Source organism: Lactuca sativa, chromosome 5, assembly GCF_002870075.4.
Source record: "Lactuca sativa cultivar Salinas chromosome 5, Lsat_Salinas_v11, whole genome shotgun sequence".
NCBI classification, from domain to species: domain Eukaryota; kingdom Viridiplantae; phylum Streptophyta; class Magnoliopsida; order Asterales; family Asteraceae; genus Lactuca; species Lactuca sativa.
Genome location: NC_056627.2, coordinates 169267457 through 169339545, shown reverse-complemented (window position 1 = coordinate 169339545; position 72089 = coordinate 169267457). Strand labels below are relative to the sequence as shown.

Genomic DNA, 72089 nt, shown 5'->3' with positions numbered 1-72089 from the left:
ATCTGAAGTAGCAACTTCAGATCTAGGCTTCTAACTCGAAATAGTTCTTAAGCATGGCATAAAATCCCCAAATCACATAGCCAAGGTTGATCTATTAAACAAAAGAGGGAAGGTAACGATTTATTACCTTTAAATGCTCAGAAATGTTCCACCAATTCTGGATCCAAGGCCCCCTTCTTGCTCCACAAAGGCTAACTTCTCTCTCAAGCTCCAAAAGCTTCACTAAGGGTAGATCTTGCTCCAAAACGATTATGGCGGCTAGGGTTTAGTGATATGTGCTAGAGAGGCAGTAAAGCAACCCTAGGGGAGAGAATGAGACGTTTAAATAAGCTCTAAATCCCGGATTTAGGGTTTTCCTTGCTCAGACCAGACTCGCCGAGTCACCTTGGCCGACTCGCCGAGTCGGTCGCTTATACCTAAACCCGGATCCCGCTCGGACTCGCCGATTCCTTCCATGGACTCGCCGAGTCTCCCCTAAAAATTGGGGTTTTCTTTCTTTTCTTGGCTTTCCAAACTTTGGGTGTTACAACTAACATGCTGGAATTTTACAATGAAAAGGGAATCCTGTTAGAGACCACATGTCCCCATACTCCCGAACAAAGTGGGTTGTTGAAAGGAAGCATAGACACCTACTCGAGACTGCACGCGCCTTAAGGATCGGTGCTAACCTTCCTAAGAGGTTTTGGGGAGAATGCATTTTAACCGCAGCGCATGTGATCAACCGTCTTCCATCCAAAGTGATTAAAGATAAAACTCCTTTCGAGTTGATCTGGAACAAAGAACCGGATTACAATTCTTTAAAGGTCTTTGGCTGTCTCGCTTACTTTAAAAACACCAATACAAAAGGTGACAAGTTTGAAGAAAGGAGGAAGCTAGGGGTATTTCTTGGATACCCTCCTGGAACTAAAGGATACAAAATTTTAGATCTTGAAACTAGAAAAATAATACTTAGCAGAGATGTCAATTTCCACGAAGAAAATTTTCCTTTCATAAATATTCAAGAAAACAATGAATATGAAACCGAAGAACCAATGGTGTGTCACGATTGTCATTGTCATGATGATCCAATTTTAGCACAAAATAAAGTTCAAAGCCCCATAAAGCAAGATGCTCAAGTGGATCATGACCAGGATGGTGAGCCAAATGACTCACATGAAACTCACAGTGAGCATGAAATGAGCAACCTGAGCAATGAAGGGCAGCCCATCAACGATGATCTTGAAACCGATGAGTCTAACGAAGAAATAGAAGTCCCTTTTGAAACAAGACCCACCCGAACGAGGGTCCAACCTTCGAGATTCAAAGACTTCGTGGTACAGGTTCCCCCTTCGGTCAAACACCTGACATCAACATCCAATCAGGTTGCATCTACGGTATGTCACCCAATTTCTAATTTCGTGTCTTATAATGTGTTTTCCGCTAATCACAAAGCTTTTCTCTCGGCCATCTCTAATAATGATGAGCCCAAGTTTTTCAAACAAGCAGCTCAAGATGTTCGTTGGCGTGAGGCTATGCACAAGGAAATTAAAGCTCTGGAGAAAAATGGAACATGGACCTTGGAAGAACTACCTAAAGGCAAACGAGCCATAGACTCCAAATGGGTCTATAAGATAAAGTTCAAACCGAATGGCGAAGTTGAAAGATACAAAACACGTTTAGTAGCAAAGGGTTTTACTCAAATGGAAGGGGTGGATTATCATGATACATTTGCACCGGTCGCCAAACTCGTTACAGTTAGAACTCTTCTAGTTGTGGCTGTAAAAAGGGATTGGATTATCCACCAACTTGACGTAAACAACGCCTTTTTGCATGGGGATCTCGATGAGGAAGTCTATATGAAGATCCCACAAGGTTTTTCTAAAGAAGGAGAAACTCAAGTGTGTCGTCTAAGAAAATCCGTATACGTGTTGAAACAAGCTTCACGCAACTGGTATCACAAGTTCACAACTTATCTTTTGAGCTTGAAATTCAAACAGTCCAAGGCCGATCACTCGCTATTCATTTATGAGAATGCAAAAATAACGATAGTTGCTTTCATTTATGTGGACGACGTGATCATTGCAGGAAATTGCCTCGATACAATTCAAGAAATAAAGGCGCAACTTGACAAAGAATTTAGTGTTAAAGACCTTGGCCCTCTCAAATACTTTCTTGGCATAGAAGTAACCAAAACTAGCGATGGACTAGTTCTAAGCCAACGAAAATATACATTGGACATCTTAAAGGATAGTGGGAAATTGGGCTGCAAACCGATTTCCTTTCCTATTGAACAAGGTTTGAAGCTTGACAAAGGTGACAATGAAGCGCGTGTCGATGCAGGTCAATACCGCCGTCTGATCGGCCGGTTGTTGTACCTTCAAGCCACACGTCCAGACATTACCTACTCAGTCAACGTCCTAAGCCAATTTGTAGCTGATCCGAGAACCAGTCATATGGAAGCGGCAAACCGTGTCCTTCGATACTTAAAGGCTACACCGGGTCAAGGCATCTTCCTTTCCCGAGCAGGAGATCCCGTCTTAAATGCTTATTGTGACGCCGACTGGTTAGGATGCTCTTATACAAGACGCTCACGTACAGGTTACTTTCTCTTCCTAGGTGGGGCTCCCATCTCGTGGAGAAGTAAGAAACAATTTGTTGTGTCGCGATCTTCCGCAGAAGCAGAATATCGAGCAATGGCGTCCACCGTTAGTGAAATTCTTTGGGTTCGTTGGCTACTTAGTGAATTACGAATTGACACTTCATCACCCATACCCTTATTTTGTGACAATCAAGCTGCTCGTCACATAGCTAATAATCCAGTTTTCCACGAAAGAACTAAGCACGTTGAGATGGACTGTTACTTTGTTCGTGAACGCGTTGAGTCCAAGGAGATTGTTCCCATGCATATAAGCAGCAAGATGCAGTTAGCTGACTTGTTGACAAAAGGGCTGACAGCACAGCAACTTCAATTTCTTCTTGGCAAGATTAGCATTACCAATTTGCATGCTACATCTTGAGGGGGAATATAGAATTTTATCTTATTTTCGCTGCTATCTCTTCCATACTTAGAGGAGTTATTTATGGGATGTTGTTTATGGCATTCCTATTTATTTTGTCCTTGTATTCTGTTGCTGTAATTCAATTGTGGAACAATTCTTCTGCCTATTCTTTTCTCTCTCGTTAATTCCAATACAAGGGGATCATGATAGTTCCATGACTACAACTACTCATGAGCATTAACAAAAAGACTATACAACATTGTCATCAGCATGACCATATCTATCACAAAAAGAAAAAAAGTTCCCGGTTTACCTTGTGTACGTAAATCATTAAATATACATGAACATATAAATTCAGAGTTCAAGATCAAAAAGATTACAGTACACATGAAGATGCATTGTTTTCATGATTGTTCAAAAAGGTCGAGAGTAGACTCCTGCTGAATACTATAATCACCCAGAGTCTGCCCATTATCTAGTTCCTTCCCTTCAAACATAAGTCTTGTTTGATCAGCGGGAATGCCCTCTTTCTCCTCAATCTTTTCCTTCATATCATCAAATGGTATCCGAGATTTCCACCTCCAGCATGATGATCTTCCACTTCCTTTTCAAATTTATCACAACATAAATCAGCATATCACCTCGTCCAAGCCTCAGAACCAGATCCAATGTAGATTCTTGTTGGATATTATAATCCGCCAAAGTTCTAACATCCTCAAGGATCTTTGCAGAAGTGACCAAACGTTGATGATGTGGTCGAATCCCTTCAATGTCATGAATCTTTGCCTTCAAATCATCAATGGTCCCTTTAGCTCCCAGAGAAGCCTTGATGGTCTTGCCCGTCAAAGTCTTCACAAAAATATGATTACATCCTCCATACATCTTCTGCATCACGTGCACTGTAGATTCATTCTGGATGTTATAATCACCCAAAGTTTTACCATCCGCTAGATGCCTTCCATCATAAAGTAACAATTGGTGTTGAAATGGAATCCGCTCAATGACCCAAATCTTCGCCTTCAAGTTATTAACTGTCTCCAAGCTCTCCACCATCAGCCCAATGATCTTCCCATTCAAAGTCTCAACAAAAATCTGAAAAACATCTCCTCCCCATCCACGACCAAGAATAAGGTCCACTGTAGATTCTTTTTCGATGTTATGATCCCTCAAAGTTTTGTCATTCTCAAGCTTCTTTCCAGCAATGAACAAACGTTGTTGATGCCATGGAAACCCCTCAACGGCCTGAATTTTTTCCTTCACGTTACAAATGGTTTCGGAGCTCCCCACCACCAGCGTGATGGCCTTCCCTGTCAAAGTTTTTACAAAAATCCGCATATCATCTTCAAACTTCAGACTCAGGTGCAATGTAAAAACTAATGGCATGTCGTATTCTTCCAAAGTTCTAGGACCCTCGAGGTTCTTCCCAGCAATGATCAAAAGCTGATGATGCGGTGGAATCCCCTCTATATCCTGAATCTTGGCCTTCACTTTACCTATGGTATCAAAGCTTTCAACTTCCATAGTTATCGTCTTCCCCATTGGCATTCTGGCAAAGATCCGCATCCTGCGACGAAGATGGAGGACGAGATGAAGGGTTGATTCCTTCTGGATATTGTAGTCTGAGATGGCTCTGTTATCTTCCAACTTCTTGCCGACAGATCAGGAGTTATATCTTATACAGAAAAAATCTTGGCTTTGATGTTGTCGATGGTATATCCAAAGTTTCGACCTCCGAGTTAAGGGGTTTTGCCGGTGAAGGTCTTGATGAAGATCTGCAGTGAAGAGTGGACTCCTATTGGATATTATAGTCGGCTATGGAATCAATAATTTTGACTTTTAGATTTTTACCTTCTCAATATCCTTTGTCATTTTCAAGTGACAACCTAAAAAACAGAGAAACGATAATATTTAAATATCAGAATTAATAATTTTGATCTTCTAATGGTATTTAATTAATATAAACTAGTTTATAACACCTAAGAATCACTTTGATAAAATTAATTAAATTTTCATATTAAAAAATCAAAATTACTAATCAATTATGTTAAATAAATTATTACTTCCGAGATAATTTGTTATAATTGTTTATTTAAATAAATACGTAAAGTTATATTACTTTATAATCTGTATTAATTTTATTTTATTTTTTATTCTAATGTTATTAATTTAATATAATTAGAATGAGAAAAATTCAAAATTTAAAATTTAAAATCGAGAATTAATTATTAATTTAATGTAATTAGAGTGAGAACTTTAAAATTTAAAATTTGAAATGGATAATTAATAGATTAACAAGTGGCATGATAAGTGACATATAATATTAATAAAAAGTTTAATAATATGACACTCGCAAAATTATGTATTTTGTACCTAATTCTTTTTGTTGCGACTTTTTTCTATGACAGAAGTGAGTAAAACAAAGTTATCATTTTTGATTTTTGATTATCTTTTATAATTAAGTTTACTATTTTTTTAAATATTAATGGGTGGGGCCTACCCCACACCCTTTATCATCTTCTCTCAACTAGTGTTATACCCGCCTGTTGGTCGAGTTGACGGATTTAAAAAAGAAAAATGGATTGATTTTATTTTTTTACCAAGTGAATGTAGTTTCTAACATATTTACTAAATATATTTAGATAACTAACAAAAGGTCTTTCTTTCTTAAAAATACTTACATTTGGTGATGTGTTGTTTATTATAATGTCCTATTTTCAAGTATATTGTTATATTTTATAGAGTTTTTTAATTGGAATATAACATTTGCAATATATATTTACCAAATTTAATAAACATAAAATGTAAATTATACAAAATTGAACTGATTGACAATTGTATTTCCCACTATTTGCATGTAGATAAAAGAAAAACAAAAAAGGTACATTGCGAAAATTCATACTTTACTATTTCAAATAATCAAACAAAAGTACATTGCTAGAAATGGTTTCTTTTTTAACATAATTCAATTTATATATTTGACAATAATCAGTAAAATTATTGGATTAAAAAAATGTAAATTGCTATTTATGTTTAAAAAGATAAGTTTGATGTTATTATTAGTTTTAAGAAAAAAGTATGTTGCCATTATTGTTAAAAATATAAGTAATATTTTCTTACATGGACCAATTTTGCAATCCTTTTTCTGAAAATGGACAAATTATGTAAGTTTTTTTGCATAGAAACGAATTCGGATAATAGTAAGTATAATGCTATTATAGGTAACAAAAGTAACTTGCTGCTACACATTACAAATTTCTAAGTATGTTGCTATTACAGCTAAATGAATGTACGTACATTATTATTACGTCAATTTTGTCGACATTAAATGAAAAATAATCGACTATATAGTGTAGACCAGATTAAGTATAGGAAAGTCATTTAGTCAAAAAAAAAAAAAAAAAAAAAAAAAAAAAAAAAAAAAAATCCTCAAGTTGTCCACATGGAACTAAAATAAAAAAAACAACACCTTTGTAATCTAACCAAAATATGCTATGTACTTTAAATTTTAAGCATAATAACAATATAGGTACAAAAAAATCAAAAATAAGTAAATCTCCACTGTTGTATACAATGACATAATATTTTTTTTTGTCATAGAGACCAATTATGTAATCATTTTTCTGCCATATTGATCAATTATGTAATCTTTTTCTACCACTAGGACCAAATATGTAATCTTTTTATGCACAAGGACCAAATCTGTAATATTTCCTGCACATGGACCATTTATGTAATGTTATCGTGATGATGTCAAATTGAAAAAAAAAAGAAGGTAAAAACAGCAAAATAGAAAGTTTAATATTCGAATAAGAATAATCATCATCAATGAATGAATAAGGCGTGCGAAATATGTGCTTGTTTTTCAGTCTCTTTCTTGTTTGATTTTGACAAAGGATTGAGTTTTATATCTCAACTTTAAATCTTTTATCAAAAAAAAAAGTTTTATTAATTGTATAATGACATTATTATCTTCAAAAAAGAGTAAAATACATGAATGGTCCCTATGGTTTAAGGTAATTTGCGCATTTGGTCTCTAACTTATTTTTTAACTCGAAAGGTCCCTATTGTTTGTTTTTGTTACACGGTTGGTCCCGTTCTTACCTAAAAAGACTATTTTGCCTTTGATTTTTTAATGTAATTAAATAAACACACCCCCAACACCACCCCTTTCACCTTACCTTACCTATCTTACCATCTTTTCCTATTTAAATAATAGTCTTTTTAGGTAAGACAGGGACCAAACACAAAACAAAAACAAATAGTAAGGACCAAATGCACAACAAAAACAAACATTAAAGACCTTACGAGTTAAAAATAATAATTAGGGACCAAGCACACAAATTACCCCAAACCATAGGGACCATTCGTGTAATTTACTCTTTAAAAAACTATTATCTCATAATATCTTATCATCTTAATCAAAGTTATTTGTTTTTAAAAATGATATACATAAATATTACAAAAAATAAACACATATGATATTCCTTAAAAGTAATATTATTAAGATCTATGTAATGTTGTTACCTATAACATTTACAACTCATAAAAGTGGGCCTTGGTGCCAATACCATCTTGTCATTTAGTAACATTCTACAACTATAATAACATAATAACAATCACACAAACAATCATACATAGTAACATCCACACATTACAAAAAACTTTTCTATAACATGACATAATAAGTTGGTCCCTAAAGCATATTAACAATCACACATCACAAACATAGTCACACTCACATAGTAGGATGATGTTTTTACAAACACATACATTAACATCCATACATCATAAACAACACATACAGTAACATCAATACATCACAAACATAGTCACACTCACATAGTAGGATGCGGTTTTCACAAACACATACAGTAACATCCATACACAATCACAAACAGTCATATTAATGTTTGTCAAAAAAAGAAGAAAATCAAGTATGATGCCATATTTAGCAAATTATAAAATGAAAGTATGATTCTATATTTGACCAAAAAAATGAAAGTACAATGTTGTGGAAAAACATAAAATAAACATATGATGCTATATTTAACAAAAAATAGTGTAGATTGCTGTGAAAATACGATGATATAAAGTATATAGTGCATTAGAGTAACATGCTATAAAATGCTTGAAGTCGTTTTAGTCAAATGTGTTTTATAGGATCCTGCTTTCATAGCATGTATTCCTTCATAAACCCATAAACCCTTCAATCGATCAATTACTTCACAATATTGTTGTTGTCAATCGTTATTCCCTCTTCTCCACTAATCATCGGCCCTGGAAGTCATCGACGATAGGTTTACTTCTTTGCGTCTTCTTTTTTTTTCTCGTCTGCTATCGTTCTCTGCGACAACCTGTTTGCGTTTCTTTTTTTTTTGTTCGGCGATGCATACACAGACGATGAACCATGGATTATTCTTTTTTTCTCCATTCTTGATTGTTCTTGTTATTTGCTGCATACCTATGATATTGTTTATTCTTTTTTTTTTGCTCTTACCTGTTAAGAAGCTTAACTGCCACTGCCCTGTGATGCTTGATTATATCGTGCCCTTGTGATTATTCCTGATTTTCTTCATCAATTATTGTTGTTGTTATTTGCTATTATTGATGGTTGTGATTCTTATTTGTATTCATTAATTCCTCTACCTATTTTGATTCAACATTAGGTTGAAATTTAAGAAGTTTCTTCATTCCTTATCATGATTTAATATAGGTAATGGACACTCATGATATGGATATTGATACACCCAAAGTGAAAGTTACAAATAGGTTTCATTGAGATCCTCATACATTCAAGATATTTCTTGAGGAATGTGTGACCGAGCTAAAAAACGGGAATAGATTGGGTACTTATTTCAAACAGCTCGCGTGCCAAAATATATGTAAGAGGCTTTTGTAACGAACGGGTAAAGAATTGGATAGAAATCAAATGAAAAACAAATGGGACATTATGCGGAATGAGTTCAAATATTATGACTATTTAACAAGACTAGAAACAGGAATTTCAACTGATCCCGTGAAAAATACAATCTCAGCATCAAAGGAATGGTGGGATGAGAAAATAAAGGTAATAATTAAAAATTTTATCTAACAATATATTACTTGTATTCTGTTTTTCGTGACATTCTCATTTTGTAGATATAGGAATATAAAGAGTATGCTAAGTTTAAGGATAAGAATTTGGATGTATATCAGACATATTACGAGGCTTTATTTCGGGATACTGTAGCTGTTGGAGACAAGGCTAAGGTACTTTGCGAATTTGGCGACGGTAGCACTCCGGATGATGTACAATTTGTGGATATTACGGATGGAAAAGAGGATACTGACGAAGTCCTCTTATTTGATGATGTTGATCCTTTTCTCACATTTGATAGTTCTAGTATGAAAAGGAGGGGAAAGAAGCTAACTCCCAGGCGTGACAAGAAAATAAAATTTGAAGGAAAAAATGAAAGAAAAAGTGAAGGAAACTCGTCATATGAAGAGAAACTGGATACTGTTTTTGATGTTTTGTTAACAAGGAGCACTCAACCCTCAAGACAAACCACACAGTCACCCACAATAGAAGAATGCATGGCAATTGTCTCTACTTTCCCAGGTTTTGAAGAAGGCTCAATAGGATATTTAAAAGCATTAGAGGTCTTTTTAAAGAAGCCAGCTCGTCAGAATTTTATGGTTCTAAAGACTAATGAAACAAATATGGAGTTTCTCAAAAGGCTTATAGAGAAAGAGAAGTAGTTGAATACATACTCTACTTTTATGTCATATGTTAGACCTATCCTTTTATGTCATGTGTTAGACATACTCTACTTTTGTGGTCAATTTTGCCCTTTCCCCATGATTATGTTTTGTTTCCTTTTCTATGATTTTATCTATTAGGTAGACTTTAAATGGTTGTCATGTGTTAGACCTATCCTTTCAACTATTATGTTAAATTTAAACGGTTGTTTTGTGTTTGTTTTATGCAATGTCGTTTCATGTTTGTTTTGTGGTCAATTTTGCCCTTGTCCCATGATTTTGCTCTTGTTTTCTTTTCAATGATGTTGCCATGATTTTATCTAGTATGTTGTAAATTTCAATCTTAGCCTTGTTTCCTTTTTGTTAGTAACAGGTTATATTCATGGCCAGTGTTTGTGAAAGTGACAACTTATATGACAGTGATGACTTATGTCATGAAATTGAAGAAAATGAAGAGATTCAAACACTTCTTTTATGTGGGCTTGCTGTCAAAGTGTTACTATTGACTCAGAAATTGAAATACGTGCGTAGACATCGCCGTTCATCTTCGCGCACAGGAAGCATGCTTATCAATGAAATATTTAATGATCATGAGAGCCAATGTTATGAAATTTTTAGATTAGAAGTCCCGGTTTTCAACATGTTATGTAGGGATATTGTTGCACATTATGGGTTAAAGAAATCATGTCGTGTATCTATTGAAGAGTCCCTTGGTATTTTCTTGTTGTACTTAGCGCATGGATGTGGAAATCGGTTACTTCAAGAGTTCTTTAATCATTCTGCGGAAATAATCCATAGGCATTTTCATAAATTCTTGGATGTTGTGGTTAACCTAAGTAAGTACAACATCAAACCAAATGCTAACTACAACGAAACTATACCAGAACATATTTTAAATAACCCTCGGTATTATCCATACTTCAAGGTAGTTATTTTGTTGTAAAGTTATGTTATTTTGTGAATTTGTGTAATTGTAAAAATAATTGGTTACTTATTATATTTTTTGAAATTGTAGGATTGTATTGGTGCCTTCGATGGAACACACGTGAAGGCCTCTGTTCTGCAACATGACCAAATCAAATTCATTGGGCAAAAGAATTGTGTAACTCAAAATATTAGGCCAACATGTGATTTCAACACGTGCTTTACCTTTACGTGGGTTGGATGGGAAGGAACTACACATGATACGAGAATTTTCAATGAAGCGCGAAGGAGACGTGAAGTTAAGTTTCCACTTCCAGCCGATGGTTAGTATCATTACTTATTAATAGAAGTTTTATATTTTCAAAAGGTATAAATGAATAACAATCATATGCTTTATTTGTACCTCTATAGGTATGTATTACCATGTAGACGCCAGATATCTTAATACAAAAGGTTATCTTGATCCCTATAAATGTTCAAACATCCGTTATCATATTCCTGCTTTTCGACGTGGACAAACTTCTGCCTCGCGGAAACCAAAAGGCTTCAAAGAAAAATTTAACTATTATCATTCATCACTTCGCAATATAATTGAACGAACTTTTGGAGTCTGGAAGGCTCGATGGGTGTTACTAAGAGATATGCATGTAAATTTCGACTTCGAGACCCAAGTTAAAATTGTGCTAGCTTCAATGGCGATTCACAATTACATTAGAATGAGCGGTAGTTGTGATGCAACATTTCAAATAGCGCAAGAAGAATCTTATATTCCGCGCAATGATGAAGGACCCAATGATGGTATTGAGCCACATGACAAAGTACCAAGTAGACAACGTAGAAATGTGGATATGTATATGAGTGCAGTACGCGATATGATTGCAGGACATATTTTCTCAAGGTCAAACACTTGTGCACGTAATGACGTATGATTTTTTTTAAAGTCTTTAGTATTTTCATTTTATGGTTTAATGTAGTAGCATGAAACTATTGTGGGTAATATTTTGGATAATATGGATTTGAAATGAAATTTGTGGTCTCATATATATATATATATATATATATATATATATATATATATATATATATATATATATATATATATATATCTTACTATCTTATAAAAGAAATCTAACTATTTCTAAAAATAGATTTAATATAATAATATTATTTTTTAAGAGGTCCAAACCATTAAGCTAATAGTACAACAAAACATTAATAAAATAATATTAAAATTTTAAATCACCTATCTTTAAGATCTTATCTTTTCTATGGTTTTGACTTTTGACCCCGTCAAAATAGAGTTACATTGACTCTTTGGTTGCTTTTGACCCAACCCGTCTCATAAACCTAATTTAAGGCTCCTGAGATCATGACAAATATCTCTCAATTCTGGTCGAGCCCTCTCCTATATACAACGTCGTCGTAGCAATTCAACAGTCACCACCATACCGTCGCCATTAAGCATCCATCATCATCTATCATACGACATCATACCCTTGTCCCTAATATTACCAACGTCTTCCTTCCACCTACAACCATCCACAATCACCTACATTGTACCATCCCACCTTAAAGCTAGACCCAGTCTTGCTTGCTTCGTTCACCGCCCCTTATCTTCAAAAAAGTCGCTCTGCCTCCTTATGTCCACCAACGCTACTAATCGTCTCTGGTCCAACTGATATGACTTTGATCCTGCAAAAACATTTCCCCTACATTATAATGTTATAACAGGTAAATTGACAATAGTTTGTAGTTAGGGATCATGGTAAATATATTTTGCACTCTATCTATTCGATCAAGTGCTTCAAAGGGTGTTTAACATATATTTTTTTTAATCAGGTCTAGAACGAGTTTTGGATCCAAGAGAAGATAATTAGTCTAAAGGGGGGAGGTGTGCGGAGGTCGCCACTAAAGAAAAACTACAAAATAATAATAATAATAATAATAATAATAATAATAATAATAATAATAATAATAATAATAATAATAATAATTAAAAACAGCGATGGAAAATTAGGGTTCTGCTAAAGCCAACCTTGGTTCCTGGTAGTTTTCTTATTTTCAATTATCAATAAAACTTCTAATTTTGATTTTGTTTTCTATTCTACTTCTGATTTTTTAGCAAGTATCGTCAACTTCCTATTAAATAAGCATTATAAGTTTCTAATTAGCTTATAAATGAATATGTTATTGATATCTTTTGGTATAATAACTTATGCATCAAAGAAACACATATATGATTATTTTGTTGGAATGAGATATTATTAGCTGAAGAGTTAATTTGTGAGATTAATCTGAAATTAGTTATATGTACGTATTTGTTTCATCCATGTTTCCGAAAACTACCACTATCTGAAACACAAACGCCAATGTATCTACCTTTCAAAAACCCAACTCTCTAAGTGTTTGTTTAACTTAGAGTTCCAGTGGGACTTAGATCCATGTTTTGAGTTGAAGATTCATGCATCTCTTTCACTTTGAAATCCTAACTGTTGGATTTACTCTGCCTTTGGCTATTATTTCTATTATCATCATGTTTTTAACAGGGAATAAATAGGAATGAAAATGAAGAGATTACGAGGAATTGCAACAATTTCATTATGGAGCCTGCCTCTTGGATCTCTCAAGTCCGCCACTTGGATCTCTCAAGTCTCAACAGAACATGCAAAAGATTTGCTATCAGGTGCATGTCGAGCAATAGAAATATTTATATATCTTATGTTCCTTAAAATATAACATATATTTATATGTCTTGTGTTCCTTGAAATATAATATGATTGCGAATGAAATATATTGTTAAAACATGTTTGCACCAAAAGAACTAATTGCCGAAACAAATTATTCATCGTCCGCCGCTTTGCGCGGGTAAACGACTAGTATATATATATATATATATATATATATATATATATATATATATATATATATATATATATATATAAGGTTTGCATGATAAATGTTTTTTTTAGTTCTTATGAATAAAAAAATTATTATTATTATTTAAAAAATGTTTTGTTTTAATAAGAAAAATATGTTAACATATAAGAGGAAGCCCTTTTTGATCATTTTACTCATATAATCTGTTTTATTTTCCAAACACTTAAAAATGTTTATTGCTTATTGATTATTCCCAACACAATAAGGTAATCCAAACACTTTTTAAAAAATTGTTTATTCCCACCACAATAAATAATAAACAATAAACTAATAAGTTAAAAACATATTTATCAAAACACCCCTTTAGTAAAAAAAAAAAAAAAAAAAAAAAAAAAAAAAAAAAAAAAAAAAAACACGCCAACCTTTAAAAACCGATCATGCATTTTGATTGTTTTATGTTTCATCCCAAATTCCTCCGTTTCACTTTCCATTTTTCACCACTTTACCATGCGACCTTCATTCTTGTCGGCGTCGTATCCCAACAAAATATTGCTTTAGTTGACATTTCACGCTTTACCGATTACTTCATGTTCTAACACGTGTAATCTTTTCTTCAAACAAGATTGCTTTGATGGATGATTTTGCTTATGATATATAATCTTCATATGTACAAATGTATATTTCTTTGAGAAATTGCTGCGAAAATTGTAAGACGAGCAAGTGTGGCCGTTTTCTGTATATTGCTATATTGGGATAAATTAGGGCTAAAAATTAGGATGATATGTCTGTATTTGGCGATTCAAGTCATTTTTTAATTGTTTTTTTATATTATTTTGATATTTTAAGAATATTGAAAATTAATAATATTTAATCTTAAATTATCTTTTTGTTTATTTATTTGGTAACAAATATCAACAAAAACAACTACGTATAATAACTTAAAATTAATATTTCTTATTTATTAAAACTTTTTCAAAATGCCATTTTATGTATATTTCTCTACCATGATTTTTCAAATTATTTATAATAATATTATAAATAAGTTATATAATTTTATATAAATATAAAAAAACATCTATCTAAACCTAAAATTATAATTGTTTGAAAAATCACTTTGATTCAAAAGCACGGAATATATACAAACTGGGTTTCACTAGAAAAACAATAAGTAGTTTGGTATATTTAGTTGAATCAGTCCGAGTTTTATCTATTTGAACTATAAAAGAAATATTTTCCTTTCACTACATACATTTGAAACCCCCATGGTTTTTCAAATTGTTTCCAATGATATTTTAAAAAAGTTACATAATGTTACATAAATATAAAAAAAAAACATCTACCTAAACATAAAATTATAATTGTTTGAAAATTCGATTTGATCGAAATCATGAAATATATACGCAGATTATATTTTATAAATGAATTTTTTTTATAATAAACTTTTGAATCTTGAAAATACATATAAACAAACTTTTTATATTAAGTACCTAACTGAATTTATGATTTTAGAATTGAACAAAAACTTATTTAACAAAAACTTACTTTTTTGGATAGCAACTTACGAGATTATAGAAAAATGGAACTATTGAACAATAAAGAAAGGGTAAACAAGAGAAATGGAATGAATTACTAAATAAGTTGAATAATGTTTTATAAACAAGAAAGCGCGTTTTATTACAATGTCTTCATCCCACATCGATGGTGAGAGTAAACAAGAGAACGTTTCCTCTTCTATAAATAGGAAATGTTGTGAAATGTTTCAAAAGGGACCAAACCATGTGAACTTCCTTATGCCTACCATTTTAGGATGTTGAGGGTATTCTTTGGTGATATGTCTTTATTGGCAATTGTCCGTTTAAGTTTTAGAATCTTGAAAATGGTTTTGAACAAGATTTTTTTAGGTTCAAACGGAGTTTCAGTTGAAAACCCGTTATGTAGTTTTGTATATTGAGTTGAATCGGTCTGAGTTTGATCAATTTGGACCAATAAATGAAGCATTTTCCTTTAAGCACATACATTTGAAACTCTCATGATTTTTCAAATTGTTTCTAATAATATTATAAATAAGTTACTTAAACATAAAATTATAATTGTTTGAAAAATAAATTTGATTAAAAAACGCAAAATATATACAAATTGGGTTTCAATAGAAAAAACGTTATGTAGTTTGGTATATTAAGCTGAATCGGTCCGAGTTTGATCAATTTGGACCGATAAATGAAGCATTTTCCTTTCACCACATACATTTGAAACTCCCATGATTATTCAAATTGTTTATAATAATATTATAAGTTACATAATGTTATATAAATATAAAAAAATCTACCTATACATAAAATTATAATTGTTTGAAAAATCACTTTGATTCAAAAGCACGAAATATATACTCGATTATATTTTATAAATGAATTCATTTTATAATGACATTTTGAATCATGAAAATACATATAAACAAACTTTCTTTATTAAGTACCTAACTGAATTTATGATTTTAGGATTTAACAAAAAGTTAATTCAATAAAAACTTAGTTTTTTATAGCAACTTACGAGATTACTGAAAAATGGAACTATTGAACAATAAATTTTCTGGATAACGTTTTATTTTTATTATTTAATATTTTATTTAACAAAATGAAATTATTGGCAAATAGAGAAATGAGTTTAATTAAAATGTCTTCATCCCACATTGATCGTGAGAGTAAACAAGAGAATGTATTCTCCTCTATAAATATTAAATAGGAAAGGTTGTGAAATATTTCAAAGGGACTAAGCCATGAGATCTTCCTTGCATCTAACTTTGTAGGACATTGAGTGTATTCTTTAGTGAGATTGTCTTTGTCGACAAGTGACTAATTAAATTTCAGAATTTCGAAAATGATTTTGGACCGTATTTTTTAGATTTGGATCCAGTTTAATAAGGATTCGAGTGTCTTCTGACCTAGTTAGGCAAACTCGCTTCCATTGGAGGCCGAGTTTAAGTAACATGTCGAGTATTTGGTTTTGTTAGCCAAGTTTTACAACTCTGTATTTAATACAATTTAAAGTTTTAACCTTATAAAAGACGTCACTATTTTCATATGTTCTACATAATTATGGTAATATTTATGATACAAAACATTTTTTTTACTATTTAAGATAAAAAGTTGTCTCTATTATCAGATGGTGTACATAATGATAAAATTTAAAATAGATAAAATGATGTCTCTATTATCGTATTTTCTACATAATGATAATATTTAATATAAACGTTTTAATTTAATATGAAATTATTATTTAAATGATAACAATAACGATTTATTTATTTTAATTTTTTTTTCTGTTCTAATCATATAACTTTGTATATGTAAAATAACTTCAAGTTTCAACCTTATCTCTTATAATATAGTTCAACATAATAACAATATTAAAAATTATTTTCTATATTTTTTATGAAATCATTATTTAATTGTTAATAACAATGATTTAGTTATTTTTAATATAAAAACTTTTTTTTTATATCCCACGCAACGCGCGGGCATTCGCCTAGTTCCATATAGACAAAAACATCCATCTCCACTCCATAGAGGCAAAACCCTCCATCTCTTTCTTTCTTTCTGTAAATTAACTTTCTGTCTACCTTCAAACAAAGCTTAAGGAAAGCATCTCATCAAAGCCACAAAGCCCAAAACACCACGTCACAGCCACCTAAAGGAGTATTTGTAATTCAAAAGCTATAAACCAAGTAACCCAAAGAAGATCAACAAACTAACACATAATGGGAAAACACAAACCCCAGGGGCAAAATAGTAAAGGCATAGACCAACGTTGAAGAGGGCTTCAAATTTAAATACACCATATGAAAATTGTATGAGACTTAAACAATCCATCCAACTATACCACCATAGAAAAAGAGTCAACAAACACAATATGGCTCAAGAAATCAACAAACCAGCATAAAAAGCAAAATGGTCCAAACATGGATATGTAGCAAGGCGACAAAGAAATTCAGAGAAGTGTGATGAGGTATGATTAGCAGCTGCCTATAAAAGATATTAAAACAAGATTTTAAAGTTGAAGCCTTCTGGTGATGTTGACTGGTCGCATGTCCAACAACTAGAAGAATACAGGTCAATGAAAAAAGAGCCTTCTGTGAGTGTCTTCTTTATCACAATGGGTGGTAATCCCATATCTTGGAAATCTAAAAAGCAAGCAAGTATGTCTTTATCTTCTACAAAAGCAAAATATAGGTCAATGATAAGAGTGTGTTCTAAACTTACATGGCTAAGTAGATTGTTAAAAGAGTTTGAATTCCTTGATATTGATCCAATTCCTTTAAAATATGACAACATGGCTGCAATTTATATAGCCAAGAATCCTATATTCCATGAAAGAACTACAAGCATAAAACTTGATTGTCATTTTGTGAGGGAAAATCTTAAAGATGGTCTTATAATTTTGTCCTATATATCAACAAAAGCACAACCTGCAGATCATAGTTACTAGGATCGCTTCCCCCCTCCCCCCTAAACATGTTTTTCGTTCTAGATAGGACGTTCCAGAATCGAGACCAATAACGATCCAATCGCCTACTAAATCGCGATCCAATCGCAAAAGTTTTCGATCCTGAATGTTGAAATTTCGACCATGTATCACTGTGGAACGCGATTTCAATCGATTGCCAGTGACGATTTCAATTTATTGCAATCGACGACCCATCAATTTCTGGAACACGATTATGGGAAAAGAAGATTTAATAAAAATTGCATCGGCAGGTGAATCGTTCACTTTCATTCTAGAATCGGGAACACAAATGGCTAAACAAAAAAAAAGAAGAATGATTACACATGGGGAGCCCAAAATTAATTAATCGGTCCTTTTTTATCACCCTATTTCACATTCACAATCATTCATCATTTCCACATCTTCAAAATTCTAGTCCTCTACTCCATTTTTTAAGTTCTTTATTTCTTCTCAGTTTCTTTGTTGCAAATATGACATTTGGTAAAAATAATCTCTTTCTAGAGAGAGTTGATGTTACCTTGACTGATTTTGATAACGAAGAGGGAGTTCTAAGCGATACAGTGACAGTTGAAGTTCCTCAAAATGTTTAGGTTTCGGGGGATGATAAGCCCCTTTTGTAGGAAGTCGGCATAGTTGGTGTATCAGGAAGTAAAAATGTAGGGGGTTCAAAGAAATGGGTGTGTAAGCACTGCCACCAGATGTTTACCAGCTCTTATACACGAATATATGTACATTTTTTTTGGTTCTACAATAGGTAAAGCACCAGCAATTAAAAGGTGTCCTGCTATACTTATGAATCGGGTTAAATATCAAAGCTTGTTAAAGTAAATGTTGCTGAATCAAAAGGCGTTTCTAAAGCTTTGAAGAACATTGTAATTAATAAAAAAACAGAGTTCTAATGGAAAGAACCACTAAAATATTCTTTTGGTGTGATGGAAATAAACATGGTTGATATGAAGATTATGAGAGTGTTATGTGCTAATAGCATTCCTTTCAATGTTCTACGTAATCCTCAGTATCAAGGGATGATCACAGCCATAAACAGAACCTGCTGGTTACAAGGCTCCATCATATGATAAGGCTCAAACCGTTTTGCTTGATGAGTGTGTAAGAGATATGGAAAAGGGGCTCACGTCAGTGAAGGATACATGGTATACATAGGGGGTTTAAATTGTGTCGGATGGCTGGTCCAATGTTAAACATCGACCATTAATCAATGTTATTGCTGCCAACAGCCGTGGTGCCATGTTTATGTATGCAGATGACTTTTTTGGTGTAGAGAAGACAGGAGCAGCAATTGCAAACCTCTTTCTTGGAGCCATTGAAACTATAGGACCAAGTAATGTTCTTTAAGTTGTAACCGACAATGCAACAAATTGTAACGTTGTTGGAACGGTGGTGGAGAATGTATATAAACACATTTTCTGGTCTCATACTTTCCTTTTTGTGTCCATACTTTGAATTTAATTTTTAAAGATCTTGCAATCGAATGTTTTTGGCTAATGGACACATATAGGAAAGAGAAAATAAATTTTAAGTATTTATTAACCACACCCATGCATTGGATATTTTTAGAGATAATTCACAACTGGAATTGTTAAAAGTAGCCAAAACAATATTTGCATCTCATTATATTTTTCTCAAAAGGTTATGGGATTGTAGAGAGTCTCTTGCTACAATAATTGTCCTTAATTCATGGAGAGAGTTGTTGAAAAATGTTGATGAAAAACTTGGCAAAATGGATTATTAGTTACTGATACAATTAAAATTGAAGACTTTTGGGATGATGAGGAAAGTGTTCTTTATGTTACAAAACCAATATACTTGATGGTTAATTTTTGTGATAGTGAGGGATCAAAGACGGGAGAAATTTACGAGAAAGTTGCCAAATTTTCAGTTTTCATAGTAATCGGCTTGTACAATGGGATTAGCAAATTTGGTCTTCATAAAATTCTTAGCTGGGGACTCTTAAATTTATTTATGTTGTGTTATCTTGTTTATTTTTAAACAAGTAAATACTATTTTATAGAACTATTATCGAGCAAAGATTTAAAGACTTTTTGGATTGTGTCTATGAATTATATACCACACTTAATTAATTTTATCTCATGGTTCTCTTCGAGTGTATCAATGGAAGAAACTATTGCCTTTAATTCAAAAATATGTATAAGTGTTGCCATTTTTAATAGTCGAATTGTTTTGAGAAAATAAAATTCATGGTCTTTATTGCTTACTGTGTAATTCTTTATTTAGCAATTGTCCATTCATAAGTGACAGATTTTTTTTTTTTGCATTATGTGTGTCTATTTAATTCTCCTATCGAAATCTGTCGCTTCGATATGTTCTTTTACGTCTATTATTTGCTTTATTTATTGGCCAGATTGAATGGATATTTTCCTTGCTTATTAAGGTTTAAAGAAAATATCCTTTTCTTAAAGGTTTATTCATTAATTTTTGGCATTTGGAAACATACCATTTTTTTGGGAAGTTTCCTAGTGATACACTTTAGTTTAAGTTTTGCTAACTTTAACTAGTTATGTCAATCTCGACTGTTATTTATAAAACAAGTTATTAGTTTATTAGTCTTATGGAATAATGCATTCTTTAACATTGTTTTGGTAATTTATGATTACTGAACTAGTGTTATTGGTTATTAATTGGCGTGGTGATGTTCCTTAATTAACATTTATTATTTTAATTAATTTGGCAATAAACACATTAAGTTTTGACCAAATATTGTTTATGTAAACTGTATTTAACCTAAATGTATATACAGGTTGACAAATATTTTCAGGTTGACAATAAACTACATTTATGACATGTTATTTTTAAGAGTAAATTAATTGACACAATATATCGCCAAAGTGATCTCTTTTGTGAAAATTAATTTATAGAGAACTTAAATTTTATGGTTTGTGTTTATTAATGCAGATATTAATCGACCCAAAGGTAGGTAATATTTGGCCGGATAAATACATGTTTGATGATAAATATGCTACAATTTGTAGGTTACATGTCATTATTAAGTCAATCCAAAGAGGGACTTATTAATTGAGATGATATATTGTCAATTTTTATTATCAAAATTTAGAGTTTATGTGTTTATTAATGCGGGTATCAGCCGACCCAAAGGTAGACTGATATTTGGATGAATAAACATTCTTTGAGTATGTTGAGTTTGGGGGGGGGGGGGGGGGGGGGGAACAAGGTTAAAACATTGTCCTTAAGGATGAATCAATCTTGATTCCTATTATTGCTTTCGATAGTATGCAGATTATGAATCAGTGATCAACAATGTTATTCAATCTCCTATTCAGAATACACAAACTCAACAACCTCAACTTTGGATATCCTATGCATGCTACCACATTTTTCATCAATTTATTATCTCTTTTGGTTTTGAGGTAAATACAATAGATGATTTTGTGTATCATATATTAAGTGAGAGTAAATTTATCTTTTTGGTTTTGGGTAGATATCTATGCAACTCAAGTTTGGATCATAAGAAAGCAACTAAATGGATTTGAGATATCTATATATAACAAAAGTCTATATGCTCAACTATAGGAAATTCAGATGTTTTGGATATCATTTTTATTAAGAATTTGATTTTATTAGATGCCAAAATGGTTACTGATCCATATCAGGATGCTTTTACGTTTTAGCATGATAAACCATTTCATGGAATAGACTTCGGTAGCTTTTTCCATAATGGCAGCATAATTTGTAGCATGGAATATGGTTGCGGAAATTTGTCACGAGACTACACATTATTGGTATTGAAAGACCACTAAAGTTGTGATAATAAGTCAGCAATAATATATTCCAACAACAGAAGTTCTATTAAGTCAAAGCATATTGACATCAAGTTTCCTTCTGTTAACACAATAATGCAAAATGGAAATATATATAGCATATATGAACAAACTCCATGAAAGCGGATCCGCTCATAAAGGGATTACCTCCCTAGGTCTTTCATGAGCATAGTACACACGTTGGTGTGATATTTGGTTTTAGTGGGAGTTTTATGGTGCTTTATGTTTTGTTTAAGATCAATTATGTTTTTCTGTACAGAATTAAGAATTCAGTTAAGTCCATTATTAGTTGCACTTATTTGAAGTTTGATCTCACTTCAATCTAAAGAGCAACTCGTTGGAAATCTATTTAGATTTTAAAACCACACATCATGTTTAATCTATGTTGTTAGTTATATATGTATATATGACCATTGATAGGTTTAGTTACGTAAATTGTAAGGAATGCCGCTTTGATCCTATACTATTATGATTAGTGGACGAGATTGTTTAAGGGTACCAATGTTATAATAACATTCATTAAAGCGCTTATATAGTTATACGTACATTTATATATTTGTGGTCCAGTGGGAGATTGTTGGATAATTATGGGACCACTTCATAAATATGTACGATATATTATTAAACCCAATTATTATGGTAAGAATATAAATTGTTGATGGACCGATTTATAGAATATTAACTTACCTTGTGGGTTGAGTTCCCGGTTTGACTCAAGATCTCCTAAATTCCTAATATCTCTCACATTCGGTTATATCTCCATCTATATAAATACGTGATGAGAAGCAGATTTGCAATACACGAAAATACACTAAGAAATTCTTATGGTTCATTGCTGGGGGATTTTAGAGAGAACTCTTGAGATCAACTGGAAAGCTCTTCATAGTCTCTAGATCTGAAAATCTCAATGGAACAAGGTATGTAATCATTCTTTCATGTTTAAGTTTTCTTTTAATCAGATTCAAGACTAAAGGTCCAAAATTATGCTTCCGCGTTTTATGTTTTGGTTATGAAAATAACCAACAAGTATTGTCCTCGAGTAGAGAAGATTATACTAGCATAATGGGAGAAGATGATAATCCCTTTGCATTGTTTAGGATTTGCATTATCTCCATGATTTTATGATAAAAATTATATTGAGGAGATGGCATCAGGTGGAGTTCGTAGGAAAACTCGAAATCTTGATAAGGAGGTTGTGATTGGTGTAATGGAATCTTTTAAGAGGATTGCTGAAATTGGAGAAGAGGAGTGTCTTCTACATGAGAAATTCACTACTTTTCACTTGAAAAAAGGCCTTTATGCATTGGCGGCAGCTCACATGGATGCGGTGACCATGGATGCTATTGATTGGTGGTCAAGTTACGGGTCAGAAACTCCCGAACTTGCTTCTTTAGAAAAGAAAGTTTTATCACAGCCTATTAGTAGTTCATCGGCCGAGAGAAACTATAGTACGTACTCTTACATGCATAATGTCAAAAGAAACCGATTGAGCTCCAAAAGGGCTGATAAATTGGTGTTTATACATTCGAATATTTGTCTCTTATCGAGATTCTCCAAATGTTACACATCCGGGCCACACAAGAAGTGGGATTTAAATCCCGAAAGCACTAACTTGGAAGAGTCAAGTACAAGACCTGAAGAAATGATATAGGAGAATCTAGAAGATGTTGAGAGAGTGGCTGATGATGGGAATGAAAAAAGACAAAGGAAAGAGTAAACTTGGTGAACTTTTGACATGAATTATGAAGTTATTTTGTTTTGAACTTTGAAGCTATTTTAGTTTTATTTGGTATTGATCTTTTGGTATTGAAGTTATTTTGTTACTTTTGTATTAAACTTTTGAAGTACGAATTGAAGTATTGATCTTTTGGTGTTTAGTATACTGTTTATATTTATAGTATTAGGGTTATTGTTACTCTAGTCCAACAAAGTTTCGTATAATGGTTTAAATGGTCCCTCGTGACTATTTTTTTGTATTTTAAGGGTTTGTACTTGTGTTTTACAGTTTTAAAAGGTCATTATCAAAAATGTGAAGGGGACACCCGGTGAACCCCTTCATAATCACCTAAATTAAATCAAGGTCTTGCATTCGCTCATTCTCGTCCATTTCTTTGACTTTGACTTGCTTCCATAAACACAATAGTGAAAGACTGCTTGAGCTTCGGTGCTTCACTGGAAAACTACAAACCAGAAAACAAATGTTGTGTTCCTTTCAATCTCCTGTACCTACCTCATCATCTTCTTTGCTTCTTGCTCTCAACTCCATTCTCGCTTCACAAATCCTCACATCAAGATACTCGCAGAAGACCCAAACTTTTTCTATTAACGATATTAAAATACATATCTCGAAATACATGTAATTACTAACAAACTTTTTAAGGGCACCTACTTATGTTACATAGGATCGCTCGTGGATGAATCAGATACTTGCAACGGGAACCATGAATCTATTCCGGACAACCAACTGAAAAGGAACCTTGCAGAAGACCCAAACTTTCCAACCGACTTCCGATTGGATCCTAAAACCAACTGAAGTCAATTAAATCAATGTTATAAGTGAATTCATTAAATTAATTCAAAGAAATCAGTTAAAAGTCACGAAATCAATTATAAATGTAAAAACAATTATGTCAAAGAAATCAATTTGAAGTCAATTATGTAAATCCGACTCTGTGAAATCAATTAAGTCTATATATAAGTAATCGACATAATAAACCTTCCAGTTTTATGAAATCGACAAACGATTTCAACCCATAACATTCCAAATCGACGAAAATTTGATGAAATCAACAGCAATTTTATGAAATCAACGATCCGAAGTTGCAAAATCGGTGAAATCGGCATTCTAAAATCGTGTTCCCAAACCGATAAAACATGTACAAAATTGAAGACGTTAAATCTTATGATCCTGATCGTGTTCCTCATACGTACCGGACAAAAATGTACCACGAATCGATACGAGGTAGCAGATTGTGGCATGTTGTGCGATCCCTGCGATTATGGAGGGGAAGTTCGGTGAGTCTAATGAACACCGATCAATCATTATAGACAGAGATTCATCATCGACTGTAAACCCAACCAGGACTTCGAAGGAGTAGGTTTCTAGTTAGACGACAAAGATGGAGGAATGGAAAATATGGAAGTCGATGGTGGCTGGAGTTGATCAAATGCAGGAGGCGGTGATCGAATACAAAAGAAAAGGGGATGGCTTTGTGTGATTTTGAGCAGATAAAAGAAGAATGAGGTAAGAATAGGGTATTTGCGACCAATTTTTAACAAGAAGCAGGGTTTGAGATCGATTGTAAAGGTTGAGATAAAGAAGAAACCCACAATCGTGAGAACCCGTAGCTACAAACTGATTCGTTAAAGAAGAAGGAGGTTTTTCTAAACAGGTAAAATATACAATAATAAAAAGCCAAATTAGCTTGTAACCAGTAAAACCGGCTTAAAATGTGGCATATTCCTTTATTAGCAGGTAAAACATAAGTAGGTACCCTTAAAAAGCAAAAAAAAGTCACAAGGGACCTTTTAAACTAATATACTAAACATCGTTGGGCTACAGTGACAATAACCCATAGTATTATATACTTTAGTAACATATGGTACATCGTACCATATTACATGGTACACCGTTCCATGTAAATAACGTTCCGAAGAAGACTACCCACTCCCTCGTACCGAATTTTATGGATTACCGATCCTCAGTCCCGTTTCTGTTCCACGTACTGGAACGATCCCGTTTCCGTGTAATTATGTTGTAGATGTTCTAACAAAGTCTATGAGATCATATACAAGGCTACATCCAACCTTGGTCTCACTACATCTCCACCAACTTTGTGGGGGGGTGGTATTGGAGTATAAAAGTCAACATGAAGTGTTGACTTTTTAATTTTGTTAGAAGATTGCCATGTTATCTATCTGTACAGTTGTGGTAATTAGTCTGTTAGAAGATATTTTTATTTTTTGTTTTGTATTCCTACGTTCTAAACTTTCAGATTATTTATTAAATGGAAAAAAGTTTAGAACCTCGCTATTTGTTGGAAAACTAGAATATAGGATCGGTATTACTCATCAAACCAAGCGTAAAAGAAAGATACAAATGTGGATCACTTTTTTGTACTTGTTTATGTTGTGTTCCAGCCTCCAAAGTCTCCAAAGCTACAGTAGCCATCTTTGTTGACAAAATGAAACCTACGGTGACAAGTTTTTCTTCCTACCCTATGATGAACACAATTAATGAAGGTTACACAAATGGTGGTTGTCATGGGTATAAATAGAGGCTTCATCTTCAGTTGTAAGCATCCCAAACACAGAGAAACAAATAGTATAACACTTAGAGTGAGAGTGTTAATGAGAGGGTTGGTTTTTTGTAATAGTTGAGTGTGAGAGTTGCTCCTCCTATTGTAATTCTATTTTAGTGTTTAATAGAAGAGTTTTTCAACCCCAACAATTGGTATCAGAGACCCGTTTGGTGTCTAGGGAAATTTTCACGAATTTCTCTGTTTTTTCGTCAAAATTTTTTTGTCTCAAAATCGATTTCTGGGTACACCATTAGAAAGGTCTCATTTCAAGGATTCCGAAAATATATTTTTCGTAATTTTTTGACCACGGGAAGGCCTCCAAAACACCGGTCAAAGATTGGTCAAATCTGCCGGAAAATTCGCCGGAAAAACCAGGTGGCCGGATAAGACTGCCGGAGAAGAAAGATTGACATCATCAGTGACGTCAGCATTGACCAACCTTTCAGAAAAAGTTGCATTTTAGCCCCTGAAGTTTCAGAAAATTGCAGAAAGGTCCCACTGTTTCTGAAAAACTGCAGCTCGGTCCCTATTGTTCTGAAAATAACTGTTTTGGTCCCTGGAGTTCTGAAAAGTTTCAGAAAAGTCCTTGGTTGGCAGAAATATTTCAGATTGGCCCCTGTAAGTTCCGAAAATTACAGTTTAGCCCCTATAGTTCTGAAAAGTTACAAATTAACAGGTAACTTTTCAAGAAAGTATATTTTGACCCCGAAAAACTCTACCCCATCATTTTTGACGCTTCTGAATCCAACCGAGAGCTCGGTTTTATCTAATTTTTTGTCAAAATATTTGTAAAATAAATTTGCAATTATTTTCGATGGAATCTACAAGTACGATTACGATGGTTCGACTTACGCCCACAAATTACAACATGTGGAAGCCAAGGATGGAAGATTTGCTTAATCTGAAAGATTTAGCAGAGCCTATAGAAAAGCAAGGCGTCAAACCCGACACGAAGACATACGAAGTTTGGACGAGAATAAACAGGAAAACGGTGGCACAAATTCGACAGTGGATCGACCACAGTGTTTTTCACCATGTCTCTCAAGAGACAGACGCGTACAAACTTTGGGAGAAGCTCGAGTATATGTATCAGGCAAAGACGGCATGCAACAAGACCTTGCTGATGAGGCGCCTTGTAAACCATAAGTTACAAAGTGGTATGTCCATAATCGAGCATACGAGTCAGTTCCATGATCTCGTAAACCAGCTCGGTGCTGCTGATTGGGTTCTCAAAGACGGGGAACAAGCCATATTGCTCTTAAGTTCTCTACCAGATAATTGGGAGACGCTTGTTGTGACTCTCAGCAATTCTGCCCCCGGTGGTAAAGTGACAATGGAGATGGTCACAGATGCCCTAATGAACGAGGAAGCAAGAAGGAAAGAAACTGGTACAGACCAGTCTTTTGCCCTTGTGTCAGAAAACAAAGAAAGAGGCGGGGGTAGAACCGGAGGCCGAGGTCGAGGTAGAGGTAGAGGCAGACATAGTCAAAGTAGAGGAAGATCCCAAGATCGTGGGAAATGACGAGATCGAGGGAAATCGCGAGAGCGAGGTAAATCTTCAAATACATGGTTCGAAGGCTATTGCAATCATTGTAATTATTATGGCCACAAAAGAAGTGATTGTCGAAGGTTCTTACGAGAGCAGCCCGAGTCAAGTCAGAATCCAAGCAGGGAGAATGGTGAAACCATGGTCACCATAACACAAGACGTTGCCCTTGTTACATACGAGGAAGAAACATGCCTACATGTTGGAACTGATGATGATGAGTGGGTGATTGATAGCGCCGCATCATATCATTCGACTCCAAACCGGGATTTATTCACTAGTAATAAACCCCGAGACCATGGTACCGTGAAGATGGGAAACACCAGTTTTTCAAGCATTGCTGGTATTGGTGATGTGCATTTAAAGACCAATGTTGGATGTACATTGGTGCTGAAAGATGTTCGACATGTCCCAGAGCTAAGAATGAATATTATCTCAGTTGGAGCTCTTGATGTCCAAGGATATGATAATCAATTCAAAAATGGCACCTAGAAGTTGTTAAAAGGTGCTATGGTTGTTGCAAAGGGACAACTTAATGGTACTCTTTATAAAAGCCATGCAAAGCTACTTCAACCAAGTCTTAATGCTGTTGAAGAAGAGATATCACCAAACTTGTGGCATAGAAGACTAGGCCACATGAGCGAGGGATTGACGACTCTTGCAAGGAAGGAGTCCATTTCAATGGCAAAAGATGTTGCCCTAGATCCTTGTGAATACTGCCTATTTGGGAAACAACACAGAGTTTCCTTTAGCTCCACAAGAAAGAACCGCTCTGAGTTGCTGAGCCTTGTCCACTCCGACGTATGTGGACCCATTGAAGTAGAATCTCTTGGTGGAAGCCGCTATTTTGTGACATTTATTGACGATGCATCACGAAAGGTATGGGCATACTGTTTGAGGACGAAGGACCAAGTATTAGACCGCTTCAAAGCTTTTCATGCAATGGTGGAAAGACAAACAGGCAAGCAGTTGAAATGTCTTAGGTTAGATAATGGAGGCGAGTACTATTCCCGTGAGTTCTCTAAATACTGCACGGAACATGGTATCAGACATGAAAAGACTGTCCCACGAACCCCACAACACAACGGTGTAGCAGAACGGATGAATCGCACTATTGTTGAGAAAGTTCGATGCATGCTCAGCATGACTAAACTCCCAAAGCCATTTTGGGGTGAAGCTGTATTGACATCTTGCTATCTAATAAATAGGTCACCTTCCGTTCCATTGAATTTTGAAGTTCCGAAGAAGATATGGACGGGTAAAGACATATCATATTCTCAATTGAGAGTATTTGAGTGCAAGGCGTTTGCACATGTATCAAGTGAATTGCGGAAGAAGTGGACCTCAAATCCACTCCATGCATCTTTATTGGATATGGAGATGAAGAGTCCGGGTACAGGCTATGGGACCCAGAAGTAAAGAACGTTATTCGAAGTAGAGATGTGGGTTTCTATGAAAACCAGTATTATGATTTTCAAGGCACCGGTTAACAAGCAACAAAGCTCCAAAGTTTCAGTTATAATATCTGAAAAATAAAGATGATGTTTCCACTGAAGAAGAGGATGAAGAAGTTGATGATGCAAATAAAGAAGGTGTTGAGCAGGGGGAGCTTCCACCCCATGATACTTTAGATACATTTCCAGAAGTTACGAACGAAGGAACTCAAGTTAGACGATCTGAACGAGTTCATGCTCCATCAAGAAGATATCCGACTTCAAACTACATCCTTCTTACTAGTGAGGGGGAGCCAGAGAGCTTTCAAGAAGCTCAATCTCATATTGATAAAGCAAATTGGCAGAAGGCCATGGAAGAAGAAATGAATTCTTGCAGAAGAATCAAACATATGAGTTGGTGAAACTCCCCAAAGGAAAGAAAGCCTTGAAAAACAAGTGGGTTTTTCAAGTTGAAGAAAGACGGCAAGGGAAATACTATGAAGTATAAGGTGAGACTCGTTGTCAAAGGTTTCCAACAAAAAGTAGGAATCGACTTTGATGAAATTTTATCGTCGGTTGTGAAGATGATGTCTATTCGGGTTGTACTCAGATTAGTTGCCAGTCTAGATCTTGAACTTGAGCAGATGGATGTGAAAACAGCCTTTCTCCATGGTGATTTGGATGAAGAAATATACATGGAGCAGCCTGATGGCTTTAAAGTCCCAAAGAAAGAGCATCTCGTTTGTAAATTAAAGAAGAGCCTTTATGGTCTTAAGCAAGCTTCAAGGCAGTGGTACAAGAAGTTTGATTCATTTATGATGAATCATGAGTACAAGAGAACTGTTGCAGACCATTGTGCCTATCTGAAGAAGTTTCCAGATGGGAGATATGTCATCCTTCTGCTCTACGTGGATGATATGTTGATAGTGGGCCAAGATGCAACGATGATCAACAAATTGAAGAAGGATTTGTCTAAGTTCTTTGATATAAAAGACTTAGGCCAAGCACAACAGATATTGGGCATGAAAATTATCCGTGATAGAAAATCAAGAAAATTGTTCTTATCACAGGAAGATTATGTTGAACGTGTGATCAAAAGGTTCAACATGGAAAATGCCAAGCCTATTGGTATGCCCTTGGCTAACCACTTCAAGTTGAGTAAGAAAAATTGTCCCTCTTCTCAGAAAGAAAAAGAAGAGATGAAAGCAGTCCCTTATTCCTCAGCCGTAGGAAGTCTTATGTATGTGATGGTATGTACAAGATCAGATATTGCTCATGCTGTTGGTGTTGTGAGTAGATATCTAGCTAATCCGGGAAAACAACATTGGGAAGCAGTCAAATGGATACTTCGATACCTAAAAGGTAGTTCAAAACTATGTTTATGCTACGGGGGAGCAAAGCCAATCGTGGAAGGTTATACAGATGCCGATATGGCAGGAGATCTTGATAATAGAAAATCTACATCAAGTTACATTTTCACTTTGGCAGGGGGAGCTATCTCATGGCAATCCAAGTTACAGAAGTGTGTCGCTCTGTCAACAACAGAAGCCGAGTATATTGCATCCGTTGAAGTTGGGAAGGAGCTTATATGGATGAAACGGTTTCTTCAAGAATTAGGCTTTCCACAAGAAGAGTACATCATTCATTGTGATAGTTAGAGTGCTATAGACCTAAGTAAGAACTCGATGTACCATTCCCGCACAAAACATATTGATATCCGTTATCACTGGCTTAGAGAAGCAATTGAGGGACGAGAATTGAAGTTGTTAAAGATCAACACCAACAACAATCCTGCAGACATGTTGACAAAGGTGGTGACATAAGAGAAACACAAACTATGTGGTGACATAGTTGGGATGAGGATTGTTGGACGGAGACTGGAGGGGGAGATTTGTTGTGTTCCAGCCTCCAAAGTCTCCAAAGCTAGACTAGCCATCTTTGTTGACAAAATGAAACCTACGGTGACAAGTTTTTCTTCCTACCCTATGATGAACACAATTAATGAAGGTTACACAAATGGTGGCTGTCATGGGTATAAATAGAGGCTTCATCTTCAGTTGTAAGCATCCCAAACACAGAGAAACAGATAGTATAACACTTAGAGTGAGAGTGTTAGTGAGAGGGTTGGTTTTTTGTAATAGTTGAGTGTGAGAGTTGCTCCTCCTATTGTAATTCTATTTTAGTGTTTAATAGAAGAGTTTTTCAACCCCAACAGTTTATAGTGAAAACAAAGACGACTACATAACCAATTTAAACAAAAATAAAATGATAACACTCCTAAAAATCGTGGCCACCAACGTGCAACCATCTCCCCATGATTTCCTAATAATTTGCTTACTTCCAATGTTGCACTTCACAGGAATCGGTCAAAACCCCTCTACCCATTCTTTTTTATTCAACCACTAAATAGAGCAAACTAAAAATACTGACATGTGACCCGTAAACTACCGGACGGTGACCCACTGACCCATAAACGTGACCCGGTAAATAAAACGATTAACCCAACACTCTTCATGACTAGATTGGATGCTATAAATACAAAAATAAAAGAAAATATGTTGCTATTATTGCACTTAGGGTTAAGGTCGCATTTGGTCAATGTGTTTTGTGCTCATTTGGTCACTTGACTAGTTTTAAGTTTTAAAATGTCACTAAGTGGTCATCCACAAAATGTGACCTTTTAGGAAATTTCATTTTTCAAATCTAAATAACAATTTTAGTGGAACAAACTATTTCATTCTTTTCAAGATAGGAACTGCAGGATTTGATTCTAAAAAAATAATGAATTCCAACCTTTTAGGAAGATTATCATTGCTATTCATGGATCCTTCATTTGCAGTCTTATTGCTTGTATCTACCACCCCTCCTTTTGTTCTTCCCAGTGACTATTCTTTCTTTGTGAAGTTACATTTCCTTTGCAAGAGTTTTCTCACAGGAGATAACAACCCCAATGTGAGCCCATGTTCACTTTATGTTGGAGGTCATCCACGAAAACCACTACGGTTGTTGTCTTCTCACCTCCCCCTTACCCCATTCTAATTATGGGATCAGGGTAAAGTTACATTTACAGCAATTTATAATGAGGGATCTTAGTTATTGGTAAGCACATTCAAATGGAAAATAAACATTTTATTGGGGAATTTCATGGAACAATTTGGCGTTCGTCAAAATGAAATGTAACATCGAGTAAGGATAAGTTTGGCTTAACTTTTGAATGACCAAAAGTCCTTTTAGAAAAAAAATCATAGGCAAAAGATGTTTGACAAAAGACTTTTAAAAGCTACTTTTGGATTTTGCAAAGAAGAAAAATCAGCTTTTTGAAAAAAGTCAGAAAACCTGACTTTTTGTAATTTTTCCAAAAAGATCTTTTGACCTCTAAAAAGCTAAGCCAAACACCCCCTAAGAAAAAACTTTCACTGAATTTTGTCCACCCTTGTATCCTCATCCTCTTCATCAGCTTTATGAAACAACGCCTACAAAGAACAATATAGACAAAAGAAAAAACCAAGGATACTAATAACAATAACAGAAAGCGGGATAAGGTGAAATAGGCAAACACATTGCAGTTAGGCATCATAACCTTCACTACAAGAAAATTTCAATTTAACTATGGAAAAGTTTCGTAGCAAAAAATTGAAATTCCGTAGCTAAATCTAAATAACTACAGAAGTTGCTACGGAATCTGCCAATGAGATTCCATAGTAAGATTTCTTGTAGCAAAATGTTTAACTACGGAATTATAGTTCCGTAGCAATTTTGTTATGACCGTTGCTACGACGTCTATCCGTAGCATTTCAACTACAACACACTTCCATCACAATTCCGTAAAAATGAATTTTGTAGCAAATTCCGTATCTATTTTGTTCCGTAGCAAATTCTGTAGCCATTTGGTCCATAGCAAATTTTGTAGCTAATGGTTCTGTAGTAAATTTTGTAGCCATTCGTTTTGTAGCAAATTCCGTAGCCATTTGGTCTGTAGCAAATTTCGTAGCTATTTGTTCCGTAGCAAATTTCGTAGCCATTCCCATTACAACAGGTTCAGGTGCAAATTTAGTATGATAAAAATATTCAACAAAATCCAATATTCAAATTATAATATTCATAAAAATATATAAAAATGTAATAAATATAAATTTATGGTTACATCAATTTTATAGATATATTACATCATCGAAAATTCTTCTACAAGGTTGTCTAATCATCAATATTGAATATTAATAACAAATACAGTCACACAATTTAGATTTGAACCACCATGAGCACCCAGACAGCCACATATGGTCAATCAAAATGGCAAAACCTGCAAAATCAAATTTACAATCAACTTGATTAAAATTCAATTTGTTGTACAAAATCCTAATTTGGTTTGCTTTTGGTTGTTTTATTGTAACCTAATGAAGATGAAAGAAATCGAACATAACTTTTTGTTTCCAAAACTAACAATCCATTAATGAACTTGTTTACTTATTATACATATATTTATTTAGTTTTTTGTTATCTTACTTAGTCAAAATAAGATTATAACTTTTTCGATTAAGAAATGGCACGAGTATATCAATAGGAAAGTGGTTCACTTTTTCAATTTCATCATCAAGAATCCTCTATTTCAAAACAACGAAAAGCAAATTAAGATAAATTTATAAATAATAATCATATTTTGAAGTAATGGGAAGAAAATTGATTCCAATTAGTTGTTACTCTTATGTTATCTTAGAACTGAGATGAAAGTTTCTTCGAGTAACTATCATGAAACACGAAGCAATGAAAGTAGGTTTATGTTTCTTGCATTTAAAAAGAGCACAAAGAAATACCTTTAAGCATTGCAAGATTAAGCTACCAACAAGCCCCGAAAGAATCCTCTTTTTCTGAGGTATAACCACAATGTGTCAGATGACCTTGGTCTTCAAATAACCATAAGCCCATATAAGCCCATAAAAAGAGGAAACCACATCCCTAGGAATTGTTGAGCCAAATTAGAGCTTGAAGATCCTGCAGATGTGCAGATGAGCTGACACTGAGGTAAAAAAAAATATGAGGTTAGCTAGTCATATGTAATAATTAATACATATTAATAATTTATGAGATTTAATAAAAAAAATTGGAATAAAGTGTAGGTAAAAAAATTACCTCTCCATTACTAACAATAATTTGTCCATTCAGAGTTGCTAAAATTACAGAAGATGAAAGTGCTATTCAATCTGTTCATCATAAGAGAATTACACATCAAAGTGAAACTCTGTTCAAGAAAAAATACGTTAAAAATCAGAAAAAGGAAAAACCATGCATGATTGTTGATTTGAACTGACGACTACAACACAAGAGTATTATCTTCCAGAAGAAAACATATTATCACTTTCACTGAAACAATAAAATAAAAGCTGGCTACTTTTCTCCTAATATGATTCATTGGTCCTAAATTTGCATACAATTTCCTCTTTTATCAGCTTTGCAAGTAAAAGACAAGTACATAAATTATTAATTAAAATATTGTTGGTTACTAATTATCATTATGGAGACATTTTTATGTTTTATGATAGTCATGGATTTATTTTGGCTTTCAGCACACTAATCTGGAATTGATCTGTGGAAAAAAATCGAAGCAAAAGGAACTCAAGTTATGTAAGGCAATGGTACGCTGAGCCACAAATCATGTAAATCCAAAAAATAGTATTTGATTTTTCGAAATTGATGAAAAAATAAAGAGGAAAATTCAATTCTTTTACCTAAAATTAGAATTTTAATGTATAAAAGCATACCGCAGTAGACACACCTGGAAAGAAGGATCCATTCGTACAACCTATTCCCCGTGAAACTTGCCTAGGAAATAAAAAAAGAGTAAAAAAAATGAGAAACTAAACCAAGAACCCAAATTTCAAAGAAGAAAACGAAGATATGAGATATATTGTAAGTAATAAGAGCATATCCACCAATTAGCGGGCTCCTGAATATGAAACTTCTTTGAAGCATTTCAACAAACAGGTTATGGGCATATGATAAGAGCTTATATATATGTAAAAATCCCACCTCTTGCACTCCCCCAATGCAACAGAACCTCCTTTACGAGTTTCATCAGATTCTCCTTGATGATCCTAAATAGTCAAAACCTTCTTAATTCATGAAATTAACTGAAACAGATCAAACCTTGGACACCATAATGATAGACGAAATTTCAATAAACATATTCATTCATGGAGGTAAGATTATAAACATTCATGTGAATTGAAATTTCAATCGGATCACCTCAAACATAAGGTTTTCCAAAACTTGACATAAGCCTAACTGCGTCTCTTTTAGCCCCTGTAAAATCCTGTTAACAGATGGATTTTTGTCATAATAGTTTATAGAGAAAACCTCAATAATTCACCATCATAACTCAAGTAATTGGAAAGCAATTCTTAAATTGAAAATCATATCGATTCAGAAGATCAATTCATCATAACTAAACTAATTGAAAAGTGAAAACTAATTCCCAAAATCAAAATCATATTGATTCAGAAAATCAATTTGATTTTAAAGAATACGAAATAGACCACATGATGTCTGGCACAAATATAGACAAAAAGAAGTGCAGAGCAACACAAATGAGTTTCAGGTGGAGGAGGAAGGAGTGGGAGTATGATACCTGAAAACAAATCGCACCTTCAACGCAAAGACGCCAACTGTTGACATATGTGTGCGTGTGTGTGTTTCACCTGCCATTTTGTGTGAAATAGATGAGCCTATCGAACGTCGATTTCTGGGATGTGTAGAGGACGGCAGAGATTACAGGAAGTGGTGGAGGCCGACGATTCTCAAAGAGGGGAGATCATTGTTGACGTTTCTGGCGACACCGACAAAGAGGACCTTCATCGTCCCTCTAGGTTTTCATTCTGCCAGAGAAACAAATTTTCAATGGTAAAGTGGAATAGAGAAACAGATTTTCATTGGTAAAGTGGAATAGAAGATATTGAAGAAGAATTCGGAGATGATGCGATGGAAGAGCTGTGGAAACTCATAGTCTTCACACACCAACATGCCCTAAAACAAATTTAAAAAAGAAAAATGTTGAAGCTACCTTAAAGACGATGAGAAACTTGAGGTAAAACCCAACGACCGATTATTGAAAGTTGTCGATAGCAGTGGTTTGAAGTAGTGTACAATAGAGTACGCAAGTGGGATGAAAGAGACGGAAGATGAATTTGAGAGAAACCGGTATTGATTAAAAATAAGGTGGTGTTCTTCTTTGGAAGTTAGATAGCGTTAATCGGAAGAAGTGTTTGACGCAAAGGAAGAACAACAGACGTGTGTCCCCATTGACCCCGCCTAACAGCCCAACACGGATGGACGATAATGAAAAAAAAAAAAAATTTAGGGAAAAGGGAGGTAAAAATAGACAAAGGTAGCAAATGTAAATGATAAAAGATTGGTGGCTAATGTGATATGAGCAAGAATTTTACTGTACATAACCACCGTACCCATTAATAGAGTATATGAACAGGTTGTAGAAATTTCTATATTTTGCTACAAAATATCATTATGTAGTTACTTCACTACGAAATATTCCGTAGTAAAATACCAACGAATTTTGATTCCGTAGTTATTTTGTAAATTTGAAAACAAGTTTTATATACAAATATCTACGATTAAGCTTTTTGTAACAAGTTACATAGTAAATTAGCTACAAAATTTTATTTTGTAACATATTTCACTTCCATAGCCACCTAGCTACCTATTTTGATTATGTAGTTAATGATGTAGCCAACTAGCTACGTATATGGATGTCATAACAAGTTCCGTAACGAACTAGCTACGGCCAACAACTCCGTAGTATATATCGTAGTAAAATAGCTACAAATTTTTATTTCGTAGAAACTTTCAGTAGTGATTCGGGATTTAGCTACGAAAATGCAACTTTGTAGCTACTTCCGTAGCAAAATATCTACAAGTAGCCAATCCGTAGCATATTTCGTAATAGAATAACTACAAATTTTGATTCCATAATAACTTTTCGTAGCTATTCATGATTTAGCTACGCAATGCAATTCCGTAGCCATTTTCGTAGCAAAATAGCTATGATAAGCCATTACGTAGCATATTTCGTAGTAGAATAGCTACGGATTTTGATTCCGTAGCAACTTTCCATAGTTATTTAGGATTTTTCTTGTAGTGCTTGTTCCAAATAACTTGAATAATAGCAAGGTCCATGATACTGATCCATAACTACAATTGCACATGAACACCAAGAAGAGATAAGGCAGTAATGTTGTCAGAATGAGTATATTTATCACAAACTAAGCAAGTTTCCAGTTAACCTTAGCTTGTATATATTATATAAATCATTAACAGCAGGCAGTAGGTTACCAATATGAAGAACTTTTTAGTTAAATATCCATGAAGACATAATTTTAGAATTTCGGATCAACAACAAGACAATGTTCAGTGAAAGATACATTTTTTTCATAATTGACCACACACAGTTACACGCAAAAGAAGGTTCAGAGTATGCTCCTGCTGAATATCATAATCAGCCAGAGTCCGCCAATCTTGTAGTTGTTTCCCATCAAATATAAGTTCTTCCTGATCTGGCCTAAAACCCTCTTGCTCCTCGATCTTTTCCTTCACAACTTGAATGGCATCCGAGCTTTCCACATCCAGCTTTATGGTCTTCCATGTCATAATCTTAACAAAAATCTGCATTTCATCACCTCCCAACCTCATAACCAAATCCAATGTAGATCCTTCTTGGATGTTATAATCAGCCAAAGTTCTGGCATCCGAGAGGTTGATTGCAGCAGTAACCAAACGTTGGTGATGTGGTTGAATCCTTTCTTTATTCTGAATCTTTGCCTTCAAATCATCAATAGTCTCTGTAGGTCCCAGAAAAGTCTTGATGGTCTTGCCTGTCAAAGTCTTAAGAAATATACGATAACGACCTCCATACATTCTCTCCAACACGTGCACTGCAGATTCATTCTGGATGTTATAATCACTAAAAGTTTTATCATCCTCTAGTCGCCTTCCATCAAAGAATAAAGCTTGTTCACGCATAGGCATCCGCTCTAGAACCCAAATCCTTGCCTTCAAGTTACAAATTGTCTCCAAGCTCTCCACCATCAGCCCAATCATCTTCCTATTCCAAGTCTCAACAAAAATCTGAAAAACATCTCCTCCCCACCCACGACCAAGAATAAGGTCCAATGTAGATTCTTTTTCGATGTTATGATCCCTCAAAGTTTTGTCATTCTCAAGCTTCTTTCCAGCAATGAACAAACGCTGTTGATGCCATGGAAACCCCTCAACGGCCTGAATTTTTTCCTTCACGTTACAAATGGTTTCCGAGCTTCCTACCACCAGCGTGATGGTTTTCCCTGTCAAAGTCTTTACAAAAATCCGCATATCATCTTCAAACTTCAGACTCAGGTGCAATGTAAAAGCTAATGGCATGTCGTATTCTTCCAAAGTTCTAGGACCCTCGAGGTTCTTCCCAGCAATGATCAAAAGCTGATGGTGTGGTGGAATCCCCTCTATATCGTGAATCTTGGCCTTCACTTTTCCTATGGTATCAAAGCTTTCAACTTCCAAACTTATTGTCCTCCCCATTGGCATTCTGGCAAAGATCCGCATCCTGCCCAAAGAAGACCGAGGACCAGATGAAGGGGAGATTCCTTCTGGATATTGTAGTCCGAGACGGATCTGTTTTCTTTTAACTTTTAACTGCTTGCCGACTAAAATGAGCCTCTGCTGATCAGGAGGAATACCTTCTTTATACTGAATTCTGGCTTTGATGTTGTCGATGGTATCCGAAGTCTCGACCTACAAGGTAAAGGTCTTGCAGGTGAGGGTCTTGATGAAGATCCGCATAACGACACAGAGACGGACTCCTATTGGATATTATGGTCGGCTATGGTTCGACCGGCTCACCGGTTTCAATAGTTTTCAATTTTGACTCTTCGATTCTTACCTTCTTCAATATCCTTCTGTCATTTTCAAATGCTAAGCTAAATAAACAGAGAAGCGATAATGTTTTAATAGACTTAATTGCAAAAATGGTTCGTGTGTATTTTTTTTTTTTTTATTATTATTTTTTTTTTTAGGTTTTAGTCTAAACTCCGGTTATTTTGGATTAGTGGTCATTTTAAGCTACTTTCGTTACGGATTTGGTCCCTTCAAATATTTAAATGACTATAATACCATTGAGATATTTATTTTTTAATTTTCTTTCATTTTTTAAAAATCTAATAATTATTTATTTATTTTAATAATCAAAATAATAAGAAGGGCCCACCTTTTCTTTCTCTCTCTCTCTCTCTCTCATCCTTTACGCTACCCCTCACTTCCTTAACCATCGCCTCTTTCGGTGAAGTTGTCTTCTCCGACGAGGTTATCTTCAAAACCAATTTTAGCACTTCTATTCTCTCTCGTCTATTCCTTGCTACATCTAGTTCCAATTTAAACAATAATCACTACAAACCTAAACAAAACCTCAAAAAAAAAAAAAAAAAAAAAAATACAAAACCAGTTTTTTTTTCTTCAGTATACGTGTTCAAAAGATCAAACGAAATTGCAAGAACCAAATATCAATGCTTGGTATCAGTGTACCCGACCCAAAACCCAAATAATCTTTTATAAGTATTTGTACTTGATCCAAACTCTAATCATTTTCCCAATTTGCAGATCAATCACTTCCAATATTAACTTAATCGATGCAATATATTTAAATTAGTATCAAACTCGATTGTAGGAGATGAACATCAAAACACCGCCAGAAGATGTATGGCACCGAGATGCAGGTGAATCTGGTGACGATTTCAAAACACCGCCAGAAGATCTAAATCTCCATCGATGGAAGATGCTTAGGGGGTGCCGAAGGGGCTTTTTAGATAGTGGATATGGCAACGGTAGAGGAGGTTGAAGACCACGGTGAAGATGTTTGCGGTAGAAGAGGGTCAATGTTGTTTGTGTTGGGGTAGCGGGAGCATATGGAACCTCTGTGAGCAGCATCGTCATCATTGAACCACCAAATAACACCACCCTCCTACCACTTTGAGTCACACCCGAGGAGTTTGTGGCCTCATTGTCGCCGGAGATGAAGGATGCACCGGAGTTTAGTCGCTACCTCGCTAGAGAAGAAGGATGCACCGAAGTTTAGTCGCTACCTCAGTGTGTGTGTGTCTTTTAATCTTAGTGTGTGTATGTTTTGATGAAGAAGACGATCAGGTAAAAAGGGTAAGGGCCCAAATTATATGAGAGAGAGAGAGAGAAGATTGGCCCAAATTAATTAATTATGTTCCTTTTCTTTTAAATTAAAATGGAAAAACATAAAAAATATATCAGAAAGGCTATTTTAGTCTTTTCAATTTTTCGAGGGACCAAAATCACGAGCAAACATGGTCAAAAGGAATACGAAACCAAAAAAGTCGGGGTTTGGACTAAAACCCCAAAAAAATGCTTACTAGAGGGACCATTTTTGCAATTTGTCGTTTTAATATCACAATCAATAATTATGATCGATTCTACCTTCTATTTTATTATTTAAAGCAGGTATATTAAATGGATTGATTAAATTTTTTTTAATGGTTATATATTTTTTTGAGTAAATTACGAAATTGTCCTTGTAGTTTGATTAAATTCGTAGATTTGGTCCGATCTTTAAAAAGTTGATAGATGATGTCATTGTGGTTTGCAAATCTTGCAACAATGGTCCTTCGGTATAACTCAGTTAGAATATTATCGTTAAATACATATAGAATGACCTTTTTACCCTTCTTTTTGTGTATTCTTTGTCTTTTTGTTATTTATATTTAATACTTTTAGCATTTATTAAAGTCTCAACACACCATCTCAATCTGACTACTCATTATCTCTGGTAATTCCTTCCGGCCATATTCTCCAGCAAATCCCTCTGGCCAACTTGTCCAACAAGTCTACTGGTTAAATAAAAAAAAATGTAGCATAATTTTCTTCTATTTTGATTATGTTCTTTTGATGATGGTCAACAGAGATGTTGCAAGAGAGGATGAACATAGGAGAGTATGGTAGTGGGATGGTGGTCTATAGCCCTATAACATGGTACCTTAACATAGGAGAGTATGGCAGTGTAGCTGGTCATCCTTTTGCATTCTCATTCGTTGTACGATAATAACTAAGATGTATTAACTTGTTTAAGTTAACAGACCAAACGACACCTAAACATGGCAAAAAAAATAAATCAAAACACAACCTTTTCTTTCCTTTTTTAATGTCTGATATTATATAAAGACAAAAAGAAATCTAGCATGAAGCTAGAGCATTAAACTAGGGTCAGTTCATGGATACAACACAATGAAATTACAAGTTGTTACTAAGCACTTGAACCAAACCACGTTGAATATAGTATTTTGGTGGAGCTAGAGACACTAAGAGTAAGACAAATTATTGATGATTTATAATACAGTAGTACATGAAAAATATAGCATGAATAACCTTGAACCTTGTATAATCCACATCTAGGACACCTTGCAACATCAAGTTGAGAAGTCTGTGAAATTAGAGAGCTTGTGCTTTTATTTGTCTTGAACAAACATGTCACTCCCCGAAACCTGAACGGCGGAAATATTCGGGGGCGGATGACGTCATGTCCGGTATCACAATAATTGTATAGTAAAGAAAGTACACACCACCATATTACATTAGTAGAAAAGTTTACATGATTGTATCAATACAAGTTCAAAAGTTGATTACACAAATCATGATTCAAAAATATGCAAGCAACGTCATCACGTTAAGCTTCAAAAGATTGCTGACAACCTGCCTTAGTGATTCCCTGAGAACACAAGTCATTTCAAAGAAAAAGTGTCAACAATTACGTTGGTGAGTTCATAAGTAGTGGTTTGAATAGATGTATTCCATTCGAAAGTTCGTGTATGTATTTTCAGAAAAATCCCATATTTTCTTAAGTGTTGTGTAGTAAATCATTTCACGTGTGAAATGTATGTTTGGAAACAGGAAAATCCTTTATTTTCCTAAATGTATAAATGTAGTCTTTAAATGTTCAAGACCGAAAACTATAAGCACTATACCATGCTCAAAATGTGGTTGTATAGTCTTATTATAAAAATAAAACTATATGAAGTTCGTTGAGATGCGTAAAAGTAAATCATAATACTACTTTTCTCGTAAAGATATGATACTGCATTAATCGTATATTCGGTGAGTTCTCATAACCATACTATCATATTTGCCTGCATGTGATGGTCTTCAGGCGTCGAAACATTATGGCACTTGTCACCCCGCAGACTGTAGCTAACAGTCAGGGTGCGGGATCATTAGTCTCGTATAGATCTATACACACTTGCCACATTCTCTGGACGAGAGATTTTGGTTATAAGACTGGACTTATTGTAATACCCCCATTGGGTATAGTGAAGATGTTGTCTCACGAATTCTCAAATATGTATCATAAGTGTACATTTTTTTTCGCAAAGTATCGTTTTTCAAAGTATTCCCAAAAACATAGTAGTAATGTATATATTCCCGTGAATATAAAATATTGTAGTTGAAATGCTTTCTATTGGTATGAAATCGTATGCGTATTTATAAGTAAGACACATTTTTATTTATAAGCCATATTATATCCCAAAGTGGGTAAAGTAATGTAAGTTGTTTATATGTTAACTAAACCATTTGGTAGTTGTAAGAACATCATGCAATGTATACTCAAAAGTTTGATGTTTTCATGTGAGTAAGGTTACGTTTTTACTTGTATTCTCCCCCGTATAGTGATAAAAGCCTTTTAAAAGCGTTTAAAATGGTAGAAAAGGGGGTATGAACTCACTTGTTTGGGTTGGAGAGCGTGAGACGAGAATCGAGCAGAACTTCGACTGCGGAAAGCTGCGTCTTCGGATTTCTCGGGGATCTCGGTAGCGTAAAACCTTCGTCGGGGCTCGAGTATGGAATCGAGGGTGTCAGGATAGCCTCTGGAGCTCACAAGAGAGTAAAAGTCACTACTAGAAAACAGCCCTTTAACGACGCGCAAACAATGACACGCACCGATAGAGGACACGCATTTGTGCGTGCCCTAAAAATTAATGTCAGTTTTCCAAAATTTGAAGGATAAAGGACACGCGTTTATTCGTGCCCTAAAATTCGTGTCCAACAAAAAAAATAAAAACACGGAGGGCACTTATCATAAAAAAGTGCGTCGTCTAAAACTGTCGCTTTATAATTTTTTTTTCACGGACGCGCGTTCTTCCATTTTTTTAATTGCCAAGTGGGGGGAATGAAATACCAAAAAAATTGAAAACCCCTCCCTGATACTCTCCTCCTTCTTCTTCGTATTTTGTAAAATCATCTTCCAAAGAAACCCTAAAAGGATTGTGTGGCTGTCGATCTTTCTCCCTTTTTGGAGCTCTGCAGCCATACGGAGGTCAACATTCTTTTCTCCACAAATTTCTGCCCTTGGGTCATCTTTATTTCCCTAATAGCATTCCCTAAAATTATAACTATTACTATGGTTTTCAGCCATTCGATGCTTTGTCTCTCCCCCATTCTCCTACACTCCTCCATCTTCTCCGAAGGTTTGCCTTCATGATTCTCTGACCCCACACTCAAGCAATTCTCTCCAAAAAATACGAGGTAAAACTTAATTTCATGATCTTGTGAACAAGAAAGTCAAGTTGTCGTCGTCGTCTTCTTCTTCTTCTTCTATACCATAGATATCGTTCATAGTCTCTCTCCTAAAACTGATCGACAACCTCAAATACCTTAGTCTAAGCCAGCTATTCATCCAAATCGCTAGCAAGTGGGTCTTCTCTTGCTCTCTCAAATTATCAGTCAATCGATTTATTGCCGTCACCTCCGTATACGCGCTGGCTTCCCTTTGTTCCCAATAATCTCGCCAGTCAAATCAGGTACCTATCTCTCTGCTTTCTGAATTCTACTAGATTGGAAATTCATTGATACTTCGATAGCTTTTAAACAAACAAAACTCAGTTTTTCTCTCAATAATCCCTTGGATTTTTCATTGGTGTTCCTCTTACTAGCTTCGATAACCTCTCTAATTTGTGAGATTTGCTTTTACTTTCTCGCCCTCCCTCTCTCTAAGAAGCAAACGCAACCTCGTCGCCTTCAATCACGCAATGATTGGATTCATATATGACAACGATTTTATGTGTATGAGTTGTAGAAGTGAGCTATATAGCAACTGTAGAGTCTCTCTTGCTTGGATCTGGAACAAGTCACCCTCCATCCTCTGCCTTCAACCCAAGGGCAAAGGCAGCTGCTGCCTTCCCTGAAACTGCTCTTGGCTTAAACCCAAGGGCAATCATGTCTTTTGCACAAGATCTGGAACAAGTCACCCCCTTCATCCTCACCATTGAAGTTGAATTGATGAAGTATTTTCATTCATGTATGAATCAGATGAAACTTAAATCATTTCATGCTACCACTTTTTAACTAATTGCTTCAAATCCTTTTATTTTTTCAGATATTCTGAGGGTTTCAAGTATGCTGCCAAATCAAGGGTTTAATGAGCTTGATAGACTGCGCCATTAAGTCCAAGTTCCATGGCATCTTCAAATGTTATGTCAAATGTTCTTGGGAGTAGGATTAGTGGCTAGAATGGTCTTCCACCAGAGGTACTTGTGTATTTTAGTTTACTCCTTTTCTTATTATGTCTTATTAATCAATAATACTCTGTTTTAAGAGATAAATACAAGTTCATGGTATATGTACATGATCATGTAAGCCTTAATTGCATCTATTGCTGATGTGGCTCCTTCTTTTGTTTAATTCATGGTTCAGTAGGTTCCTATCATTTCATCTCACTGTCTGTAATCGCATCCTTTGTTGATGTGGCTCTTTCTTTGTGCTTAGTTGCTGTTATCAGAAGCTGCCACCTCATTCTTAACTACTGTGTTACCTTGTTATTCATGGTTGTTGTCTCTGCATGTTGTCCATTGATGTTGAGTTGTTGATAGAAAAATCTCACAATGTCATTTTGACCTAACACTTATTGTATCTAAATTCAAGCTAAGTGCTATTATCAGAAGCCTTCATCCAGGAATCCACACCTCAAGTTTCTTCTTCCAAATGTGTGTGACCTTTTGGCTGTTGCTGCTTTTGTTATTCATGGTTGTTGATTCCCCACGTTGCCTATTTGATCTTAACAACTTAATCTCATATTATCTCATCTAAGAAATATGGTTTAGGGATAAAATTTGGAATTTAGACACATATGACCTAACCTTTTTTAACAAATTATAGCTATTTGTCAGTTGTTGAATCATATATGACCTTTCATTTGTGATGTGAAGGCAAAGATTCAGAAGAAAGAGGGGATTCCATGGCATCAACAAATTTTGATCATTGATGGAAAGATCCTCGAGGATGGTAAAACTTTAGTAGGTCATCACATCCGAAATGGATCTAGATTGGAGCTGGTTGTGAGTTTGGGAGGACCATAAAGTTGTTGTGTACGATCACCCTATCATGTCCCAAGCCGATGTCTCCTACAGGTATCTACATCGATCATGATTCAAATCTTTTTCGATCACTTCTCATTTCAATTGTTTCTACACAAATTCTTGTGTCGATTGACTTCATTTTCATTTGATCACACATAATTGACTGATCTTTGTGTGTCCGTATTAGTTTACACCAGAGTTTCTTAGGTTTTGTTCAATCATTTCTGTATTTGATTTGGCCAAGTTTATTTTAGGTAAAATTGTGTTATTCAAAAGTGTATTCTTGTCATTTTGTTATTCTCTTTCAGCTTTTACTAATCTGGAACACACAACTACGATGATTCAAAATCAATCAGTAACTTCAAATTACTTTCATTTATATTACACACTATTAACTTAAGCTCTGTATTTTCCTAAATTCCTATTTATTGACTGAAAATTTAGCTGACTGTCAGTTGTTGAATCATATATGCAAGTTTTTGTTAAGACTTTAACAGGGAAGACCATAAAGTTGGAGGTGGAGAGCTCAAAGAACATTGATACTGTGAAGTCAATGATTCAGGACATAGAGGGGATTCCATTGCATCAGCAAATGTCTTCTGCCTATTCTTTCCTCTAAATGGTGTATGACCATACAACATCTCATATAATAAAATACCTGAAATAAAAGAAAAAGAATATAATAAAAAATTAGTTAAAGTATTGAAATGGGTAAAAGAAGGTAATTCAAATAAATGGTGTATATTTTAAAGAAAAATTATAATGCATGAAAATTAATAAGCTTACCCACTGCCCACCAATCAATAGCACTAGAGTGGCCAGCTCCTGTTATGATTTCCTGAAATATCATCATAATTTCAAAGGGTAAAATAAAGAGACCATAAATAAGTGAAATTACGTAAATGCCCTTTGAGTACTTTTCATACCGGAGAAATGTATTCTTCAGTCCCAACAAATGAATTTGATTGTGTAGAAGTGTTGGGTAGCAGATTTATTTTGTATTGCGTCATTGGGCTCGGTTAATAGTCCAAGTTTTGTAATCCGGTTTGGGCCTGTCCAATCGTGAGCTGATAGGGTTTAGTATATAATAATGTGCTTGCATGCATATTAGGTTAAGGTTTTTAGAACGATTGATAGCAGTTACGATAGCTTTACAGATTTTCTTCATCGTTCTTGTAAACCCTAAATCCTCTACAGTAGAAGTTCTTTATCGAGCTCTTCTGAGGATTGTTTATTAATCATTCGACATCTTCGATCCATTATTGTGTTCTTGCTGTTTACTCGTTTATTTCTTTACCTGTTTTATAGATCTAATCGATCTTCAAGTTAGTTTTCTACTTATCAATTGGTATCAGAGCAGGAGGCTGTGTAATCGATACACTTCTTTTCTGTGAAAAAGGTTTCGATTAGGGTTATTCCGCATTTATTGATATTTATTGAGCCATCATCTCATAATTGACGTATCTCGATATTTATTGTTTTGCCCTAATTTGATATATTACAAGTCTGATCTTTGAACAGGTTATTCGATCAATTATGGACGAGTCGCAATCCAATCCTATTAATATTTCAAACAGCATTGGATCAACAACGAAGATTCCCATCCTATACACCCATGATTATGAAGTCTGGGAGCATCACTTTGAAGATTATGTTATAGGATCTGAGGATAATGGATACCTCATCTGGGAAGCAATCGTTTCTGGACCCTTTTCTCATTCAGCAACTTCAAGGATTATTAAAAATCAAAAGGAGTACAATGATCTTCTGAAAGATGTTAAAGATATTGCGCATGACGAAAAAGATAAATTTCAGTGCAATATCAAAGCGTTAAGATTGATCAGATTCGCCCTTCAGTCCGATACTTTCAGGCTGGTGAGCTCATGCACGACGACAAAAGAAATATGGGACAGGTTACGTGAATTGTACTCTACAGATGAAGATCTTGAACACTCCATTCAAACCTTACTCTTGTCTGAGTTTGGTGAATTCAAGCAAGGAGCCGAAGAAACTGTGACTCAAACGTTCGATCGCTTCAATCATCTTCTTAGCAAGATGATCAAACATGACATCGAAAGGAAGCTTATTGAGCAGAAGGTTACATTTTTGAACGGTCTCAGATCAGAGTGGAGAGCAGTTGTGTCCACAGTTAAAGCCCACGAGCAATTTAAATCATATTCTTTGGCGAAACTGGTGGGCATTCTAAAATCTCAAGAAAAGATCGTGCTACAGGAGAAAAGTGTGGTTTCAAGCCTAGGTTCGTTGGCCCTCTTGTCCAAAAGTAAAGCTGTGATGGATGAAGAAGACCTCAACTTGGAGGACTATGACCTCACTTCTGAGGACTTTGGTATGATGGTGTCGAACCCCAAGAGGTTCATCAAAAAGAGATTCCCCACTAACAAGAACCGAAACTGGCAGGGGAGTTATAGCTCAGATAAGGTCAAAGAAGAACCGAAGGCTGAAGAATCAAATAAGGAACCGAAGGCTGAAGGAGATTCCGGAGTAAGCTGCTACTATTGTGGAGGAAAGAACCACTATGCAAAGGATTGTGTCCTCAAAAGGATGGCAGAGAAGGATGAGGAAAAGGATGAAGAAGCTTTGCTGCAGAAAAAGCTAGATGAGATCAGAAAAAAGAAATCTACTGCTAACCCTTATATGAATGCGTTAATTGTGCAGGGTTCGGTAGCTGATGATGAGTTCGGAGGCGTGGAGGTCTGGTCAACCGACTCTGAAGATGATGAAGTGAGGAAGCCTTCTCATGGAAAGGCTTATGTGGAGAAAGAAGAAAGTAGTGGAGGAAGATGCTTGATGGTATCCGATGTATCTCAGATGAGGGGATACAACACTAATGGTGGGAATGATGACACGAAGGAGCAACAGAACTTGTGCTTTACAGCCGAACCGCTCAGCGTGCAGTTCAACGAGCTCGGTGAACTGATTAAGAAGGTACAATCAGTTTTTGTCTCATTTAAAGTCCCACAATGCTCATATGAAAAAGAATTAAAAAGTGTTAATTCAAGAATCTCTCATCTAGATAGTAGTTTAACTCAAACTCGAGTCACCGATTCTAACCTAACTGACCAATTAAGCAGGGTGTCTTCGAAGAGTGAGGAACGACGCATGTGGATAGAACTGAAGCAGTCAGAGTTAATCAAAACAAAAGATGAAAACATTTATTTATAAAGAGACAATTTAAAGCTTTTGAAACAGCGAAATGTTTTTTGTTTGATTTCCAAACGTCTTTACACTAATATTACTCAGCTACATTTGGATTGTGAAATAGGACAAAAGATTCATCGCATGATTTTACCCTTCCTTGAGTTTAAGGAGGATGAAATTGATGCTGAAGCGTATAATTGTGAGAGTGTTATTTCATCTGAGGATGTTAATCCGACGTACATGTATGGACTGGACAAAATCGAATCTTTCATTAAATCCAAGGACCATAAGGACATGCTTAAAAACCTTTTGGATGAAAATGATAAACTGAAACTGAGAACCGAAACCATACAAAAATTTGACTCTTTAAACGCCAACTTGAGCTCAGAAAATAAAATTGATGTTGAAAATGCATCTGAGCTTAATGAGGACGACAATATGAGTGAAATTTCTGTAGAGGATACGGTTGACTGTTCAGAATTTGTAAAAAGCGAACCTGAAAACCACAAGAATCTAATTTCAGAAAATTCAGTGGAGTTCGCTCGTATGTCCCAACAGAAGTCCCCGATTCTTGCAGAGAAGGCCGTAGTATATCAAAAAGTTAGAACCACTCCAAATCAGATATACAAGGTCACAGGCGTAACCGAACATCAGAATGCTGAACTCACAGCTATTGTAAATGAGGACAATGCTGATGGCTGCGACGAGTTTTTCTGGTCAGCTCCAATTGATAACGCTGATGAAACAGTTGGTTTGTCTGAAAGGACCTCATGGAAAAGCAAAGGAAGATATGTGCCAGAACCCTTAAATAAACCTGATAGCTTCGATGTGCCAAGCACTAGTGGTACAAAAGATGTTCCTCCAGAAAAAGGAATTCCTACAAAAGAAGACACTCCTTCTAGTGAAACTTCATCAATTCAGAGTGAACCAGCCAAAGAAAACTAGAAATCGAAAGCTAACATCCATCATCAACCGAAGCAGATGAGAAATCAAAAACGTCAAAGGAATCAGAGATACAGGAAGAATCTCTCTGAAAGAAAACAGTTTTGGCAATCTCCTAATGCCTATTTCTCACATCAAGACAAGAACTTAAAGTCCAAGAAAAGTACTGTTGGATCTAAAGAGAGCAACAACAACCAAAAGCAGAGGTTCGGTTCGGAGAAAAACATCAACCGAAAGCAAAGGTTCGGTTTAGAAAATGATTCCAACCGAAAGCAAAGGTTCGGTTCAGAAAATGATTACAACCGAAAGCAAAAGTTTAGCTCTGAGAATGACTTAAACCGAAAGCAGAAGTTCGGTTCAGAGAACTACATCAACCGAAAGCAAAGGTTTGGTTCTGAAATCAAAAGAGATCAAAACTCTAGGGTCGGACCCTCTGATGATCAAAAGCAAAAGGGTCACCTAGAGTCTCCAACCAAGAAGTCATCTCAATCTAAGCTCTCTCATTCTAACTCTTCTAATTCTTCAAACTCTTCTAACTCTTCTCCACCTCGTCCTAAATTCCATTCTGTTCCTTCTCAAAAATCTCAATCATCAGCTGAACAAAAAGGAAAACAGAAGGTTTCAGTGGTTAGACCAGAGTCAAAACCGAAAGCATCGAATCCCAATAAAATTAAAGTTTTTACCATCAAAAAGAAAGATGAAACAACACTAATAAAAAGAACATATTTAGTTGACATCTCTCTTACTATTCCTGTTCCAGTGAAAGGCTCACGTGGACCCAAGAAGCTTTGGGTTCCTAAATGTGCTTAATTTTTGCAGGTTATCAGTGACGAGCAGTTTGACGAAGAATGGTACATTGATAGTGGTTGCTCGCGTCACATGACAGGAAGGAAGGAAGAGCTAAGGGAATACCGTTCTCTTTCAAATGGTGGAAACGTTAAGTTTGGAAACAACTCCTTCGGCACCATAAAAGGCTATGGAATGATTACAAACGGTGATTTCACGATAAGGAAGGTTGCATATGTGGAAGGACTACAACACAACCTCATCAGTGTATCTCAGCTTGTTGGAGGTACCGGTCTCAAAGTCTCATTCGACGATGAGGGTTCTGAAATAATTGAGAAAAAGACGAAAAGAGTTATTCTCAAATCGGAGCGTAAAGGTGAAATGTTTCCTCTAAACCTCAAACCCATCAAAGGAAACCCAGGTATCTGCCTGTTATCAAAAGCACAATCTGACGAAAGCTGGCTGTGGCACCGAAGGCTCTCTCATCTCAACTTTAAAGACATCAACAAACTTGTCACTGGAGGCCATGTTCGGGGTCTTCCATTGGTCAAGTACGATAGAGATCATTTGTGTGCTGCATGTGAAATGGGGAAGCAGAGTCGTCAAAGTCATCCATCTATAATAACCACTAGAATTACTTCATATTGATTTGTGTGGTCCATCTTCTATCGAAAGCATCGGTGGTAGCAAGTATATTCTTGTTATTGTTGATGACTTTTTGCATTTTACATGGGTGTTCTTTCTGAAGCTTAAATATGAAGCGACTCACAAGCTAAAAGTGTTCATCAAGCAGATTGAAGTACAGCTGAAGAAGGTCGTTCGCAACATCAGGAGCGACAATGGTCTGGAATTTAAAAATAAAGAATTCGAAGAATTCCTGACAGAAAAGGGAATCAGTCACAACTTCTTAGTTCCCTACACACCTCAACAAAACGGGATTGTCGAAAGACGAAACCGATCTTTGTGTGAAGCAGCCCGAACCATGCTAAGTTTCGCTTACTTACCTCTTTATTTTTGGGCTAATGCTATTTCTGCTGCTTGTTTTACACAGAACAGGTCATATCTCAACAAACACTTCTCTCTCACTCCTTATGAGATCATCAACAATAGGAAGCCAAACGTGAAGTTTTTCCATGTGTTCGGATCACGGTGTTTTATCTTCAATTCTAAAGAAAACCGCAACAAGTTCAATGTCAAAGCTGACGAAGGGATATTTCTGGGCTATTCTCTTACTTCTAAAGCGTACAGAGTATTAAACAAGCGTTCGAGGAGAATAGAAGAAACTTACTACGTGACTTTTAATGATAGCTATGTCAAAAAGCTAAGGGCCAACGAAGACACAACTGGGGAAATCTTTCCTCAAACTGGCCAAGTCACAGCCTCGATCGCTAATCTATTCGAGAAGTTCATGGAGCTATTTGATGAACCAGAGAAGGCCACTCTCTCTAAAGACAGTGCAGCAGACAACAAGGTAGATCACATGAAACAAATTGTTGAAGACGCTGCAAGGAGAATGAATGAAGGAGGATCAAGTTCTGACAAGCCTCAATCACCCGATGCTTCAGTCGAGGGGGAGGATCCAGCACCATCATCTCAGCCGAGCTCACAAGTTGAGGGGGAGCTAAGGTCTCAAACTACTCCCGAAAGCACTTTGCCAACCGAAAGCACTTCGCCAACCGAAAGTGCCTCACCATCCGAAGGTGCATCAACGCCCGAAAGCTTAGCACCACAAGCAACCACTGTAGCTCAAGATTCTCAAGACATTCCTGTAAGATCATCTATATAGGGGGAGCATGCTGATATGTCTTACGACTATGAAAGCCAGTCCGAACCACAAGAAATGATAAATGCTGAATTAGATCCAACCTTTGATCCAAACTACCCTCCTCTCACCAAATGGACCAGAGATCATCCTGTCTCTCAAGTTGTTGGTGATGTATCTGAAAAAGTTCTGACTCGATCGCAACTCAAGGCAAAACAGACTTCCTTGTTTTCAAAAGTCGAATTCTGCATGTTTAACTCATTCGTATCAAAAGTTGAACCAAAGATAGTTAACACTGCTCTTGATCACTCCGATTGGGTTCAAGCTATGCAAGACGAACTGAATGAATTTGAAAGGAACAAAGTTTGGCGACTTATTCCAACTCCTCCAGATGCCTCGGTTGTTGGTCTCAAATGGGTCTTCAGGAACAAAATGGACAAGGAAGGGAACGCTATAAGGAACAAAGCACGTCTGGTAGTGAAAGGATACTGTCAGGAGGAAGGAATTGACTATGAAGAGACTTTCGCTCCTGTAGCTAGGCTGGAATCAGTAAGAATATTTCTAGCCTATGCTGCCCACAAAAACTTTAAGGCCTACCAAATGGACGTCAAGTATGAATTTCTCAATGGAGAACTCGAAGAAACTGTGTATATGGAGCAACCTCCTGGATTCGTGAATGAAAAGTATCCTAATCATTGTTACATTTTGGATAAAGCCGTGTATGGACTGAAACAAGCTCCGAGAGCCTGGTATGAAACGCTGACTAAATTTTTAAAGATGTCCAAATTCAAACAAGGTTCGGTTGACCCAACCTTCTTTCGTAAAAAGGAAGGTAACCACCTTATGATCGTTCAAATTTATGTCGATGATATCATCTTTGGTTCAACGAATCCTAGCCTAACAGCTGAATTCAGAAAGCTGATGGAGACTAAATTTGAAACGAGCTCAATGGGTCCTATTAACTTTTTCCTTGGTTTAAATATTAGACAAGGACCCGAAGGCATCTTTATTAATCAGGAAGCTTACACGAAAACTCTCTTAGCAAAATTTGGCATGATGGGAGATTCAAAAGTTAAAGTTCCAATGGCGTTCGGCACCAAGCTCACTCCATCCCTGGATAAACCGGCTGTTGATATTACACTTTATCGTCAAATGATAGGCTCTCTAATGTATCTCACTGCTAGCAGGCCTGACATAATGTTTTCTGTTTGTTACTGTGCTAGATTTCAGGCAAACCCACGCAAACCTCACATGCTTGCAGTGAAGAACATCTTACGATATCTCAAGCGAACTACCTCTTTAGGTCTATGGTACCCTTCCAACTCAGGCTTCTTCGTTCAAGCCTACTCAGATGTAGACCTTGGAGGTTGTGGACTCGACAGGAAAAGCACCACTGGCAGCTGCCAATTCCTTGACGGGAAGTTGGTTAGCTGGCAATCAAAGAAACAAACGTGCGTGTCTTTGTCTACAGCTGAAGCAGAATACATTGCAGCTGCATCCTGTACCTCTCAAGTGATTTGGATCCAAAGTCAACTTCGAGACTATGGACTCAATATGAAAAACATCCCACTATATTGTGACTCTAAAAGTGCAATTAGGATCTGTCATAACCCAGTGCAACACTCCAAAACCAAACACATAGCACTGAGGTATCACTTCATCAAAGATCATGTGGAAGATGGAAACGTTGAAGTACACTTTGTTAGGACCACTGATCAACTGGCTGATGTCTTTACCAAAGCTCTTCCTGAAGCGTCATTCAACAAAATACTACAAGGGCTAGGTATGATGGAATCAGAGTCCGTACCCCAAACTACCTCTCAAACTCAAACGTCAGAAGCGAAATAGACCGAACGTTCGGGTTCGTTTGAATCATCTGCACTCACCCATCATTTCAAAGGTAGTTTTCTTGGTTGTAAATTTCATGTACAAAGTTGTTTATCTTATTGTTCAAAGTATTTTCTTTTTGAAAGTCTAAATTCCTTGGTTTTCCAAAATTTTTCAAAACCGAAATCAACCGAAGGTTCGGGTTCGGTTTTTCAAAATTTTTCCAAACCGAAATCAACCGAAGGTTCGGGTTTGGTTTTTCAAAATTTTTCAAAACCGAAACCAACCGAACGCTCGGGTTCGGTTTTTCAAGAATTTTCAAAACCGAAACCAACCGAACGCTCGGGTTCGGTTTTCCAAAATTTTTCAAAACCGAAACCAACCGAACGCTCGGGTTCGGTTTTTCAAAATTTTTCAAAACCGATTTCAACCGAACGCTCGGGTTCGGTTTTTCAAAATTTTTCTCAACCGAAACCAACCGAACGCTCGGATTCGGTTCCAAAGTTTTTTTTTTCCCTTTTATTTTTTTTTCTTTCTTTCAGTCTTATTTTTTATTATTTTTTTATTTCTTTTATCATTTATTTTCTAATATCAAAAACTCCAAAAATATTTTGTTCTTTATTTGCTTTTTGTCTTTAGTTTTTATATGTGTGTTCGTTTACTTATGGGGAAATATTTGTTGGATTAGTTAAGTGTCCCTAGAAGCATGCTGCTGTATGTGCCCAAAGCCTCATCAGATTCTGAATAATAGCCTTGATGACTTGGTATACACAAACCTTGTCTTCCCAATTAGGCTACTACTCTCTTATTCTAATCGTGAGCTACCTAACTCTATTCTCACATGAGATAAGAGTTTTCTGCTTGGTCCTTCTTTTCACAGCAGAGGTACTTTCCTTTCTTACACCATCTCCATTACATTTCTCCATTAAATTCGTTTCCTCAACGTAACCCTTGAGACTCTCAGATTTTACCACTGAGGTTTATGGTTACTAAAAAAACTGTGTTTATGATCTTAGTTTCGTGCCACTACGTGCTGAGTGAAACCCAAAATTCAATACCAAATCTGAATTGACGGTGAACAATTAATTTGCTCAAGTTTTCACTAATGAATTGACGGACGTATCCTAATGAAATCTCAAGTTTTTATTTTGTATGATTCCTATGAAATTGTTAAACACCAAAACCTTTCTTCCCTTGGGATCCAATTTTTTTTTTTTTTTTTTGAGATTTTATATTTTCCAAGCCACTTTAAAATCATCTTCCTACCTACTTGTTCAACAGACTACACCGGTCTCACAAGTACTTTGTTCACTTTCTATCTTATTTCAAGCTTAGGACTGTTGAATCAAAGCCAAAGCCATCCTAAGGAGCCTAATTAAAAGAAGCCTTTCAACACTTCTTAATAAGTGTTTGATCGTTATTCAAAGGGAAACCACACTAACACTTTAAGGTCTCTCTTGACTTTGAAGGAAGAGATTCGTGCCCGGGATCATTTGTTTCGTGTCATTATTGACATCACAATTATTCCTAAAAAGATTTGCTTTATTTCTTTTCTTTTCACACCCTTAGCACGAAAATCTTTGATTTTCCAACATTCTGGTACTAATAATTACAGGCTTTTTCCTTGGATCGGTGATTAATTATACAGATGTGGTCAAAATTAATCCACGTGGGCGTGTTATTCAAAAGATGCCGTTACATATTAAAAGGATAAGATGAAAAGTTGCTGACTCAGGCGGGAGATTAATTGATTTGATTGCAAACGGTGGAACAGGGAAATCGTGCGAATTTGAAGCGTCTAATATCTGACTGATGTCACAGACACGTGTGCGAATTTGAAACGATTCCTCTCTGGCATAGAAAGGCGCGTGTGGATTTGAAACGGCTTAGCAGAAACGGCGCTTGATGGGAGGCGTGTTCTTCGGAATCTGACACTCTCTCTCATGCGTGATCATCGGTTCCACAACTGTCACGCATCAGTCACTCCGAAAAACTCTTGGTATTTCGATGGAAGATTTGGGCAGATTTTTCTCTCTCCTTAAACCCACTATATAAAACGACATCCTCTCCCATTTACCTCTTTACTGCATCAAAATTCCCAAGAGAGCAAAAATTCCCTGTAACCTAACTGTTCATCATCTTCTTCCCATCTTCAACAATGGCAGATTCATCCTCCGTTCACGCTACTTCTCACATCCTTCTCATTTGCCCTCAACAATGTCTCGTAATCGATTTAACCCCTCAAGCATACGACTCCTACATGTTCCCAATCATCGAATGCTTGAAGTATTCGCCAATAGCACCTGCACTTTCGAGGGTGGAATCAGTGCCCATGGAGCTCTTATCGCAGATTTATGCGACTGCACACTATGATAAAGTGGTCGATAGGAACTTCTTCGAGGTTTCTAGTCACAAAGCCTCTATTTCCAAGCAACGATTTGGCTCACTGCTAGGGTTTGAAGCTAACCCTTCAAGGGTTAATCCGGAGACTATTCCGCTGGGGCACCTCTTCAATATGTTCTACAATATGGGGTACACGGAGGCGCTCACCTCCGTCGCAAAGTTCAAAAAGTCTTGTTTACCGCCACAGTGGAACGGAATGTTCACTATGCTTTTCAAGGGTCTCTCAGAAAGGAGCTCAGGTTCAGATGGCTCCAGTCGAATTTTCCTGTCCATTCTATACGGAGTTTACAACGGCGTCAACGTCGACTATGGGTTGGTTCTCTGGCAACAACTCATCCAAAGTCTATCTTCTTCTTCACGACATTCTGAGGTGTCGTATGCAAGGTTTTGGACCCTTATTACTAAGTGGGCGATGGATAAGCACAATGTCCCCACTGTTGCCGGCGCACCGATGTCTTCGATTGGTACATTCCATACCACGAAGATCATCGTCTCAGATGCATCGAAATTCCCTTTCAATGGTTCCATCCCGGAAACCATGTACGCTGATGTTCCAGCTGACAGCAGGATCATCCGGACCTACAAGGAGTTCAAGAAGTCTGGTCCGAGGGATCTCATGCCGGAGATGCTAAAGTCTATTCACGATGCCGATAAGCCTGCTCCGAGAGGCAAAAAGGCAGATAAAGGCAAACAGGTGGCCAAAGGGGCTAAAGGCCCTTCTCCTAAAAAGAGGAAAGCTACTAAAGCTGCTCAGTCCCTGCAGCAGAAGAGGCGAAAGACTCTACCAAAGCGAAAGCTCATTATCGCTTCCTCTTCAAGTGAGTCGGAGGGAGAGAGTTCGGATTCTGACGACTCTCCAAGAGGCAACACACCTCCAAGGGGCAACACACCACCCAGATCACCTACCCCTGATATGCAAATCCATACCTCTCCACTTCCCTCTCCTACTCAAACAATTCCTACTTCTATTCCCACCATAAACCCCTCTACCAACATTCCTAAAACCTCATTCCCCTATACCACCACCCATTTTCACCGATGCAACAACAACATCTACTGCAAAGGTTACAACCAGCGTATCTGATACGGGGGTTCATACCGATGCAACCGAACCACCGCCAGCAACCGAAACCATACACACAACCAAAACCCAACAACCACCCGAGCCTACCCCCACTCAAACTCAACCTGAACCTACTCATACCACAACACCACCAGCTTCACCACCACCACCATCTCCCGGTCATGCCTCTGACGGAGATAACCCTTTCCTTGGTGGGGAGAACATGACATTTGATTCGGTCTACTACACTCTGTTTCAGGTGCAAAGCGACCATGATGAGGATGCTCCGGTAACAAAGAAGCACCTTAAGGAGCTGCATGAGAAGGTTGACTTGCTCATTGCTTCCTCCTCCAATTCTCAATCATCTCTTTCTGAAGCTGCTCTTCAGAAGATTGTTGATGCCTTCTCCAGGACTCAGCATGATTCGTTCGCTTCTGCCACCGCTGTCATAGATGCCTCGACGAAAGCTTGTGAGGCAGCGACCGAAAAAGTCGATAAACTATTCTATGACGCCTCTACCCTGTTATAATCATTGCAGGAGAGTGCCACTGCTACCAAGACAATGTTGGAACTAATTGTTCAACAGTTGGCCACGTTTGTCTCCACGGAGTTGAAGTCATTTGCCACACTTCGCCAATCGCTCAGTGACGACAACTCTGCCATTCGTTCCTCTATCGACGAGCGCCTCTCTAAACTCCAAGAGGATCTAGCCGCTGAAAACTCGTTGATGGACGTTCTAGCAAGGAAGACCACTACCCTAAAGGTCAAGAGTGCTCAACTTTCAAATTCTCAACAACAAATTGACGCTCTTCGATCCGAACGGGAGGTAATCATGAGGTGTGTTTCGGATGTACACTCATCTATATTCAACATCCTTGAAGCGCACGATCCGATCCTGAACCATTCTGTGAGGCGTACCCTTGCAGAGAAACTTGCTCCTGCCCTGGATCTGCTAAGTAAAATTGAAGGGCTACCCAGTTTCGTGTCCACTCCGAAACAAGGGGGAGAAAAGGAGTCCGGATCGGAACCACCTCATTCCTCAAAGGAAACTCACACAACCGAACCTCCTCCTACAGGCCAAGCCTCTGGTTCGGGTGTGAAGGACAAAGGCAAGAAACTTGCAGAGGATGAAGAGGAAGATGATCAAGAAACCATTGCCGACTTGCTGAAACGCAAAAGTCGTCGCAATGTTGAAGATGATAATATTCATGTGGCGAGAGAAGCTGAAGAAGCTGAGCGCAAATAGAAAGAAGCCCACGACCTACTCGAGAGCAGGAAGACTCTTTTCCCTGCTTGGAATCTCGAGAGGATGATAAAGGAGGCAATCGATACTCCGAGTATCTTATGGCTTGAACCGATAATCTCCTTTGACTACTACAACTCTGTCGACTCTCAGTTCGACATGCCCTTAACCCGAAAGGCGTTCATCTTTCACGCCTTCGCCAACGTTGCTGAGTTCCCTCATCCTCATCCAGAGGTTGATTGGGAATTGATTGAGTTCTATCTGAAGGCCGCTCAACCCCAGTACCAAACCTGGAGCGCTCAGAAGATCATCAACGTTCGGGTTCTGAAACCATATACTGAAGGGAGATTTATCAACGTTCGGTTCAAAGTGCTCAGAGGGTCTGCAAAAACCAAACATGCCATATCCTTAGTAGATCTACTGAACCTCAACCCCCATGACTGGATCGTTCTGCACAACATCCTCTCGACTAATGAAGCCGAATATGGTCCGATCATTGACCATCTCAAAAGGATGTTAGTGTGCTATATCATGGAGGTAGCCCTGATGGATCAGGAGATTGCAAGTGTCTTCAAGAAGAAACCGAAGATCTCTCCTGTTGGCTCGGCCAGTGATCTAAACCAGATGAAGATGGGAAAGATTGACCCAAGGCGAAACTCGGTCATGTTCACTAGGAGTGAAGGACAAAAATGTCTCTTTGCCTTAGCGGATAAACATCTTTATACCACTGCTTGTCTTGAGCATGTGCTGGGGATCATCCACAGGTGCAAAGAAAATACAGCGGATGATATCAAATACTTTGACGATATGATTCAGTGGTACATCCGATTCAGACAGCCAATCCTCGCCCTTATCGCGTCTGTTTGAGACTGTAAAGAAGAAGGCTCCCGCTGCTGGCCCAAGTAAGAAGACAAAGTGATCTCGCTCCAATTTGACGCAAAGGGGGAGATTGTTGGGTAGCAGATTTATTTTGTATTGTGTCATTGGGCTCGGTTAATAGTCCAAGTTTTGTACTCCGGTTTGGGCCTGTCCAACCGTGAGCTGATAGGGTTTAGTATATAATAATGTGCTTGCATGCATATTAGGTTAAGGTTTTTAGAACGATTGATAGCAGTTACGATAGCTTTACAAATTTTCTTCATCGTTCTTGTAAACCCTAAATCCTCTACAGTAGAAGTTCTTTATCAAGCTCTTCTGAGGATTGTTTATTAATCATTCGACATCTTCGATCCATTATTGTGTTCTTGCTGTTTACTCGTTTATTTCTTTACCTGTTTTATAGATCTAATCGATCTTCAAGTTAGTTTTCTACTTATCAAGAAGGTTCTGCAACAAATGTAGGTGGTGGTTGGCTTCTAGATTTTCTTCTTTTAAGTTGAGAATGTTTTATAACCTACAAAATTAAAATTAACATACGACAAAAATAAATAAATAAATCCAGAATCTTGTAAGAATATAAGTCATTTTTTTTAAATAGAAAAGGACATACTTGGGATTTACACTGAGTTCTGAATGATAAATCAAAGTCACTCTATTAAACATGTCCATCTATTTGAAGTAATATATTCTCTAGTTTCAAGTCCCTATAGATGATCCCTGAATAAAAAAAAACAGAAATTGAATGAAAGATGTAAGGGGTAAAATGGGGTAAAATGTTGGAAAGAACTTGAAAGATGATGTGACTTTGAAGGTAACATGCGGATTTTTGTTAAGATTTTGACATTGAAAACCATCAGCCTGGAGGTGGAAAGCTCGAAGAGTATTCGTTATGTGATGGAAATGATTGGGAGAAAGAGGGAATTCCAGTTAATCATGTATATAGTTAGTTTTAAAAGACTGATTTACTCTAGCATTTTAATAGTTTTAAGTTATTTTTTTTATTTTAATTTGCACAGATTGTTGAACTTGGTGATCATCCGTATTTTGTGGGCGTCTTGTTTCATCCCGAGTTCAAGTCTCAGCCGGGAAAACCTTCTGCACTTTTCTTAGGTACCACCAACAAAACTATCTATCAACACTTTGACTTTTCAATGTAAGGGTAAGATAGTCATTTAGTCTTTTGACGATTTATATTTTATTGTGCAGGTGTTCCAAACCAAGTTTGCTAAGATAAGCATGGGTATGGATTTCTCAGTCCTTTCACCTAATTGCTCTCCTCCCAACACATTAAAATTGATGAATGTTTTGATCTTTTTGGCACTAACACTTGGATGACGCTTAATTTGACATGCTGTTGGGGAGGGTAGTGGAGTGGGTTTGCTGAGTGCTGATTGTGTGTTTGATGGATGAATTGGTCCTTTCACCTAATTGCCGTACAACCTCTCATGCAAAGTTCTTGCATTCAGGTTATTCTTTTAGAAATGAAATTGTCAAAGGAGAATTTAGTCATGGGTTTCTTTTAATGTTGTGCATGTTTTGTTTTCTTTAATAAATATTATGCAATATTAGTAATGTGTTACATTTACTTACTATTGGAATGATTATTTGTATTTGACATACTAGTGCAATGAATTATCTTTATTGTTTATGGTATTTTATTTTTTATTATGAGACTTTTAATGTGTTATTTAATTTTAAAATTAGTAAATCTATCAAAAATATATAATTTTAAAAACATTTAAAATTATGACACACAAAGATGTGTGTCATCTTCATTTATGACATGGCCTTTATTGATAGGGGCTTCCTTGATACACATTACATGTCATTAACACGCGCGTCGTAAGGTTACGACACGCGAATGCATGTCGTCTTCCTTTATGACAGGGCCTTCCTTGATACGCATTGCGTGTCGTAAACGCACGTCGTAATTGCGCGTCGTAAATGAGCGTCGTAAATGCGCGTCGTCTATAGATGACGCGCAAAAGCGCGTCGTCTCTCTTTATGACAGGGCCTTCCTTGACGCGCATTTGCGCGTCGTCTAAGCCTTTTATGATGCGCAATGAGCGTCGTAAAAGGCTGTTTTTCTAGTAGTGAGTGAGACAGAGTTGAGTGTTGAGTGCGAAAAACCCGGAGCTTATGCACTCTATTTATAGTGTTGAAGCACCCCGTACGTTGGGCGTACTCTAAGGGTACGCTGGGCGTACTCCGGAGTCATCATCGCTTACGACTCGAGGCTAGCTAGCCTGTTAGCCGATGGGATGCGACACTGCATCTGAGTATGCTGGGCCTAACCCAATTTACGCTGGGCGTAAATTGGATTTCCAACTTCTAAATTCCGTAACTTTAGCGTACGAGCTCCTTTTTTCGCGTTCTTTATATCCATGCGTAGGTGAGACTGTGCTCTACAACTTTCATTTAGACTCCGTCGGCTAGTTTTGAATTTATTTTTAATAATATATTGTTAATAGGCCGGGACTGATAAAGTCCATTAAAAATCCATAACTCCTCTATTTGATGTTCGTTTCCATCTGTCTTTTTGTCGTTGCGATGCTCTTATCAAGATCCTCAACTTTCGTTTAGATTGCGTCAACTAAAAATGGCTCGATCTCTATTTCGAGTTTTTAGCTGCCTACTGTTATCCTAAAACTTCTACAAATCATAACTTTCTCAAATGAAGTCAGATTTGGGCGTTCTTTTTATGCATATTTACATCTTAATGATATCTAAGACTTTTATTTAGAAGCCTAAGGCTGTAAAGTATTTTATTGAAACTTCGTGTTTTACGCTTATAAGCGTTTTACCAGTATTATTACGAATCTTAAAATGGTCATAACTTCTTCGTTATAACTCGGATTTTTGTGTTCTTTATATCGTTGGAAACCACAACACGATATCTATCACCTGGTATTCTCAAACTGGGCTTTTTGAACACTTTATTTTTGACGCTATTTTCATTACTTCACACAAGATTACAAAAGAAGTTGACATTAGTCAAATATATTGTCACACCCCAAAACCACGAACGGCGGAAACGTTCAGGGGTGGAGGACGTCATGTACAATATCACAACAGTGTAATATAATAAACAAGCAACAACATCATCCATTGCATTATAAGTAAAGTTTTAATACATGTGTGTTCTTTCAGTGTAGTAAGACAACAAAAATATACAATCAAAAATAAAAGACGAGACTTGTCTGCTCCGTCTTCTCAAAACATGGCCTCCGTACCTATCTACTGGTGACCTGAGAATACAAGTTATTTTGAAAGCGAGTATCAGCTTTAAAGCTGGTGAATTCATAAGTATATAAGTGTCATTGCCTTGTTTGTGAAAATCTGTTATGAAGACCATGTAAATTGTTTAAATGAAAATGTTGATGTAAGTATGAAATCCCTAGAAAAACCCTTATTTTCTATAAGTATGAAATGTAGTCTTCTACCAAGACCCGAATGTTCTGTACGTATGAAGTGTAGTCTTCTACCAAGACCCGAATGTTCTGTTTGTAAAATGATAGTTTTTCCTTTGTGTAGACTAGTACTAAAAGTGCTTAGTCGAACTCATCGTTTATGTGAATGTGTCACAAAATAAAGTAAACAGGAAAAACGTAATATTGTAAGTGTTGTCACTGGGTACTAGGACCAACACTACATCGCATTAAGCAAAATGTATAACCTAATGAACATCCGAAGATTGTCCAATTGTCCTTTGTAGCAGTAGCAGGTGGGTGGAAGGGTTAGTCCCAAATCGACTTCCTAATATAAGTAGTAACCTTAGACCTCCGAAGATGGTCGTCGACCACTGGTGCTAAACATTGGGGTTCGGAATGGTAAGTCCCGTCTAGTTATTCCCATTGAACCGGGATAAGAAAGACAATTTACACTGTAAGTACTACTAAATCATCCTCATAGTCCTAAGTACAAGTATCCAAGTAAGTGAATACAGGATAATGCACCTATGTAAAAGTGTTCCTGTATGGTGTTAATGTATGTGTGTCCATGTAACAGGTAAGTATATGTAAACATATTCATGTATCAAGTAAACATATGTAAGTACTCATGTATCAGGTAATGTACTAGTATAGACTCATGAATGAACTGACTCTTGTGTGACTCCTTGTAATAGAAGTAATGTTTGATATCTTCCCATTATCCCTATGATAATCTACTGTAATATAACTAGTTGATCATGTAAGTTTACACACTCTTACTACTCAAGGGTGTGAGAAACTAAATGAAAGATGCAAACTATAACATCAATACATATATAAGAATATAAGTGTATATGCATAGTTTAATTCAAGAATGTAAAAATGGTTTTGTAAGACATCTTATTGGTTTGGAACAATAAAGAACAATGACTTGATGTCATTTGAATAAACATTTCAAAAGTAAAACATTTGGTAACAATGTGCTTTTAAGATGTAAAACCATTTCATGCATCACATTTTGTAGCATGTGAAATCTATTAACTGACAAACACAGTTATAAAATACATATCAATGATTTAATAACATGTTTGTTTCTACTTGTATTCCCCCCATTAAAGCATTTAAAATCATTTAAAACATTGATTAGGGGTATGAAATCACCTGCAGTTGGTGATTGGGATGAATTGGACGGTATCGGATTGCTAGGTGTCAAGCGAGGACTTGTGCACACACTACGATCCTAATGAACATATAATCACACATATATGCACTCAATTAGACTCAAAAGACTAATTGATAATGTTTAAAACATCCTAGACATAGTTAACACTTTATATAAGTGTTTTAAGCCGTAAGGACTTCATCTAAGCTATTGTGGGACAGGGTACTTGTGTTTAGGGTTTCCAAAGGACCCTATATGAGAGTTTACTCTCCATAAACCATCACACATGGAGTTTACGGTTGTAAACTCTTGAGTTTACGGCCGTAAACTCCCAAACATGTGTGTTTGGTGTGTTTTGAAGTCCCAAATGCTTTCTAGAATTATTCTAACCTAGTGGCTATGTCCTTGGAAGGGTTTAAGGTCTAGAAGTACTCCAATTAGGAGTTTACGGCCTCAAGGACATTTCCCCTTGGAGTTTACGGCCGTAAAATCCCTTGGGGTGTTTCCTTTGTTGCTTTCAAGCCTCATCCACTTGTGGGAGATGTTCTAGACTCTTATTCCTAGTATATGAAGGCATTAGGCACACCTTAGTGCCCTTTATAGGAGTTTACGGCCCAAGAACCATGTCTTGGCCGTAAACTCACTTGGTTAAGTGATTTTGTTGTGGTTTGGTCCTTCTATTTAGTGGGTACAATTTCTTGTAAAGGTCTAGGGCTTTAGGTGTCATGAAAACACCCTTTGTGTTCATATAGATGGAGTTTACGGCCTAGGAGAGTTCTGGGCCGTAAACTCACTTTCATTTGTGTCATTTGCTGTGTTTAAGACCTTAAACTACTTGGGAAATTAGCCTAGATGCAAGCCTTAAAGTCCTAGTGTCCTCTAAACACCTTTTAGTGTTAGGAAATGGAGTTTATGGCCTAAGAGAGTTCTGGGCCGTAAACTCCCAATCTTGGGTGGATTTGTGTGTGTTTTCATGTCCCTAACATGCATACCTAATGGTCTAAGGCCTTATCCTAGCACAAGTGTCGGTTTTGGCTTCGTTTCGGGAGTTTACCACCCAAGAACACCTTGGGGAGTAAACTCCTAGATCTAATGATTTAGCCATCTAAATCATGTTATAAGCATCTAATATGTATTCTAACACTACTAGAAAGAGTTACTCACAATCTGGGATAAAAACCCGAAGATCTGTCAGAGAGGAAATGGCTTTTCTCTAGTTGGAATTGTGAATAATGAATTAATTAAATTCCGAAAACTATTTATAGTCCTGAAATATTTTGACAGAAAATATTTTTATTCTCGAACTTGGACTGTAACATTATGAAACTTGAAATGTACAAATTTCACAAACCCAGGAGCATCCACTCTACTGATATCTCCTAAAGTGCAAACCCTAATGTACACAAACTTTTTCGGAAAAGTCTGAAAATCATTGAAATTGGATTGGCTTCTATTGAATAGATATTGTTCGTACAAATGGATATTTCGGGTTGTCACATCATCCCCCCGTTAGAAGGAATTTCGTCCCGAAATTAGAATTTAAGCAAATACGAAGTTACAAATAACTAAGCAAAAAGGTGAGGGTATTTCAGTTTCATCTGATCCTCACATTCCCAAGTGAATTCCGGTCCACGCTTTGGGTTCCAGCGCACCTTCACTATCGGGATATGGCTCTGCTTTGTTTGCTTGACCTCTCGGTCCATCATCTCTACTGGTTCCTCCACGAAGTTCAGGCGCTCGTTGATCTCGATCTTGTCGAGTGGAATGACAAGAGTCTCGTCAAATAGGCACTTTTTCAAGTTTGACACGTGGAAGGTAGGATGTACGTTACTGAGTTCTTTCGGTAGATTGAGCTTGTAAGCCACAGGGCCGATTCTTGCGAGAATCTCGAAAGGCCCTATGTATCTTGGATTGAGCTTTCCACGCCTTCCGAAGCATATCAAGCCCTTCCAGGGTGAGACTTTCAGTAGGACTCGGTCACCCACCTGGAACTCCAATGGTTTCCTACGCTTGTCGGCGTAGCTTTTCTGTCGGTCTCTAGAGGCTTTTAATCGTTCACGAATTTGAACGATCTTCTCTGTCGTTTCCCGAATGATCTCCGGACCTGTGAGAATGCTTTCGGGAACTCGTCCCTTAGCTAACTGGGTATCACCCACTTCAGCCCAGCACAGAGGGGATCTGCACTTCCGGCCATAGAGGGCCTCGAATGGAGCTGCCTTTATGCTCGTGTGATAACTGTTGTTGTAGGAGAATTCGACAAGGGGTAAATGAGTATCCCAAGCTTTTCCAAAGTCAATCACACAGGCACGCAACATATCTTCTAAGGTTTGGATAGTTCTCTCACTTTTCCCGTCGGTCTGTGGATGGTAGGCTGTACTCATGTCCAGCCTAGTTCCTAGGGAATTTTGTAATGACTGCTAGAACCTCAAATTGAATCTACTATCTCGGTCTGAGATGATAGATAAAGGAACACAGTGCAGCCTTACAATCTCCCTAATGTAAGTTCTAGTAAGTTTCTCCATCTTGTCTGTTTCCTTGATCGGTAGGAAGTGTGCAGACTTGGTCAGTCTATCGACGATGACCCATATGGAATCAAGTCCACCCGTTGTCTTGGGCAACTTGGTTATGAAGTCCATAGTGATCCGCTCCCACTTCCATTCCGGTATCTCCGGTTGTTGTAGAAGACCGGAGGGTTTCTGGTATTCGACCTTGACCTTTGCGCAAGTAAGGCATTTACTCACGAAGGTAGCAATATCTGCTTTCATGTTAGGCCACCAGTATAACTTTTTAAGATCCAGATACATCTTATCTGAACCCAGGTGGACGGAATAACGAGTGTTGTGAGCTTCAGACATGACGAAGTCTTTGAAGCCACCATGTTTCGGTGTCCAGATCCGATCCATGAGGTATAAGGCTCCGCCACCCTTGAATTCGAAGTTCTTATCCATTCCTCTAAGGGATTCACCCGCCACGTTTTCAGGCTTCAAAGTGTCGAGCTGAGCCTCCTTTATTTGCGTGGACAAGTGTGAATGGATAGTCAGAGTCAAAGATTTGACTCTACGACCAGTATATTCTTTCCGACTTAGGGCGTCGGCTACTACATTGGCTTTACCCGGATGATAACGAATTTCGCACTCGTAATCACTAAGTAGCTCAACCCACCGTCGTTGTCTCATGTTGAGCTCTTTCTGGTCGAAAATGTGTTGCAGACTCTTATGGTCTATAAAGATCGTGCTTTTGGTACCGTATAGGTAATGTCGCCAGATCTTCAGAGCAAACACAACTGCTCCTAGTTCAAGATCGCGGGTTGTGTAGTTAACCTCATGTGTCTTCAGTTGTCCCGAGGCATAGGGGATGACTTTACCTCGCTGCATCAGAACACATCCGAGTCCTTGATTGGATGCATCGCAATAGACAATGAAGTCTTCTATCCCTTCGGGGAGGGATAGTATTGGGGCGGTGCACAAGGCTCGTTTGAGCGTTTGGAACGCTCTTTCCTGTTTCTCTGCCCAGTCAAAGGCCACGCCTTTCTGGGTCAGGGTGGTAAGAAGTTTCGCTATGCTGGAGAAGTTCTGAATGAACCTGCGATAGTAGCCAGCTAGACCTAGAAATTGACGAATTTCGGTAGGTGTCTTTGGTGCTGACCAGTTCTCAATGGCTTTGATCTTGGAGGGGTCCACGTGTATACCTTCTTCACTAACCACATGGCCCAAAAATTCGACTCGCCGAATCCAGAATTCACACTTTGAGAACTTCGCGTAGAGCTTCTCCGATCGCAACGTTTCTAAGATTTTTCAGAGATGTTGACTATGTTCTTCCTTACTTCGAGAGTATATGAGTATGTCATTAATGAAGACGATGAAGAACTGATCCAAGTAAGGACGACACACCCTATTCATCAGATCCATGAATACTGCGGGTGCGTTAGTTAATCCGAATGGCATCACTACAAACTCGTAGTGCCCATAACGAGTTCGGAAGGTTGTCTTGGGAACATCCTCCTCTAACACTCGTAGTTGGTGATATCCGGATCACAGATCTATCTTCGAGAAGTAGTTGGCTCCTTGAAGTTGATCAAACAAATCGTCAATGCGGGGCAAGGGATAACGATTTTTAATGGTAAGCTTCTTGAGTTCTCTATAGTCTATGCACATGCGAAACGATCCATCTTTCTTCTTGACGAACAAGACCGGTGCTCCCCATGGTGAGAAGCTTGGTCGAATGAATCCCTTCTTGAGAAGTTCGTTAAGTTGACTGGAAAGTTCCTGCATTTCAGCCAGTGCCAGATGATAAGGAGATTTGGCTACGGGGGTAGCCCCTGGCACTAAGTCGATTCTGAACTCGACTTGGCGTTGTGGTGGTAAACCGGGAAGTTCTTCTCGGAATATGTCGGGAAAGTCACGTACTTTTGGGATTTTCTGGATGTCCTTCAGTTCTTGACTAGTATCGACGACGTGTGCGAGAAATGCATGGTACTCCTTCCGCAGGCACTTCTGTGCTTGAATGCACGAAATGATGCGAAGGTTCATACTAGGTTTGTCGCTGTAGATAGTTAAAGTTTCGTTGTTAGGAAGGTTAAGACGAACTGCTTTTTCGAAGCACATAATGTCGGCACGAAGAAGACTCAACCAATCCATACCGATGATAACGTCGAAACATTTAATTGTGACTGGCGTGAGATCTATCTTGAAAGTATGGCTATCTAAAGTTAAGGTACAACCTACGTATATGCAGTTTGTGCTCTCTGTTTTCCCGTCAGCCATTTCTACCGTGAATGAACTATCTAATGCACATGGTTTTTGTTTAAGCAGGTGTGCAAATTTGTGACTTACAAAACTTTTCTCGGCTCCACTATCGAAAAGTATGCAAGCATAAGAGTTATCGAGGAGGAACGTACCAGTAACTATCGTAGGATCAGCTACTGCTTCCTCGTGTCCTAGAGCCATAACTCTTCCCACTCCGCCAGCCATCCCCGCCTTAGGGCAGTTCCTCTTGTAATGGCCCACCTCGCCACATCCGTAGCAAGTTTGGCCCATCCCGACGTTTGGGGCCTGGGCGGCTTGAGTTGTTGGAGCCTTGTAGTAACGGGCGGTGTGCCCCTTCTTGTTGCAGTTAGAGCACTGCATCTCCCTGCAAGGTCCGTGGTGGTGGAAGTTGCACTTGGTGCACTTCGGGAGAGTTCCAGCATATGTTTTTGCTGGTAAGAGGTTCGCAGGGGCAACAGGAGTCACTGTGGCAGCATTGATCGCCACAAGTTGTTGCTTATCGGAGGATCCTTGCGGAGCCCCTTTTTTCCTCTTATTCCATCCCTTCTTGTGGTAGTCGGGGTTGGACTTATGTGGTACAGGTGTAGGGATTGTTGTGTTCTGAGGTTTTCGGTGATCGATGAGGGATTGTGCTAGTTCCTTGGCGCTATCAAAGGTAATAGGCCTGGAAGCGATCACACTTGACTGGATCTGGGGCGACAGTCCCCAGATATATCTCTCGATATTTTTTCTCTAGAGAGCAACCATGTCGGGGCATAAGTTTGCCAAATCACAAAACCTATTTGTGTAGGTAGTGATGTCGGATCCAGCCATTTGTAGACCCCGGAATTCTTGCTCGAGCTTTTGTATTTCACCTCGAGGATAGTATTCCTTCATCAGCATTTCTTTCAACTTTTCCCAGCCGATGGAATACGCCACCACCAGAGTTAGATAGTTAACATGGCTGTTCCACCATGTTAGTGCTCGGTCAGAGAAGGTACAAGTTGCAAACTTGACCTTGCTGCCCTCCTGGCATGCACAGATTTCAAAGACGGATTCCATCTTTTCAATCCATTGTCTCAACACCATAACACCCCCAGTTCCATTGAAGCTGCGGGGTTTGGCGTTAGTAAAATCCTTGTAGGTGCATTCCCGAGGGTGTCCATGGCTTTCGCCGTGGTTCGAGGGTGGTGCACCTGTTCCTGATCCACTAGGGGCAGGAGCGTTGATTGCTGACACAGCAGCTGCAACTGCTACTGTGAAAGCTGCTTGGAACATAGTGGCATCAAAAGGATTTGGTGTTTGAAGAGGTATAGGTGGTGGTGGAGGTGGTGGTATTGGTGCTTCGTTGTTTGGGTTCCTCCTTGGATTCCTGCGTGGCGGCATCTTTAACTATACGTTTAAAAGATGACGACATGGATAAGAATAAATGATAAATGAATGTGTCTCATGGACTAAATCACCATAGTCCAACAACAGAAAGAATAGCATGACTAGTTGAAGAAGATAGCATTTGGATAATAATTTCCATAAGATTATATATCTGTCAATAATACTGGAATTACAAATGTAACAAGTTCGGGAAAAATAGCCTAGGAGTAGGCCTTACATCAACCAAGATGGAAAATTTTGACAGAATTAAGATTAGATAAAGACCTAACAGGTCTAAGATTTATACAGACATGAAATTAGACCAAAGTTTTACATAAACTAGGTTATATCCAAAAGATGAGATGACGATATTCTATCGGCGACGAGAACTACTAGCATGAGTCCTCGATCCCGACAGTAGACGTTCGATGTCCCTTATACGCATGTCCGACCTTGCTTGTTGAGCTTGAAGTTCTCTAACTTCAGCTCGGGTTTCAGCAAGTTCCCTTTGCAGATTTGCATTACGGACCAGAGTCCTTTCTTGAGCAGACTCTAGTTGGCGAATGTGGACAGTGTTAACACCAAAGTTGGCGTCAACTTCCCAGACTTGATTGATAGTCGCCTGAGCCATTATCGTGTTCCGAGAAATCCTACGCACCATGATTGGTAGGACTCTGTCAGCAGAACCTCCTTCAGTGAGGTTGTAGAAACTTCGGTCGCCATTGTAGGGAATGGGCTGACCTTGTTCCTGACTCCATTTAGTCAAGTTAATGGCCCACAAGGGTATGGGTCCTTGAAACACAGGGCGAGGGTTCAGGTTTGGGTTTTGAGCAGCTGGGGGTAGGTTGTTGACTTCTGGCTCCGAGTCAGGACTATCGGAAAAGCCCTCAGCATGGTGATCATCCAAAGGGATTGGGTGATCATCTTCTGGCTCTGCCTCTAGCCAACCCGCATTGCCTTGGTTCGGGAAGTACGGATCTCCATGGTGAAATCCAGCCATCTTAATCTACGCGAGAAAAGGGATATAAGAAATAGCTAAAATAGATGAACTAACTAAGATAATTATAGTAATACCAAATACCCATATGGTATTTCTTTATGGTTGTGTTGGTAAGTTTTTAGACTTGTTGCCATATCACAACCATTCTTGGGCATATTCTAATCACTCCTCGGACCAGCATAGTTGATCAGGCTATGCCATTCCCAAGACTGACTATATATCCCCAGGCTTACTTGTGATATCCAACAATCGTAATACTTTTGTTCTTGTCGTTGTGACACTGATTTTAGTATGAATTCAGGCACGTATACTTTGTTAAATATTTTATTATTTAAAAGTATAACTCTTAGACAGAGTGTTTTAATCCCATGTATTTATAGTTAGTATATCTTTTATGGGTTGATATACTATATTCACTATAAACAATGCTCTGATACCAATCTGTCACACCCCAAAACCACGAACGGCGGAAACGTTCAGGGGTGGAGGACGTCATGTACAGTATCACAACAGTGTAATATAATAAACAAGCAACAACATCATCCATTGCATTATAAGTAAAGTTTTAATACATGTGTGTTCTTTCAGTGTAGTAAGACAACAAAAATATACAATCAAAAATAAAAGACGAGACTTGTCTGCTCCGTCTTCTCAAAACATGGCCTCCGTACCTATCTACTGGTGACCTGAGAATACAAGTTATTTTGAAAGCGAGTATCAGCTTTAAAGCTGGTGAATTCATAAGTATATAAGTTTCATTGCCTTGTTTGTGAAAATCTGTTA

At 36.9% G+C, this 72089-nt stretch overlaps 4 protein-coding genes and 2 pseudogenes across 15 annotated transcripts; 3 read left to right on the top strand and 3 right to left on the bottom strand.

The window, feature by feature from the left end:
- Positions 1–3279: 3279 nt before the first annotated feature.
- On the bottom strand, positions 3280–4823 carry LOC111891334 (polyubiquitin-like; annotated as a pseudogene).
- Positions 4824–8928: 4105 nt separating this feature from the next.
- On the top strand, positions 8929–9716 carry LOC111891339 (uncharacterized). Its single transcript, XM_052771784.1, has 3 exons — positions 8929–9045; positions 9123–9360; positions 9445–9716. Exons 1-3 carry the CDS (start codon positions 8929–8931, stop codon positions 9714–9716), a joined length of 627 nt encoding a protein of 208 aa, XP_052627744.1.
- A 382-nt stretch (positions 9717–10098) lies between these two features.
- Positions 10099–11569, top strand: LOC111891338 (uncharacterized). Its single transcript, XM_023887393.2, has 3 exons — positions 10099–10641; positions 10732–10963; positions 11052–11569. The coding sequence occupies exons 1-3, from the start codon at positions 10099–10101 to the stop codon at positions 11567–11569; spliced, it is 1293 nt and encodes a 430-aa protein (XP_023743161.2).
- A 21639-nt stretch (positions 11570–33208) lies between these two features.
- LOC111891335 (uncharacterized) lies at positions 33209–36418 on the bottom strand. 12 transcript variants are annotated; one of them, XR_006192495.2, is made up of 8 exons: positions 36167–36411; positions 35735–35981; positions 35353–35419; positions 35137–35253; positions 34883–34929; positions 34240–34310; positions 33924–34126; positions 33209–33412 (listed from the first exon to the last, which is right to left on the bottom strand). XR_006192495.2 is itself a non-coding variant. In XM_023887390.3 (8 exons), the coding sequence occupies exons 2-6, from the start codon at positions 35809–35811 to the stop codon at positions 34250–34252; spliced, it is 369 nt and encodes a 122-aa protein (XP_023743158.1). In that variant the 5' UTR covers positions 35812–35981; positions 36167–36418; the 3' UTR covers positions 33209–33412; positions 33924–34126; positions 34240–34249. The 12 variants fall into 12 exon arrangements, 2 of the variants coding, with proteins under 2 accessions (XP_023743158.1, XP_023743159.1); XR_006192496.2 differs by having other exon boundaries at positions 35137–35237; XR_006192498.2 differs by having other exon boundaries at positions 34869–34929; positions 35137–35201.
- Positions 36419–37444: 1026 nt separating this feature from the next.
- Positions 37445–39029, bottom strand: LOC111891333 (polyubiquitin-like; annotated as a pseudogene).
- Positions 39030–44394: 5365 nt separating this feature from the next.
- LOC128134256 (polyubiquitin-like) lies at positions 44395–46152 on the top strand. Its single transcript, XM_052771783.1, has 4 exons — positions 44395–44462; positions 44555–44591; positions 45384–45459; positions 46031–46152. The coding sequence occupies exons 1-4, from the start codon at positions 44395–44397 to the stop codon at positions 46150–46152; spliced, it is 303 nt and encodes a 100-aa protein (XP_052627743.1).
- Positions 46153–72089: the final 25937 nt, after the last annotated feature.

Coding starts and splice junctions, on each gene's coding strand:
- LOC111891339 (XM_052771784.1), top strand. CDS start 8,929: ATGCGGAATGAGTTCAAATATTATGACTATTTAACAAGACTAGAAACA. Junction 9,046..9,122: donor GGTGGGATGAGAAAATAAAG/GTAATAATTAAA, acceptor TTGTAGATATAG/GAATATAAAGAGTATGCTAA. Junction 9,361..9,444: donor TCTCACATTTGATAGTTCTA/GTATGAAAAGGA, acceptor GAAAAAGTGAAG/GAAACTCGTCATATGAAGAG.
- LOC111891338 (XM_023887393.2), top strand. CDS start 10,099: ATGGCCAGTGTTTGTGAAAGTGACAACTTATATGACAGTGATGACTTA. Junction 10,642..10,731: donor GGTATTATCCATACTTCAAG/GTAGTTATTTTG, acceptor TTGAAATTGTAG/GATTGTATTGGTGCCTTCGA. Junction 10,964..11,051: donor GTTTCCACTTCCAGCCGATG/GTTAGTATCATT, acceptor GTACCTCTATAG/GTATGTATTACCATGTAGAC.
- LOC111891335 (XM_023887390.3), bottom strand. CDS start 35,811: ATGGCAGGTGAAACACACACACGCACACATATGTCAACAGTTGGCGTC. Junction 35,420..35,734: donor AAGGTGCGATTTGTTTTCAG/GTATCATACTCC, acceptor ATCTGTTAACAG/GATTTTACAGGGGCTAAAAG. Junction 34,349..34,868: donor TTCCAGGTGTGTCTACTGCG/GTATGCTTTTAT, acceptor TTTCTTGAACAG/AGTTTCACTTTGATGTGTAA.
- LOC128134256 (XM_052771783.1), top strand. CDS start 44,395: ATGTCTTTTGCACAAGATCTGGAACAAGTCACCCCCTTCATCCTCACC. Junction 44,463..44,554: donor ATTGAAGTTGAATTGATGAA/GTATTTTCATTC, acceptor TTATTTTTTCAG/ATATTCTGAGGGTTTCAAGT. Junction 44,592..45,383: donor AGTATGCTGCCAAATCAAGG/GTTTAATGAGCT, acceptor TGTGATGTGAAG/GCAAAGATTCAGAAGAAAGA.